This window comes from Podarcis filfolensis, assembly GCF_964270895.1.
Source record: "Podarcis filfolensis genome assembly, chromosome: 13".
Classification (NCBI taxonomy): domain Eukaryota; kingdom Metazoa; phylum Chordata; class Lepidosauria; order Squamata; family Lacertidae; genus Podarcis; species Podarcis filfolensis.
In genome coordinates, this window is record NC_139615.1 from 15,687,074 (window position 1) to 15,757,184 (window position 70,111).

At 46.4% G+C, this 70,111-nt stretch overlaps 4 protein-coding genes across 6 annotated transcripts in view; 2 read left to right on the top strand and 2 right to left on the bottom strand.

The window, feature by feature from the left end:
- Positions 1–242: 242 nt before the first annotated feature.
- On the bottom strand, positions 243–4,531 carry LOC310747246 (zymogen granule membrane protein 16-like). Of its 3 annotated transcripts, none has more exons than XM_083581587.1 (4): positions 3,901–4,531; positions 2,809–2,890; positions 2,123–2,255; positions 243–993 (listed from the first exon to the last, which is right to left on the bottom strand). In XM_083581587.1, the coding sequence occupies exons 1-4, from the start codon at positions 4,009–4,011 to the stop codon at positions 633–635; spliced, it is 687 nt and encodes a 228-aa protein (XP_083437713.1). In that variant the 5' UTR covers positions 4,012–4,531; the 3' UTR covers positions 243–632. The 3 variants fall into 3 exon arrangements, with proteins under 3 accessions (XP_083437713.1, XP_083437715.1, XP_083437714.1); XM_083581589.1 differs by lacking the exon at positions 3,901–4,531 and adding an exon at positions 3,626–3,894 and having other exon boundaries at positions 2,809–2,874; XM_083581588.1 differs by lacking the exon at positions 3,901–4,531 and adding an exon at positions 3,626–3,894.
- A 13,149-nt stretch (positions 4,532–17,680) lies between these two features.
- TNFRSF12A (TNF receptor superfamily member 12A) lies at positions 17,681–23,237 on the bottom strand. The gene is made up of 5 exons (XM_083581623.1): positions 23,038–23,237; positions 20,588–20,689; positions 19,563–19,697; positions 19,392–19,446; positions 17,681–18,539 (listed from the first exon to the last, which is right to left on the bottom strand). Exons 1-4 carry the CDS (start codon positions 23,114–23,116, stop codon positions 19,394–19,396), a joined length of 369 nt encoding a protein of 122 aa, XP_083437749.1. The 5' UTR covers positions 23,117–23,237; the 3' UTR covers positions 17,681–18,539; positions 19,392–19,393.
- A 25,908-nt stretch (positions 23,238–49,145) lies between these two features.
- Positions 49,146–57,518, top strand: LOC310747267 (extracellular fatty acid-binding protein-like). The gene is made up of 7 exons (XM_083581621.1): positions 49,146–49,426; positions 49,795–49,937; positions 51,152–51,222; positions 52,857–52,967; positions 54,384–54,485; positions 55,192–55,217; positions 57,384–57,518. Exons 1-6 carry the CDS (start codon positions 49,337–49,339, stop codon positions 55,206–55,208), a joined length of 534 nt encoding a protein of 177 aa, XP_083437747.1. The 5' UTR covers positions 49,146–49,336; the 3' UTR covers positions 55,209–55,217; positions 57,384–57,518.
- A 7,330-nt stretch (positions 57,519–64,848) lies between these two features.
- LOC310747258 (uncharacterized protein) overlaps positions 64,849–70,111 on the top strand; it is a 7,942-nt gene continuing 2,679 nt past the window's right edge. Inside the window, exon 1 of the mRNA XM_083581607.1 lies at positions 64,849–65,237. The gene's annotated coding sequence lies outside the window, so the exon portion shown is untranslated. The remainder of the gene's footprint in view (positions 65,238–70,111) is intronic.

Below are 70,111 nucleotides of genomic sequence, written 5' to 3' on the forward strand. Positions count from 1 at the left end.
TCTGGTCTTCCCTGTCAATCATGTTCAGTTACCGCCCCCCCCCCCCATGATGAGCTTGGAGATGCTCCTTCAGGTATACAGGGCCAAGGCTGTTTAGGGCTTCAAAGGTCAACCCAACACTTGAGTTTGTGCTTGGAAACGTACCGGGAGCCAATGTAGATCTTTCAGGACTGGTGTAATATGAACCATCCTAGCAAATTCAGACTTTAAGTAAAACCGTTAAAACAAAGGACACGTTCTACAAGTGTGGGCAATGTTTTATTGTGTACGTAGCTGATAAGGAACATGACTGGCAACCGCTATCAATGCATGGACACAATGGGATGAGATGAAAAACAGGGACCGTTATTTACCACAATATGCTCCATAATGGATAGGATACTAATGTTGAATAATATAGTCCTGTTATAAGAAGGGAGAAATACCATATGTATTATGTTGCCTCCCTTTCCTTCTTCCTTTTTTGTTGATGTGTTCTACACATTTATATAGATAGATAGATATAGCATGAACCTCCCTGCCACTTCACTTCCAATTCTCTTGACTTCCAGCTTTACCTTCTCCCATAATCCCTCGGCTGCTTTTATTGATACCCAAGGAGACGTTGAAGGCAGATGGATCAGAGTTCTGTCCTATGGGCTGTTATTCTTGGTGTGTGGAGAGCCGGTGGATTGGTCCCACCCTCCAATTCCTTCTTCTTTGTCCCAGTGGAAGCCGACAGCGCTGACCAAAGGCCCTGAGCGGCCGCTGATGTAGCGTAAGATGGTGTTTGGGAACAAAGGCTCAGCGTCGAAGGCGACCCCCAAACCGGAGCCAGCCCCGTAGTCAAAGACACGGCCGAGGTTGGTGCGGAAGGCAATATACTCCACAAAGCTTCCGAAGCGGCCCAAGACTTGCACGATGCCTTCTCCAGGAAACAGCGGCATCACAGATTGGCTCCCCGAGGGGTTCCCTTCAATCCTGGACCACAGGCCGCCATAGCGAACCTGGATGCTGCAGTGACAAGGGATGGATTGTGGTTAGTGAAGGGACAGTGTTTAACAGCTGCATCTCAGATAGAAACCAACGGACAACCACTTTTAATTACCACCCAGGTTTCACCACCATATCAGGCAATTTGTACATCATCAGTTCTCAGTCAGCAGGGAAATCGCACAGGAATTTCTAAGCCCAGTTCCACTAGATGAGAGCCTGGGGCTTGCAGAAGTCTGTGTGTGGCACTTCGCAAATCCTGACAACCAGGTGAATGGGTCACCTGATGTCACTGTGATCTGAAGTCAGGTGACTGACAGCTCAGTGGCCCCCCACAAGGAGGTGGGGGAGATAAGTGTCCCGCCCACCGGCCGGATGCAGTACCCCCTGCCCTTCAGGGAGTTATGAGAATCCTGATAATCAACTGATCTTCTAGGTGAGTAGAAACAGGTCCCCTGACATCATTGTGATATCAAGCGATTGACAAGTCGGTAGCCCCCACCTCCCTGTAAAACTTGGCTGGATCAAATTCCCCATTCCTGTTGTTTGTGGCTTGGGTCCTCTGCCCAACCCATATCTAGTGACAAGAACTATTCCTCTTCCTGTAAAGCCTTTGCCCTATCACTACCCAACAACCCAAAGAACTGAGCCTGGGTCAGATATAAATATTTGCCAAAAGCTGTTGTATATCCTGTGGGTTTATCCACATGTGGGTTTATCCACCCTTATCCAGCCATTCATTCATTCATTCATTCATTCATTCATTCATTCATTCATTTATTATTTGCTGTATACAGTGGTACCTCGGGTTAAGTACTTCATTCTGGAGGTCTGTTCTTAACCTGAAACTGTTCTTAACCTGAGGTACCACTTTAGCTAATGGGGCCTCCCGCTGCTGCCGTGCAATTTCTGTTCTCATCCTGAAGCAAAGTTCTTAACCTGAGGTACTATTTCTGGGTTAGTGGAGTCTGTAACCTGAAGCGTCTGTAACCCGAAGTACCACTGTATACAGATGAGCCCTGATGCTATCTACTAAGAAACGTGCGCCACTGTTTTCAGTGACATTGTGGCTCCCCAGTCACTGAAGATCCCCTCTGCTAACCTTGCTGAATCTGCCACACACAGGTAGCACCCCAAAAGACATACAAACCTCAGTATATACTTGTTGTTTGCCTGTATTCTCAGAGCTGTTATGGGACCATCCAGCTGATTCCTGGACTGGTCAAAATGTTCCCCACTGCTGCCACCATATTCTCCGGAGTAAGACGAGGAACTTGCCTGGGCTGGATCCACAAAGGGGGATGAGCAACAGGTTAACGAATTAAAAGGCAGGTTGATTTAATCCATTATTGACCCTTTTCTCTAAACTCAAAAGTTCCAGAAGTTACAACCTTTCACTTCATCCCCTGGATCATTTTGCTTGCCATTTTCTGAATCTTTTCCAGCCTAGCGGCACCGGCTGTTGCTTCTTTTAAGCTGTGTGCATGCTATACCTTGGAAGCTCATTCCTTCCCTCAAAGAATTCTGGGTCCTGTAGTTTGTTAAGGGTTGCTTGGAATTGCATTGCTGTGAGGGATGAACTACAGGGCCCAGAATTCTTTGAGGGAAAGAATGGGCTTCAAATGAGATTTAAAGGCATATACACAGCTTAGTGCAGCCTTCCAATGCATATTTCCTTGCAGCCAACTCTCTCTCTCTCTCTCTCTCTCTCTCTCTCTCTCTCTCTCTCTCTCTCTCTCTCTCTCTCTGCTGCTCCTCCTTGCAAATTATCACAACATTTCTTTTAATTCTCCAGATGCAAAATGCAGTAACAGCTAGCCCCTTTTGTGACCTTACCTGGACTACCAGATACAACATCACGGAGGAGGAGGCTCAGAAGAATGAACACTGGCATCTTGGAAGCTGAAAAGGGGAAGGTCTGGAGGTTTACAAGAGACAAGGTTACAGCTCACATGGGCTTATCAATTTCTTAATCAGATAGCAAAATGACTGGGCTGTCACCTCTTCTCATGGCAATAGGAGCCTGTGAGAATCTGTGGCAGGGAATATAAAATTTATGCAAGTCAAATCCAGATTTTTTATTTTAGGGGAGGGGACGAGGCGGAAGCCATTGAAAGAGGGAATCATTCGCTCCAAGAATAGTATTGAAAATAGCAAATACAATCCTCCAAGGTGTTTTTTTTTTTTTAATGCTCTCAAGCCACACTATTCTTTTAGAATCAAATTCTCTGCTTTTGGATGACTAAGCTCTGAATACAGCCTCGGGTGTATCTAACTTCTATTTTAGATGCAAATGTCAGAAGAGTTTTCAAAGGGAAAAAAAATCATCTGAAGCTAAAGAATAAAACGCCATGTTAACGACAGTGTATTAAAACACACTTTTTTTAAAAAGCACCTAGGTTCTTTAGGCTGCAATCCTTACCTGGGAGCAAGTCCTACTGATGTTAATAGGGCTTACTTTTGAGTAGAGCTGTATTGGCTTTCGCTGTTACTGTTGTTTTTTAAACACTCTTGCTTCCTCCCCCTTGCTTCCATAGCCATTAAAAAAGAGATATTTATTTATCCCATATTTTTCCCCTTGAAAAATATTGAGAGATGCTGCATTATGTATAGCTTCAGCCTTACAATTTGTCGCTTTGGTGAGCCTACTTACAGCAATACTCGTTTCTCCAGCAAAACTCCAGCAAATTACCTTGTTCAGGCAAGCGTAAGTGGGGTGGACCCCTCCTTTGCTACATTAATGCCAAGAAGGCATTACAAGTTCTTGAAACCTGCCACTCTTGCAGAAAATACAACCTTCTCTTTGAGAAAAGTGGTTCCTATTGGTTTGGCACCAAGTTATCTTACTCAGGGGGTTTCGTTTTACCTGCTTGTAGGCACCTGGGCTACCAAACAGTTCCTCTATTGTGATCTAATATTTCCTCCTACCTGTTCGATGTTCAGAGAGCGAAGCTGGATTCCAGAAATCAGATCAGAAATGTAACCAAAGGCTTCAACATTCTTTTTAAAAACTCTTGCAACAAATAAAGATATGGACATCTCCTTGCTGACTAGGGTTAAAAACAAAATCTATTGCCGTGGCATATTAGAAAATAGGCTTAAGATTTCCATGCATGCAACTTAAATAGCAATACTGTAAAGGCAACATAAATAATGGCACTCATCTCTGAACTTTGGAAACAGAAGGAATAATTTGCAATGAAATTTGCCGAATCTAAGGTTATCAAGAAAAACAAAGTGGTCTGGCCTGTTCATGTGCTTTTAACAGCAGTTTGGGGCAGCACAAAACCAGCCGCTGGAAGTTTTTCAAGGCATGCAAAAATGCACTTAAGCCCTTCTTAACTACTGAACAGGTCCTTTTCCAGAGAGCCAGAGGGCTAGGATTTGAAAACTGGCACCAACATCTGGCACCTCTCCTCCAAATCTATAAAGACAAAACAAGCACAGTCTTCATTCGTGAAATGTCTCTGGGTCTGGTTCAGAGGCGTAGGAAGGTCAGGTGGTACCTGGTACGGAAAATTTCTTGTCACCCCCCCCACACACACATTGATTAAAAAAAATTTTTTTTTGCCTGCAGAAATGGTTTTACGTTATTTCATATTTTCTTACAAAGGAATGTGGATTCTGGGCTTCTGGTAACAAGTAGGCGATTATGGACAGATACTTAAATCTACAGGATGGATTAGGTTTGGGCTTGTGTTATTTTATTTTATTTATTGTTTATTTATTTAATAAAATGTATTCTAAAAAACCTGCAAAGTGGTTTACCAAAACAAAAAAACAAAAAAACACCATAGCAGTAAAATCAAGAAAAATTTGCTGCATGCAGGGGGCAGGGCGAAGGCAAGACAAGGCCTAATCTACTTGGCCTAGTCTCATTTTCTTCACATAGGCCAACTTTCCAGGACCCGGGAAGCCCAGTGGAGGGTAGGGCAGTAGGGTGGTTCATAAAAAAGTTTTTTTTTAAAAAAATGCCTGCTCCAAAGGTCTTATCTTACTAAACTAGGGGTTATATAGTATATCTGAAGTTTAATGCATATCAGTTAATATCTTGACCCTGCTCCACTGAATTGAAATTTCAGCCTTCATGACATAGGAAAACGGCCAAGTAAACAGCTATTTTCATGGAGGAGGGTCAAAGTATTAACCGATATGATGAAATTTCATTTATAGGTATATAATCCCTAGTGTAGTAAGATAAGACCTTCGGAGCAGGCATTTTTTTAAAAAAAGTTTTTTTTAATGAACCGCCCTAGTAGGGCCGTAATTGTTCCTTGATAATTTGTCACCCCTCCCCTCCATGATGGCGACCCGCCCCCCTTCCCTACGCCCCTGGTCTGGTTGCTGTTAAAAATATAGAAACAGAATCTGTTTTTAAAAAGGGAAAGAAACTAAGGCAGCCTTTGATCGGTAACTAGCCCAGCTCCTGGTCCCGATTCTGCAGCCTGGCGGGCTGCACTTCAGCGCTCATGATTACAGAGTTTGTTGCTTCGTGTTTGAACAAAGTCGGTATAAAAAGGGGAGGGAATTTGGCAATCCTGGACCCAGGAAAACCCCAGGAAAGGTCCTAGAACTCAACCAGCTGAGAGCAGCCTGTGTATTGTTAAGGGGTGAACCAAGCACCCTAAACTCCAGGATGTTTGGGCTAGAGACTCCAGGCCCTTCCTCTTCCTGTTTTTGAACTTTTTCTTCTTCTTAAATCATCTTGCCTACATGGAGGCTTGGCCTGCTGCAAAGCACAGCAGAGGCAAGACTCAGCTGCCCAGGTGCTTGCTTGTTTGAGGTTTAATATATATGCAACCAGCTGTTCTTGCCAATCAATTGTGCGTGGAGCATCGCCCCCAATTCACACACAGTTTACGAGATCCAGAGAGAGTAAGCAGCGTCAAGTCGGAGTCCCTGTCTGGGAGTTGGCTTGAATTTGCATCTCTACATATAAACTGACACATGTACATTTACATCAACATTCACAGCCAGAGCCTTTCTACTACTTAGCAACTCCTCCGCAAATATGGCAACATTTGGTCCTTTAAAAAATATATTATAAAATTCAGTTTTTAACAATATATAACAATGCATAACACTTACACATTCTTATCTAGATAATTCAGAAACAATTACGAAACATTTCTGATTGAGATATTATAATACTATAGATATTTAAGTATTAACAAGAAAATAAAACCTAAAAGAGAGGGGGGGAGAGAAAATAAAGGAGGTGGGGGAATGCAGAAGGGGATGTGTTTTTTGAAAGCCATACAGCATTTCTTAGATACATCAATTAGCAATATTTGAGTGGCAGTGGTTTTTCAGTTATAAAAACTTAGTGACTCCAATGAGTGTGGATCAGGGATGATTAGATTAAAGGTCTCCCTGATCTGCCCATCAGGGAGGGGTCATGCCGCACCCAGGTTTGCAGTGTGAGAAGCTGAAGCAGCACCTTAGCCTCTCTTCAGGCAGGTGGAATTTGCAGTCTAGTAACCATCCCTCCCTAGAAGACAGTATATACAGCATTAAACCCAACACAGATCTCAGTGACACTTTTCTGCAGAGGCACAGAAATGCCACAAGGTGGCAGCAGACACTGCAGAGCTGCTATATAACCTGGGTGGCAGAACCTGTGTCTATATTAAAACAAAAAAAAAAATAATTTTTTTTTTCTTTCCAGTAGCACCTTAAAGACCAACTAAGTTAGTTCTTGGTATGAGCTTTCGTGTGCATGCACACTTCGTCAGAACTTTCTACTGGAAAGAAAAAAATTTTTTTGTTTTGACTATGGCAGACCAACACGGCTACCTATCTGTGTCTATATTAGTTATATTAGCTACTTCACAGACATAATATCTGAATAGCAGCCTTTTAAGGACTTGAAACGACCTTATGGTGACTTTACCACCACCACAACCCCCAAGCTGATTTACATCACCTGGGTTGATTTACAGATAAGCCATCTTCTGTTGTAGAAATGATCACAATTCCCTCCAGTATGGAGCCAGTATGGTGTAGTGGTTAAGAGCGGTGGACTCGTGATCTGGTGAACCGGGTTCGAATCTCCGCTCCTCCACATGCAGCTGCTGGGTGACCTTGGCTAGTCACACTTCTTTGAAGTCTCTCAGCCCCACTCACCTCACAGAGTGTTTGTTGTGGGGGAGGAAGGGAAAGGAGAATGTTAGCCGCTTTGAGACTCCTTAAAAAGCGAGTGAAAGGCGGGATATCAAATCCAAACTCTTCTTCTTCTTCTTCTTCTCCAGATAGGAACTTTAACAGGTAATATTTGGCAATATCAATGACAAACCTAGACAGCATCTTAAAAAGTAGAGACATCACCTTGCCAACAAAGGTCCGTATAGTAAAAGCTATGGTTTTCCCAGTAGTGATGTATGGAAGTGAAAGCTGGACCATAAAGAAGGTTGATCGCTGAAGAATTGATGCTTTTGAATTATGGTGCTGGAGGAGACTCTTGAGAGTCCCATGGACTGCAAGAAGATCAAAACTCTCCATTCTGAAGGAAATCAGCCCTGAGTGCTCACTGGAAGGACAGATCCTGAAGCTGAGGCTCCAATACTTTGGCCACCTCATGAGAAGAGAAGACACCCTGGAAAAGACCCTGATGTTGGGAAAGATGGAAGGCACAAGGAGAAGGGGACGACAGAGGAGGAGATGGTTGGACAGTGTTCTCGAAGCTACAAACATGAGTTTGACCAAACTGCGGGAGGCAGTGGAAGACAGGAGTGCCTGGCGTGCTCTGGTCCATGGGGTCACGAAGAGTCGGACACGACTAACGGCTAAACAACATTTGGCAGTATTTTTATCCTGTCATTCCTTTAAGAAACTCAAGGCTCTTTTATCCTCACAAGGAGCCTGCGAGGTGGGGCAGCCTGAGGCTGTGGAAACACACCATAAAGTTAAAGCACAAAGAACCCTGGGAACTGTAGTTTACAAAGGGCGCTGGGAACTGTTGCTAACTACATTTCCCAGAATTCTCTGGGAAGAGGTGGAGGAAATGTGCCTTAAATTAGCTTTAAATGTATGAGTCCGCTAGGCCCCACCGACAGAGGAGGTGGACCACCAGAGGATGCTTTGCCCAGGGACTCCTCAAATCTAGAGCTGGTCCGGGAACAAGAATCTGGACTCGGGTCCGACATGTGGTGTAATCTGGGCTGCACCATGTGGGTTGTCAACATGAGCTGCTTTGCCCCAGGAGAATCATTCCCAGAGGTTGTGAAGGAAATAATTTCACCGGTTGAATTTCTGCCTCTTATGCACCAATACTGGCATCTTGCCAGAAGGAAATGTGACTTTGTCTGTAGCTGTTGTCTGTAAGAAAAAAAATGCCAACCTCATGAACACTATTTATGCGCATTTCCTCATTTTAAACCACACAGAGAAGCATGTTTTGTGACGTTGCTGGAGGACAGGGAGAGGGGAATCACAGAGTGTTTTGGCTTTGAATGGAGGTCCCCTGTGAAATCATAGAGTCTGCGCCATAGAGAGGGAGTTAGGAAACAAAATCTGGTCAGTAGGTCGGATCCTGACCTCTCCCATCCCCTGCAGGTGGTTTTGACCAGTGTGTGGTATAGGGATTCCCAAACCTAGCTTCATCCAGGCGGTCTGTGGCATGTTTGCAAAAATGCAATTAAAAATAATCCAGCACATTACAATTGCTACAGTAAGCAGAAAACAATAAATGCTCTGCCGTGACTCTCAGCAATTTTTAAATGTTCTGTGTGGGGCAAAAGTTTGGGAATCAGTGAAAGAAAAGGAGCACGACTGTAGCAGTTAAGGCTGCCAACTGACCTCTGGCTTTGACTTTAGATTTGCTTTTCAACACAGAAAAAAGCAGATCAAGCTTTTTTTGTAGCAGTCACCTGCTAACCTGCAGGTGAATATGATACAGCACAGGAGTAGGGTGCAGTAAAAAAGTTGGCAACCTGGTGCTAATGCTCTTATGGGGAAAAGCCATTGGGGAGTAGCAGTCTGTGTTCTTTTAAAATAGGAGACCATCCCTTCTGTGTCTTCTCCCTTTGCCTCTTTACCTGTGAAGCAGAACTGCGCTTTTAAAAGTGTGGTTATTTTTTTGTGAAAGTGGAGTTGCTGAAAAGTATCCTTGCCACCAGTTTTTCTGCTGGGACTCCCACGCCTCCAGCCTTTGTGCAGCAGGCAAAACACAAAACAAAATGTGCATATTTTCTTCCTGGCATGGAGACAAAAAGCTAAGAAACTCTTAACTAGCTGAATATTTCCCTTTTTCAAGCAGTTCCCTGAGGGTTCAAGTGCCCTGCCAGGAAATAAAAGGGGCAATCTTTGTAGCTTTCTGAACTTCCAAGAAATGAAATCAGAGCAACGAAACACTTGTTATTAGTTTTTTCCTTTAGGTGCTGCTTGTCGTATTATCAAGCAGATTCTCACAACAGCCCTGCAAAGTAGGTCTTTGTTGCTAGGTAAAGGTAAAAAGGGATGCGGGTGGCGCTGTGGTCTAAAACCTCTGAGCCTCTTGGGCTTGCCGATCGGAAGGTCAGCAGTTCAAATCCCCGCGATGGAGTGAGCTCCTGTTGTTCTGTCTCAGTTTCTGCCAACCTAGCAGTTTGAAAGCACGCCAGTGCAAGTAGATAAATAGGTACCACTGTGGCGGGAAGGTAAACGGTGTTTTCATGCGCTCTGGCTTCCGTCATGGTGTTCTGTTGCGCCAGAAGCGGTTTAGTCCTGCTGGCCACATGACCCAGAAAGCTGTCTGTGGACAAACGCCAGCTCCCTCGGCCTGAAAAGCGAGATGAGCGCCGCAACCCCAGAGTCGCCTTTGACTGGACTTAACCATCCAGGGGTCCTTTACCTTTTTTCTTTTACCTTGTTGCTCCTGGCAGGGGCGTGGTGAAATTGAGAGACACACACAGGCTTGCTTGTTGGCGAATGCACTGCCGAACCAAGCTTAGCACTAGCTGTAAGGGCGGGGAAGCTTCACCTGTTGAATTTCTGCCTGCAGCGCAACAGTTGAGGCCACAGGAGCGTTGCAGGATTAAAAGCCCACCTCCCCACCCTGCTTCCGCTCCGGAACTGGACTGCCTGACTCATTCGCCTCTTCAAAGGAGCCTCGCTCCCTTTTCTTTCTTTTTGGCTGGAGTTCCTCTGGAATGTCTGAAATTAATTATTTTGACTAGCAAGTGGCACCGCGGGGACCGGCTTGAGTGAGAGGGGACCACGAGCACTCATGAGACAGCCTGGGAGGGGAAAGTGGACCAGCCCCCCTACCCAAAAAGGGGCGATAGGCTAGGCAGGGAGGGACGCACACCAGGACACGTGGACTCCCAGCCCGATCTCCTGGGGTCCCTCTGTGTGTGTGAGAGAGAGGGAGGGAGAGTCATTTGTTCTCTCCAACTCCCTGCCGACTCTCCTCCTTTCAATCTGTGATTCATTCTGTTGTTCCGGCTGGCTAGCTCCATCTCCCAGCGCACACACACACAGCCCCACACATTCCTTCCCCATGAGTTTACCCCGTCTGAGCTTTCTCCTCCTCTTCAGCAATTTCCATCTCTTTAATCTTCTCGCGGTTGCCTCTCCCGATTTTTAAATGCAATTTAAAATTATGGTCCTTTAAAAAAAATAGCAAAAAAGAAAGAAGAAGAGGATTTCCCATATTTGATGCACGTGTTTCTTCTCCTTCCTTGGAGGTTTTTAAGCAGAGGCTGCTTGGCCATCTGCCACGGATGCTTTAGTTGAGATTCCTGCATCTCAGGGGGTTGGACTAGATGACCCCAGGGTGTCCCTTCCAACTCTACAGTTCTATGGTTCTTTGAGGATAGCAACCCTTACACACCAGTCCCTGAGTGTGTGTGTTTATTCGGAAGCGAGACCCATTGTAATGATCAGTAGTGTCTTACTTTCTGTTGCCACCTTATTAAGTTTGTATTAAGCCTTGGTCTAAATTATTATTATTATTATTATTATTATTATTATTATTATTATTATTTATACCCCACCCATCTGGCTGGGCTTCCCCAGGAGAATGAGGGGATCACAGTTCTGAGGCGGCAGAAGGGATAGTCTCTCATATATATATATATAGTTTCTCAGATTAAAAATTTGTAGTCATAGAAACAAGATACCAAAGAACCTCCTGAACTTCCCTCCTCCCCTTTGTGGGTCCTATTGTTAATCATTTCCTCCTGTATCTTTTATAATAATCCAAATCTTTTACCTCTTCACTGTGTCCAAAATTCACCATTAAACTGGCAGAATGGATAGTCTCATTTTGGGGGGGGGGTGATTTTCTTTTGCTGATGCTTCCTTATAAGTTTTTGGGTTTTTTTAACCCACTTTCTACAGATTATATATCCTATTAGAGAGACGGACAGACAGACAGATGCATGCACACACATCTAGCAGGGCAGGAAGTGGCCAGAGACAAAACCATTCTCCTCAAATACAGTGGCCATCTAGATTTTGATGGACTACAACTCCCATCATCCCTCACCACTGATCACATGAGCTGAGGCTAATGGGAACTCGAGTTCAACAAAATCTGGAAGGTCAGCACATGAATAATCAAGGCTAGCTTTCCTCCATTCTAGTACCATCCTGATGTTTGGACTCATCAGCCTGGGAAAGCATGACCAATGGTTAGGGACCATGGGCAGGTTGACCAAAGACTCATCCAGGCTTGAGAATGGCCACTTGTCGCTGGCAAGTAGGAGCTGACTCCAGGCAAACAAGGTTGGGAAAAGTTTGCAAACTTTATGCTTTGACTCATCCTCTGGTACGAATACAGTGGTACCTCAGGTTAAGTACTTAATTCGTTCCGGAGGTCCGTTCTTAACCTGCAATTGTTCTTAACCTGAAGCACCACTTTAGCTAATGGGGCCTCCTGCTGATGCTGCGCCGCCGGAGCATGATTTCTGTTCTCATCCTGAAGCAAAGTTCTTAACCTGAGGTACTATTTCTGGGTTAGCGGAGTCTGTAACCTGAAGCATATGTAACCTGAAGCGTATGTACCACTGTAACAGGATGGTTTCTTGATCTTTAAGTGATGGGTTGCACCAACTGCACCACTTGGGGGTGGGCAGAGAAGGAATGGGAGAGAAGGAAAAAACAGTTAAAATGGAAATAAATACTTTTTTTAAAAGTGGAGTACCATTTTGCTGGTTGAGGTAAGAGGTGCAAAGGCGGAAGACAGCTGGCTTAAGGTGATGAGTAAGTTCACAGTTATGATGATTCAACCTGTTCCAGACAGTCTGTTTATTGAGTGTTTATCCTGAGCTGTTTGCACAGAGACTAGATCGCACCGGCTGTTTGTTGAGAATTCCTTCTGATTTATTGGGAGAGAGGCTGGGAGCAAATTCCCCCCACAATGTCCAGTCCATTTCCCCAACAATTTCTTTACCACTAAAAGTCAAATTTGGCGGGGAGGAAAGAAGGTTTGTTATGCGAGGCTTCCGACTCAACCTGATTTTTATTTATTTATTTAACTTTTGTCGATGTGACAAAACACAGCTACAAAACTTTCCCACCATAGGCACATGTATAATTAAGCATAAACCACTTCTTAAAAAAACCATCTTCTTTGCCCTGCCACACACAAACTCTTAATGACAGCATTTGATTTAACCCTGTGTCTATTATGCCCAGTTATTTTTCAATGCAATTTACTGCAGGCACCTGTTTCAACATTTCTTCTCTGATGATTTTACAGAGGTGCATCGCAATGGTTAATTTTATTATCTCCAATTGCTCCCAGGTTTTCCTGGTTAATCCTATTCGTTGTAGTGCTCTCTTTCCATGTTTTAGCATAGTATATGCTTCCTTGCAGTGGTTGCTGCATGTTAGACTTGTGTTTGGTATTTCACAACCCTCTCCTGTCCTGAATTTTTGGTATGTGATTGAATCTCATCCAGAAATAGCGACAGTCTGGAAGCGCCTTTAGTAATCAGGCAGTCATGGGATTTATCCCTGTATCTGTAAACACAGTAGGGTTAGATGTTGGACAGTTTCTTCTTGAATACTGGGAGCAATCTGTCCCTATTTGGATAGGGATGTCATTCGTGGGGTGATTGGCCCCCACATTTTTGCCTCAATCAAAATAATGCATGAAAAGGGTTTACTTCCCAGGCAGAGGGCAGCAGAACACTTGACACTTCAACCCAGAAATTTTGGGAGTTGGATGTACAGTGGACACTCGGATTGCGAACGTCATCCGTGAGGGGGGCGCGTTCACAACCCGCAGCGCCGCGTCTGCATACGCGATGGTTGTGATTCGGTGCTTCGGCGCATGCACAAAGCGTGATTTAGCGCTTCTGCACATTTGCGACCGCTGAAACCTGGAAGCAACCTGTTCTGGTACTTCCGGGTTTTGTCACATCCATAACCTGAAAAAATGCAACCTGAAGCGTCTGTAACCTGAGGCATGACAGTATGTTGGAGAATGCTGAACCATCTCTCTTAGGCCACATTCACACCATACATTTAAAACACTGAGATACCACTTTCAACACTCATTAAACCATTCTGGCAACTGTAGTTTGTTAGGGGTGCTGAGAGATTTTAGGAGACCGGTATTCCCCTGACAGAGCTACAATTCCTAAAGTTCCTCACAAAGACAGAGTGATTGTTCAACCACTCTGTATCCATCAGTGGGGACACAGGTGGAGCTGTGGTCTAAACCACTGAGCCTCTTGGGCTTGCCTATTGGAAGGTCGGCAGTTTGAATCCCCATGACGAGGTGAGCTCCCGTTGCTCGGTCCCAGCTCCTGCCAACCTAGCAGTTCAAAAGCATGCCAGTGTGAGTAGATAAATAGGTACCACTGTGGCGGGAAGGTAAATGGTGTTTCCATGCACTCTGGTTTCCATCATGGTGTCCCAGCCACATGCTGTCTGTGGACAAACGCTGGCTCCCTTGGCCTGAAAGCAACCCCATGGTCACCTTTGACTGGACTTAACCATCCAGGGGTCTGTTACCTTTACCTGTCTTCTTAAATTCCCCACAATTCAACCTGATCAAAGTGGTCCTTTGCCCACATTACTAAGGGCAGTTTCAGACTGCTGCTATTTTGGGGTGAGATTCAACCACATACTGGCAAATTCAGGTTGCACCATTACAATGGAGAGTTTTTGCCCAGCAATGACCTGACAGTTTGCAATAAGGAAAGTGATGGGGAAAGAGACTGGAAAATGTGGGATAATGACATTTAACCTCCCCACAAACAAATCAGGATGAAAATAGCCAGTGTAGCCTCACCAACCTGTAAACAATTCAGGATCATGTACGCTCATTAAGCAGGCCATCTGGAAGCAGCCAAGAACTGAGAATTAAGCAATATTTTTTATCCGGTCCACAAAAATGAGTTTCATCTATTTCAGGTGTTTGAACCCCATGATGCTTTAAAGTAACCGGTGACCAACGTTCCTCCCCCCTTCTTATTCCCAGAGAGACCAGAGCTAGCTAGGGCCAGTTGTAGCTTCATTTTCTTTTTTAAGACACTCTTAAGATTTTGCTTTTTTAGATTGTTCTTGCCTCTTCAAGTTCTTTGCTGCTGAAGTTCTGAGCGCCACTGCTATGAAGTTACACTTGTCGATCCCTGAGCTATATTAAGCTCTCTTACAATACAGAACAGACGTTCTCTCAGCGGATCGACATCACCTCATTTTTATTTTATTTTTAAAAATCTCACACACCTTAAGAGTTTAAATAGAGTTGGTTTGATCTGCTTCACAGACAACATCTCTGTGGGGGGGGGGAACTAGACTGATTGAAGGGGTTTTTGTAGCAGACTTTGGACTGATCTCTGCAGTCGGAGGGATTCTCAGGTGTTGAGAGCTTTCTCTGCCCCCCGCTCCCAAGTCATGTTCTCCCTCCCTCTCTGGCTCAAGCTGCCCCACCACCTTCAGATGACTCACTGGGTGGTGTCAGCGGACAGGCTGGTATGAACTAAGGGGACAGGAATGTGCAGCCAGCAAGGCCATAAGGGCAAGTGCAAGGAAAAGAGAGGGAGAGGGTGAGTCACAGGGAGAGGTGGGGGGGGGGGGAGAGAGGAGAAAGGAAATTATGGGGGAGGAGGGGAGGACCCAGCCAAAGGCTTTTAAAGGACAGAAATCGGGAAGTGAAGAATAAAATTAAAGAAGAGAAGAGCCGGGGGAGAGACGGGAGATTGCAGAAGCATTTAATGGTTATGTGGCTTGGTTAATAAGCATTTCCTTACCTACAGGGCCTCCCCCTGCCGCAACTTGGCTGTCTTCCAAGTGATCCCAACATCAGAATAAAGGAAGAACAAGTGAAAGCAGAGCGTTAGGAGACACAGCGTGGTAAAAAAATAAGAATCGAACCTGCAAGCTTGGTGTTATCAGCACTATGCTCTAACCAACCGAGTTGAGCTATGAGCATCAGGAGAAAATTAAACCGAGGCTGAAGTCCTATATATGCAAGCGGGGTTTGTATGTATGATAGCCAGCATGTGTACAGACCCTCGTAATAATAGTAATAATTGGAGAAGTTGAAACAAGAAGCAACTGTAGCAAAGATGCCACTGCTCAGGGAATCAGAACAAGTTGCTGCCTGGTGTGCAAACGCTATTCTTGTGGGTGCTGCTGAGCCAATGTTACTGGGCAAGAAAGCACCACCAAAGATGAGGTGCCACCACTACTAAGGCCCCACCGGCTGCCATTACCCGCCTGATATTTGAAGGTGCAGCTACGCAGAGGAGGGCTTCTGTTGACCTTTGAAAAGAACAGGCAGGTACACCTGGGAGACTGTAGCCTTCCAGGTACACAAGGGGGGATGGGAAACCTGGAAGAGGTCCTATGATGAGAGCTGGGGAACTGGGAGGGGGCCCAGCCACATGTAAGAAGCCACTGGGTGAGATACGCCCCAGAAAGGTAATGGGGTGCAAGCACAATTTCCAGAAGTGCAGGTAGTCATCCATTAGATGCTGTGCTTTGTCTGCGGAGGAAGCTAATTAAAGGCAATTACAACATCCAGCCCCAGCCTTTCAAAGTGCCGGCAGCAGCTCACGCCGTCTCCCATCTGAGCAGCGGCCAAGTTGAGGCCTGCTCCGTTCCTAAGGAGAGAGCTACATCAAGGTGCCTTCAGGCTACGCTCTGGATGTACAGGAAGACAGGAAACCACCCAAACAGCTGCATTCCCAACCATGCCCTCCCTCCCCATCCAAAGGGAAGGAAGCTTCAGTCATTTCAAGTGATTTGATTCTGCACTGAGTATCTGGGACCACTCAAGGCTTGAAAAGGGCCAGAGCTCAGCTTGAGGCAGCCAGGGAATGGCAGGGAAGAAGGGACTCTTTGGGGAAAATGAGTTCTTGAGAATGTTGTTGTTGTTTAGTTGTTTAGTCGTGTCCGACTCTTCGTGACCCCATGGACCAGAGCACGCCAGGCACTCCTGTCTTCCATTGCCTCCCGCAGTTTGGTCAAACTCATGCTGGTAGCTTCGAGAACACTGTCCAACCATCTCGTCCTCTGTTGTCCCCTTCTCCTTGTGCCCTCCATCTTTCCCAACATCAGGGTCTTTTCCAGGGAGTCTTCTCTTCTCATGAGGTGGCCAAAGTATTGGAGCCTCAGCTTCACGATCTGTCCTTCCAGTGAGCACTCAGGGCTGATTTCCTTAAGAATGGATGGGTTTGATCTTCTCGCAGTCCATGGGACTCTCAAGAGTCTCCTCCAGCACCATAATTCAAAAGCATCAATTCTTCGGCGATCAGCCTTCTTTATGGTCCAGCTCTCACTTCCATAAATCACTACTGGGCAAGTATTTTCCCTTTTTTTTACAGGAGTGTCCATGATCAGGGGTGGGGCTACTATGAAGCTAAAGATTCAGGGTCCCTAATCCCAGAGGGAACCCCAAAAGTGACATAAAATGATGTCTAGTAGACCCAATTTGAGTTGCACGACTCAAACAGATTGTTTTTGTTGTTGTCTCTATTTCAACAACCCCAAAGTTTGGAAGTCAGTAGTGGTGATCTGTCATGGAACTCCCTTGAAGAAGGTAACACGGGTTACTCAGACCTCGTTGTTGGTTGCGAAGGGGCCCCCATAGCAGTTCAAGCTTCAGGACCCAAAAACTGGCTTTGCCAGTTGAGCTATGCTGCCTTCTGGTTCCCCTCCTAGTCCAAGGAATGGGGACAATTCAGGCAAGTCAGACCTGCAGCCCCCCTGCCTGCAGAGTCCTCCTCATTCTCATCCACCTGACGGTGCTGTCATATGGCAAGGGACAGGGAACCCAATGGCCCTCTAGGTGTTCCTAGATGACATCTCTTGTCATCCCTGACCCATTGGCCTCACTGGCTGGGACTGATGGGAGCTGGAGGGCCACAGACCGCCACTTCTGCTGTAAGGATTCCTCATTCATTATATACATAATGCTCTGAGCACTCAAAATAATAATAATTCAGGCAGCTTCCCATTTATGCAGGGGCATAAATGGCATCACACGTTTAAGTGCAATCGTGTATATGGCGGACACCATTGAAAAAGCCTGCAAACACCCTCTAAGCCTCTGGAAACCCTTTAAGAATCCAGCAACACTCTTGGGATTGGACTTGCAAAGGCTTGTGGGATTGCTAGACGCTGTTTCTGCACCATTTTGGTTTGCTCCCTTAAGTGCCACTTCCGGGTTTGGGGTGACACAGTGTAAATGGGGAGTTGCCCACGTAAAATGCTGTCGAGTATTCAGTCTTGCTGCCACGCTTTCGTAACCGAAATAAAGCACCCCTCGTTTCATCGATAATTAATTCTGTTTTTTATTTAAATCCACAAACTCTGGTTCATGAAACGACATGCTGTTCCCCACCCCCTCCCCTGTGCCTGAAAATCACACCCATAAAATTAAACGTTAGAGATATAAATAGCAGTGTCTCTCTGCTTGAGCACCAAGGGCAGAGGAGAAACAGGAAGAACTGAGGGTAGTTGGGGGTCTTGTGGCTCCTTGCGTCGTGGCCCAGCCACCGCACAAGAGGCTCAGTTTTCTTGAAAAGACAGCCCCTGCTGCTCTCCTGGAGAGCCTTAGCACCCAAATAAGACTTCTCTATATACAGATAATCTAAGAATCACATTCATTGTTAGCCCTAAGATGCTCCGCAGCGGGAAACGGCACAGGCGATGCCGTGACCTTCCTAGCAAAAAGTGACCTAGCTGGGAAGACTTGGCAGCTGAAAAGCTCTCTCTGCAGCTGACTCCCCAGCATGAAATTTCATCTCCCCAATATGGGGCATTAAGATCGTGGGGCACCGGAGGGAAAGAGAGAGACATTTCCCCCCACCCACCCATTTTGCTCCTCCCCTAACACTGAAAAATTTAGAGGAAGATGGATGTGCCGTTCCAAAGGGGGAAAACAAATACTTTTCTTTTCCTTTCCCGAAATGTACAGAAGGTTAAGAAGGTGGAAGACCTCCCCACACACCACGTTGCCCCCCCCCAAGTGTGAGTGAGTGAGTGAGTTGGCATGTGTGCAAAAGTGTAAGGCCCCCGCAGGGCCAAAGGAAAACGTCCTGTCCGGATTCTTCAGGAAAAGTCAGAGGTAATGAAGAGGCTGGATTGATCTCTTCTCTTGCGCTTGAAATGTCGACCAAGATGATCTGTGGGGTGGGAGAGAAAAGAATGAATGTAAAAAAAGGAATGTCAAAGGCATGGAGACAAAGTGGGATGTAGGCAGAGTGCTGCTTCCATGTAAAAATACATATTGTTAGAAGCAGGATTCAAACCCGTGCCTCCAGGCGAGAGGCTGCAACTTGAACCTAGTGCCTTAGGCCGCTCAGCCATCCTGGCTATAAGACTCCCATCATATCCAGGTTGGGGAAGGTGGGCTTAAGAGTGACACAGGTCCAAAGCATACTGGGTAATTTTGGGCCAGACACCATCTTTCAGGGTATCCTATTTCCCAGAGCTGTTGTGAGGGTTAGAGAGCAGAGAGTTCCATTTACGCTGCCCTGAGAAAGCGCAGGATTTATTTACTTCTCAAATAAAAAGACACCCCCCCCAAGGGTTGAGATTTGAGAAACAACCACCCAGGAGAGCTGAATGCTGAGAGGCTGGGTGGCCATCTGTCATAGATGCTTCAGTTCATATTCCTGCATGGCAGAGCGTTGAACTAGATCACCATCAGAATCTCTTCCAACTCTACGATTCTGTGATCCCCAAAACTGAGTCTATGCCTTGTTAAAGAAAACCCTATCTGCAACCATCAGTCCTGCTAATTTAATAAATACTCCTGCAAACGAACGTTGTCATTTTCTCAAACCCAGTTTTGGGATTATGGGAATGAAGGAAGAGGAAAAGCCTGGAGACATTACCCAGCTTTCCCCCTACAGCTCTTGAGGACTATAAACTTGGCTCTGTTTTTTAAGTGAAAGATGCTAAGTTAATCAACTGGCAGAAGCGAGCAGGGTAGGATGGAGCTGTGGTTACAGATTGGAAGCATCCGTTCTTACCTTCAGTGTATCAGTGATTCCTGAGCTGAATGGCCTCCAGTCTCTTCAATTGGTGCTGGAAATAGAGAAGGCAAAGTTTAGCAATAAGTGGGGGGGGGAGGGCTCTGCTGTTGAGATGCTCCCAGGAAAGACTCCAGTTTAGGGTTAGATAACGGGAAAGAAGCGACTTACTGGTGAATTTCTCCCGCCGTCGGCAGCGGGCGTAGATTATGATGCCGCCTATCAAAACCGCCAGAGTTAAGGCGCCCAGAGATGCTCCCACCATAAGCCACATGTTGAAGTTGTCTGGGAGTTGAGGGTCTCCGCCTGCCAGAGAGAAGAGAGAGGGAAGGGTTAAACTCAGCCGAGCTTCCCAAAAGCATGATCCGCTTCTGATCCCAGCACTTCCTCCTGGGGCTCCCCTCAGACAAGAGTCTCTTAACAATCTGAACCAGACTTGTTTTCAACAACATCCCCTTTTCCTTCCTGCTGAACCATTTCCCACAAGGCCCGTCGGTTGACCCACGGCTGGAAGAGGAACGAAATGGTGCCAAAAATAAAAAGTTGCAAATCTCAGCTTCGAATTCAGGCTGGGGGATGTCGCTGATCTTTTTCTTTTCAAGCCGCAGGCTTTTTGGGGACCAGATTTCAGCACACACTTATGCCAGCTAGGAGGAGCGGGGGGTGCAGGGAGAAGAGAAGCAAAACAAAACCCCAAACGGAAAAAAATAATGTTTTTCAAATTCTGTTTAATTCGATGAAGATCTCTTTCTATGTACATTTGATATTTGGTCCTCCTCTCCCTGGATTCATGCCAGCTTTTCTGTACCCACCATGCACAGAGTCCTGCAGCCTTCAGTGTCAGTGCGGTGTAGTGAGTAGAGAATGTTAGATTAGGACCTGGGTTCGAATCTCCATTCAGCCATAAAGCTTGCCGGGTGGAGCGGTGACACCCAGGCCCATCACTATCTTATAGCCTGGCTTAAAGGGCTGTTGTGAAGGCAATGGAAGGAGGGGCATGAAATAGAGAGGGGTTCAGTGCACCCTTGCAGGTGGAAAGCTACCATTCCTGGTTTCCTGCCCTCAACCCCACCCCCCAAAAAATCCCAGTTCTACTCTCACAAATGGCTTGTCGATATAAGAAGTCAACGCAGCTGGAGCAACCCAAGGTTCCCGCCCCAGTGCATGGTGGGTAAGGGTTGGTGTCAGCCACTCACATGTGGTGCAAAAGTCATTCTTGTTTTGACGCTGACAGACAGAGCAGTCCATGCATTTCTCCAGGTCGGGGCTCCAAGACTGGCCTCCTGGGCACACGGAAGCTGGGGAGGGGGGGAGAAAAGGAAGATTTAGGCAGGAGTCTCTTGGCTGTGGAAGCACTGACATCTGTATCAGCCTAAACTTTCTCACAGGGTTGTTGTGAGGATAAAATGGGGAGAGTTACATATACCACCTTGAGCTACTTAGAGGAAAAGGTTGTTGTTGTTGAAAGGTTGCTGCTGTCGTTGTTATGGCTATTATTATTATTATTATTATTATTATTATTATTATTATTATTATATTATGGCTGGGTTTCCCAGCCACTCTGGGTGGCTTACATCATATATAAAAACATAATGAAACATCAAACTTGAAAAACATGAATGTTGCTAGTACATACAGGTGTTTTGGTAAGTCACATCCAGGTTTATATACCACTGTAAGAGTCTTGACTCCCCCAGCACAAGAATCCTGGGAACTGTAGTTTACCCACATACAGAGAGCTACAATTCCAAACAGCCTTAGCTATGGTTCCCAGCAAAGGTGCCAACTTGAATAAAATATGGGGGGGAGGGGGCAGGCCCACATAACTGATCACATGATGCGACACACACACACCATTTGAATGGAAATGCCCATCAACTTTCGGGGGGGGGGAATGGCCCCCTCAAATATTTTAGGGGGGGGCGAAAGGACCTCAGCCCCTAGGAGTTGGCTCTATGTTCCGTGGGGGGAAGCCCTGAGAGTTAAAGTGGTATGAATGTGCTTTAAATGGATTGTGTGGATGTGACATCCGTGTTGGCTGGCTCTCAAAAACCAGGGAGAAATGAAGGGCTTTGGCGGGGGGGGGGGGCTGGGATTCTCAAGCAGGCTTCTTTGGAAGCCAGGCTCGCTGGGCTCATTGCAGCCTCTGGACTCCAGAGCAAATCGCGGCTTAGGAGGAGCGCGCTGTAAAACGAGCCGGGGTGGGAGGGAGAGAAAGACGATTAGGAAGAAGCTGAATGAATGAAAGCAACCAAGCGACAAGTCAGAACATGAAGACGCTTAACAGCTGAATGAAAAAGAAGAAAAAGATCCATACACGAGGCTCTCCTGTCCCTCCCTCCCTCCCATGACATGAGGGTCTATTTCCAGAGGGGTAACGTCAGTAGGGAAAGGGGTGTCGTGTTTCGCCCCGAAACCTGAACCAGCCCCGAGCAGCAGCAGGAGAGCATCGGGGGGTCAAGACTGAGAGCATCACGTGGCGAAGTTGTGGCGCGGGGGAGGACAAGGACCCCCCCTTTCAAGTGACTTCATTGATAAAATATGCCCCGTGCAAGCGAGCAAACAGATGGCGCCGGGCCCAGAAGTGGAACGAAAGAGACGGTGGGGCGGAGCCGGTGGGTGAGTCACCATGTGGGTCGCCTGATGCAGCGGACGTCAGATTTCTCTCTCCCCACCCCCCAGGCCCCCAATTGTCCGCTGCCCGGATCCTGCTCTCCTGTCCTAGTTTTCTCACTTGTGACTCGCGGGGAAAAAGAAACTTTCACCCGCAAGGCAGCCAATGGGGAGGCGGCGCTGGCCGAGGGGGCGTGGCACCGAACTCAAGGAAATTCCAACGCGGACCAGACTCGCTTCTGCCATTGATCTTATTTTCGCGGGGGGCGGGGCTCCGCGTCATTAACTCGCGGAAATCGTGAGTGTCGAAAGCGCCTCTGGGCATGGGCAGACGGCCTTCTCTTTCCTAGGCGGAACCCCGCCCCCTCTCCCCATCGCCTCTGCTGTGGATTAAGCCGGGCTGGGGGGATCCGTTCCAAACATTGGACTCGTCACTTTCCCTGTCCCCGCAGCTATGTGTCGTTAGCAGCTCCGCTACAGGCAAACATTCAACAGGTCGAGCCCTCTCTCAGACGCGAATGGTTTATAAGGTTGCACCTGTTGAAATTCTGCCTGGGGAGCAACTGTTAGAGCAGCACAAGAGAGGGCGACAGCTTTACACCCACGCAGAGGAAGGGATGGCAACGCCGCTACGTCTAGACACAGGGCTGTTGAACGGAGTTCTGTGTGATTCGAAAGCTGACATACTCGCTTGGCCCGCTTCGTATCTGCTAACCTGGGCTGCTTTGCCATTTCGCGTTCTCGGGGGGGGGGGGGGAGCCCAACAGCCCCCATCCCTAGCCCACCCCGTCGTCAAAGATCCAGTATTCTCAGGTAGGGCTGGGACGCCGGAGAGCCCCTACACTGTCAGTGTAGACAGTAGTAAGCTCGATGGACTAGCAGGCGGCAGAGGAAGTTCAACCGGTGTAGCCTCCTCATCTCCATGCCCGGGAGAAGAAGTTTCACCTCCTTGGCTTTATAGCTGTGAAGGCGGCTGGGTGAGACGACCCCACTCCAAACCATCCCACCCCGCCGCTTCCGGAGACCCCTTTACCTGGAACCGGCTCTCCCGAGGCTATCCGGCACAGGAAGGGGAAAAGCCCCACCAGGACGGCTCCCAAAGGCAGCAGCATCTCTCGACAGCTCTCCCTGCCTCCGAGGATGAGGAAAAGGAGCGACTGAACCGCTGGTCTGTCTGTGACTCAGCTCCAAAGACTTTCCTCGGCTCACTATAGAGACGCCCACGCAGATCCGGAAGGCCAGGATTGGCGGGCAAGGAGCCAGGACTCCTGGGTTCCATCCTTTGATCTGGGAAGGGGGCGAGGGAGGCGGGGGGGGGCTGTCTAGCAAGTTAAAGCAGGAAAAGCTCAGAGCGAGAAATTGTGGATTTTCTGGGCAGGGCAACGAGTCGCCTGGATTTAACCGGGGACTGGGAGGCGGGAGAGCTGGGTTCCCCTGGGACGCCTGGGTTCCCCAGAAGGAGGGTCCCGCTGAGGTTTTTGGTTTTTCCTTTAACCCACAAAAACAAACCCTACAGCCTGTTTCATGCTGCTCCTTGATTTTGTGGCTTTTAAGTTTATTATGCTTAGGGGTTTTCTTTCAATAGGTACACTTTGCTTTATTCCTTTTGGAAACCGCCCGGGGAATATGATCGAAGGGCGGTATAAAAATATTTCTAATAAATAGACGTTAGATCAAAGGGGATATGTCAGAAGCCGAAAGCTGCTCTGAAATGACCGCTGCTCTAGGCGGTTGTTTGTTTTAATAAGGTTACTTTAAAAGCGTGTGGGGGGGGGGGAGCGGTGCATAGAGAATGAATGGATACAAAGAGCTCCTGTAGGAAACGGCAGGGGGAAGGAGGTTGGGAGGGGATAGTATTGGGTTAAAGGAAATAACTGGGGCTTCTGAGTTCTTTGGAAAACTCCGTCTCCGGGACTGTCTGGTCTGAGAGGTTTAGTCAGTCGCTAAACGAATGGAACCACTCTCGCTAGAAGCACGACTGCTGCTTCTTGTTTTTTACCCCAACGCAAGTGGAAACAAATTGAAGGAGATATTTAAGAGAAGCCACCCTAGAGGAGCCTTGTGGTTACTGAGTGGCGATGAAAAGACATTCTGTACATGCTTAAGAGGCACCCTCGTCTTCATTCATTCAGACTTTCCTCTGCTGGATTCTGGGAACTCTGAGCAGGTTCGGGTGTGTGTGGTTTCCAGCCTTCCTAAATTCTTTGGAAATCGGGAAAAAGAATCCACTTGGTTAGAACATCCTGGCTTTCAACACTCAAAAGTTCTCTTTTCTTCATTACACGTTGGTGTCACTTTCTCAAAATTAAAAATACCAAAGTAGGAGAGTATGTATGTAACTTTGAAACTCTCACATTTCTGGGTTCAGAGATGCATATTTGCCTCTCCGCATTCCAAAGGAAATAACTGGTACATGTGTTTTACATTAAGCAAATTTCTTTTTTAAAAATAAAGTGGAAGCCTTTTCCCTGGCTGTTCCACTAGTGCCAAAGTTCCCCCCCCCCAACCCATGTTTGAAATCCTGACTTTGCCATGCACAGTTTCTCCAACACCCCCAGGAAAGACACATCTATGCTTTAGGTGTCCTAAAAGTGTACATTTTAGGTTGCCATATAACATCTCACTTCCACAGTGCAGAAATGCCCTGGATTTCAATAGGCAGGAGACTCTGGCGAGATGGTTGTGCAATCCAGGAATTCCCCAGTGAAAGAGGACAAGGTGGGGGTGGGGATGTCTGCCTGCCAAAGAGCTGCTACAACCAGCAGGCAAGTCCAGTACTTGGTATACCCTTCACTTAGTGCATATGAACAGCCAGAGCTTAATTGGATGAAAGCCCAAGAGCCATTTAAAATGCAGAGGTGGGGTATGCGAATTAAAACTTTTGCTCTGCTGCTGCTAAATAACCACAGCTCTCCCCAGGTTATGCCTTCATAGGATGCTAGCCTGAGGGCATGTTTACCAGCACCGCTACTGACTACTCCAAAGATGGGGGAAATTACCTTCCAGGTGTTCCTGGACTCAGTGCCGGATTTATGTATAAGCTAAACAAGCTATAGCTTAGGGCCCCACTCTCTTGGGGGCCCCCAAAAAATTTAAAGGAAAAAAACACCTGGATGTACATTTCCAAAATATAAGACAAAGAACAAATAAAATAAAACCTACATATAGCAACAGTGTTTTGTGTTGTGTAGGCTCCTATGGTGTAAGTCATGGGTAGGCAAACTAAGGCCTGGGGGCTGGATACGGCCCAATCGCCATCTCAAATGGCCTGCGGACGGTCCGGGAATCAGCGTGTTTTTACATGAGTAGAATGTGTGCTGTTATTTAAAATGCATCTCTCTGTTATTTGTGGGGCATTTCCCCCCTCCAAAATACAGTCCGGTCCCCCACAAGGTCTGAGGGACAGTGGACCGGCCTCCTGCTGAAAAAGTTTGCTGACCCCTGGTGTAAGTAATGGCCTGCTAGCCTGCTCCCTAAAATATCACTGGTTAGATACCTATTAGATCCATAAATTACCATACAGCATATATTCAACACACACACAAAAAACCAGTGACAATTTGTTGCTGACAAATGACAGCTGGACATATAAAGCGCCCCATTACCTTCAGTAGCTTAGGGCCTCATCAAACCTAAATCCGCCCCTGCCTGGACTCCACTATCCTTGGAGTTGAAAGCCAGTAACATTGGGAGGACCACAGGGTCCCTGTGGCTGGACTCTTCCCTGACCGACAGGGACTCTCCAGCTGAGGTGGGAAGGCTGAGAGCTCGGTGGCAGACCCCCCTCCCCTTGCAAGCAGAAAGTCCCAGGTTCAGTCTCTCACATCCTCAGGTGAGAGAGCTGCTGCCAGGCTGTGCAGATGTGGTCTGTCCACCCCTTAGGTTGTCTCTGCCAGCACAAAGGTGAATTCTTCCATCAATGGTATTTTTTTAAAAAAAATATTTGATTTTACAAATATAAAATTTTAACAACACAACCATACACATCCACATTTAAACATTCCTCCGAATCTCTGGACTTCCCACTTTCCCCTCTATGGGTCCTATTGTTAATCTTTTCAACTGCATATTTTTCAATAGTCCATGTTTTATTTAACTCCATTGTCTCCATAGTACTTGCTACATTAAAAGTGTTATTGCAATCCTGCTAAAGTTTTCATTTGCTTACAGTGGTCTCCAAGATAAATTATATTTTTTTCCCATTCTGTGTTCAAGTTTTGTTCTTCTTGGTTCCTGAGCTTTCTGGTCAGTTTTGCCATTTCGGCATAATCCAACAGTTTAATTTGTCATCCTTCTCTGGTAAGGAACTTTATCTTCTTTCCATTTCTGGGCTAGTAGCATCCATGCGGCTAATGTCGTGTACATAAAAAGTATTTTCTGCTCCCTTGGAATATCAGCACCTTTCTAATAGAAAAGCCTCTGGTTTTGTTTTGTTTTTAATAAAAGTTAGTGATTACAGAAATCAGTTCACTTATGGGGTCCTGGACCCTAAACCGTGTATTTTTTCCTAATTTTGATCAATGTAATGTGGATCTTTTATGTGAACAGTTAATGGTAGATCCCTTGGTAGCCCCTCGATTAGTAATCCTCAGGGCTGAAAAGATACATCCTGCTGTTATAAGAATTAAGGTCTCAAATATATAAATTAAATGTACAAGGCAAACACGTACATAAATATATACACCACATGTCTGAAACAGTACAGGAAGACAGTCCTGAAACCATTTTGACTCTCCCAAACTGACCAAATGTTTCTCTGCAAGGAGGGAGGAAATGAAAAAAACCTCCCCATTGTCTCTGTGTTCATCAATCCTGCCTTAAGGGCACATTTAAGATATGAATAGGGTGAGCCTGTGACCTGGATTCAGGAATTAAGTAGTTTTGTAATAACAAAAGAATGGCCAGTCTGGCCCGGTGATCCAATCAGTGACCATTGACAGGTTTTCTGCCAGGCAGGATTTTGCTGGAAACCACCTTTCTATTATGTATGTTTGATGTTTCTGGGGGTGGTCTGGAGTTTGAGGGTGGGCAATTTCAAAAGTCTACATAAGGGCGAGCACACCTTTGTTCTGGTTCCTCCCCCCCACCCCCACCCCGATGTGTGTGTGTGGGGGGGGAGCACCCTGTTGCAAGAGCTTTCATAAAGATCAGGCTTACTAGCTGCTTTGCTTCTCAATAGTCTCTGGTTGCTTTCTGTTATTTTTTCCTACAGATAGAAAACCTACAAAAGGACTCTATGGGCTCTTGGGTACCCTATAAGGGAAAAGGAACAGGTTTTTTTTCTCATAACACTGCTATACCCTAGGTCTTCACCTGGTGAGTTGCAGCCTGACCCAAGGAGCACTACTGTCACCCAAATATATGGCAGCAGATTAAGAAGTGGGTCTGCAGATGCATGTTTGGACTAAAAGTGGGCCTTAGTCTGAACAGATTGAAGATACCTGCCATAGATCAATGGTTCAAGAAAGTTATGTGGATTGCTGCCTCAGATAAAGTGACGTAACATTCAAGCAATGACAAACCTAGACAGCATCCTAAAAAGCAGAGACATCACCTTGCCGACAAAGGTCCGTATAGTTAAAGCTATGGTTTTCCCAGTAGTGATGTATGGAAGTGAGAGCTGGACCATAAAGAAGGCTGATCGCTGAAGAATTGACGCTTTTGAATTATGGTGCTGGAGGAGACTCTTGAGAGTCCCATGGACTCAGTGGCGTAGCGTGGGGGGTGCAGGGGGGGGCGGCTGCACCGGGTGCAACATCTGAGGGGGGCGCTCGCACTCGTAGCTCTCTGCCCCTACCTGGCTCACTCACTCTCTCTCACTGCAGTGCTGGCTGTGCGAATCCGATCCGAGCCGCCGGGTCGCCGCCCACTGTGGAGGGGGTGGGTGCCAGGCGTGCGGTGCGGAGAGAGAGCGAGGGACTATCTGGGGGAGGGACAGTGCAGCGGCCGCCCAGCGCAGCGCTGAGAGCGGGAGAGAACCACACCAGCCCAGCCCAGGCAGCAGCAAGAAGAAGCTGGCAGCGGCGGCAGGTTAGGGGTTAGGGGGCACAAATTACTTGCCTTGCCCCGGGTTAGGAGGCGCAAATTACTTGCCTTGCCCCGGGTGCTGACAACCCACGCTACGCCGCTGCATGGACTGCAAGAAAATCAAACGTATCCATTCTGAAGGAAATCAGCCCTGAGTGCTCACTGGAAGGACAAATCCTGAAGCTGAGGCTCCAGTACTTTGGCCACCTCATGAGAAGGAAAAGACCCTGATGTTGGGAAAGATGGAGGGCACAAGGAGAAGGGGACGACAGAGGACGAGATGGTTGGACGGTGTTCTCGAAGCTACCAGCATGAGTTTGACCAAACTGCGGGAGGCAGTGGAAGACAGGAGTGCCTGGCGTGCTCTGGTCCATGGGGTCACGAAGAGTTGGACATGACTAAATGACTAAACAACAACAATAAAAAATAGAGACATGGTGCTAAGGGATAAACTGTCTGGGGAACTACATAAATGAAGAACAAAGGGAAAAAATGTTTAGGGGTACTCTCATTTTCCTTTTCATATTTAAATACTGCCCCTCAATGAGGCCAAAATTAGATTCACAAAATGTTTAGGGATTTGCGTACCCCTGTGTCCCCCCAGAAAAAAAGCACTGAAAAGCTCCATGGTCATCATGGCAGCGCCCCCCCCAGAGCCAGTTGCCTTGGCAAGGATGTTGAAGTGTCTCCCACCCCCCCAAACCAGCAGTCTGGGAGTCCTCAACACCACCTTTGAGACCAGCTCTGTCAGCTCAGGGAGAGAGACTGCTGGCCAGCAAGGTGGGCGATAAACCTGCAAAATCCCAAATGTGTCCTAATTGCCTCATGCCAGGAGCATCGAACCTTAAAGACTCCCACAACCGGGGGGGGGGGGGAGAGATACATCACACACTAAGCGGATCACAAGCAAAAAGCATCATATCATCCAAAATATCTGGAGAGCACCAGGTTGGCAAAGTCTAGATTTTGGGGGTACCCGTGTCCGGTTTAGTATGTGTGGCTAGGCTTGCCTAGTACTCTTTGCACTGAATCGGATTGAACTGAGAAAGTCTCGTGCTCCTGGCTTGTCCTTTATTGGAGATCTCGGCTCCCCAAACTCAGCCTCCTGCAAATCCATTCATACCAAACTGGGCAATGAAGGTTATGGTGGGAGGGACTCAGAGTGGCAGAGCCTTTCCCTATTGGCTCCTTTCACTGCCATTCACCCTTAATTCCGAGTCCTCTGTACTTGCCATCGCCATTCACACGCTTCCCCCACCCACCCTGCCGGTGAGAGGTGTTTTGGCGCCACCTGCTGGTTAATATTTCAATTGCTCCTTGTTGCTTCCACACCTGCAGACTCCGGTGTGGAGAGTTAACCCAAGATGTGCAGGTAATAATAATAATAATAATAATAATAATAATAATAATAATAATAATAATAGGCAAGTGTGGGAGGACTAGTGATGATCAACGTGTGAAAATCAGTTCAAATGAAGATGGCCTAGTTAGTAGGTCGGAAAACTAATCTGCAAAAGAATGTCACCAACAGTCACCAACATTAAAAAACAAACAACCATTGGGTTGTAAACAATAGCTTTAAAAAATCACATTTTTACATCTGTGCCTTCAAAATGGCAACCCATGTTGATGGTGTTCCTCCAAACATCTAGCTTTCAGAGCAGGGCCAGCTGTATCATGCAGTTAGATTAAATTTAGCAGAATGGATGCAGGTAGCAGAAATCGATGTCAGGACAGTGCAGTGAGGCTCTTTGAAACATTGGCTCCAGTGGCCAGAGGATTTGGTCTCCACTTCAGGAAGGAAAATGTATTCTTTGATATCTATGTGTGTGTTTGTATATATAATTTTTTATTAAATTTTCTGTTTTACAATTTAGAATGCACATTTAAACATCCTTAAAATATCAATGACTTCCCTCCTTCTCTTTCCATGTGACCTTCATTCCAAGGAGACCAAAACTCTGCTATGAACCAAGACCTTGGTGATCTCTTCCTGCTTTGAGATTGGGGTGTGCTTAGCAGTATATAAATGCATCCAATAAGTAAAATAAATAAATAGCAGTTGAAAACAGCCTTACCCTCTGTGGATCTGTCTGTGCCCCTTTAAAGTAATCACTGTTTGTCATCAGAGGGAGATTTACCCACTAGATTTCAGTCTCTTGCTGTACTGACTGAGCTACCAAGAGAAGGTTAAGGGTAGACATGATAGAGAAAGCAGGGGTGATTTCAAGGCTGTAATGGAGGTACCCGTATTTTTCGCTCTATAGGATGCACCAGACCACAGGACGCACCGGACCATTGGAGGGGGAGAACAGGAAGAAAAAAATTCTCCCCCTCTCTGCTCAGCGCCCCTTCAGCGAAGCGGCAGGAGAAACGGAGCCCCTTCCTTTTCTCCTCCCGCTTCGCTGAAGGGGCGCTGCGCAGAGAGGGAAAACTGTGCATCGCCTCTCCAGCGAAGCCAAGCCTGGAGAGCAAGAGGGATCGGTGTGCACCGACCCCTCTCGCTCTCCAGGCTTCAGGCGGCTATCCGCAAGCCTTCGGAGCGTAGCGGGAACTCCTGCTGCACTCCGAAGGCTTGCGGATAGCTGCCTGAAGCGTCCGGAGCGTGGGGCAAGCTCTCCCTCTGCGCTTTGGAGGCTTCGCGTTGCTATTGCTGAAGCCAAGGAACCTGCATTCGCTCCATAAGACGCACACACATTTCCCCTTAATTTTTGAAGGGGAAAAAGTGCGTCTTATAGAGCAAAAAATATGGTATATGTATCTACTCACAGGGAAATGTATCCACATTGCAGCCAAAGCAACCTGTGTGTCTGATCATCCCCTGGAAGTCCACACTGCCGTTGTAGCTGCTTCTAAGTTGCGGCAGGAAATTCTGTTACCTTCAAAATTTCCAAGTTGCGGAAGTTGGCGCTAATGCAAGAAACCCTATGCTATAGCACTTAGGGCTGAGTCCTGACTCAGAATAAACAGATTAAGCAGGCAGAAAACCAGCTTAATGTGTAATCCAATTTCGTGGAGCAAGACTGGAGCCCTGGAGCTTCCCAATCTGCTGGCTGGGACTTAGCGCTTCAAGCAACAGATTTCACCGTTAGGACAAATGCCACTGGAAAGAACGGATAAGCTTGGGATCCCAATCTCACCCGTGTTGGAGACGCAAGGCTCCTCTGTCTAACATTTTCTCTTGTCCCTCTTCGGCTACTAACATTGTTTTAACATGTCCTTGAAGTCTAGCTGCGATTATCCTGCAAACCAAGTCCCGTGAGAAGTCACACAGAAGGTGGGGCAGACTTGTTCTCGATTGCTCCAGCGATGGCTCTCCATTTGTGGAATGCTGTCCCCAGAGAAGCTCGCCTAGTGCCATTCCTTTTTAACCAGGCCTGCGGCTTTTAACTATCTATGGCCTGTGGGTGGAATGTTTCAACGTATCCTCCCCAATTTTAACCTATGCATTATTATTTTGAGGCAAGCCATTTTCTAAGTAGCTTTGAGCTGCCATACCAGGAAAAAGCGGCTAAGAAATTAATAAGTGGTCCAAAGGCAACAGCTGTTGGACAGCGGATCAGATTCTCTTTCTCCACCAGCAGGGATGCTGTGGCTGTTAAGTTTACTGTATTGAGCAGAGGTCACTAGATGATCTCCAAAGACTGTTCCAGCTCTAAAATCCTGTTCTTCAACTGACAAAGTCGCTATTCAGGAGAGCAAGCAATTGGAGTCAGGTTTGCTTCTTTTTAGAAGCAGTTCTGCTGCCTCACTGGCAGAAAACTTTAATTCCCTTTAATTGCACAGCCCCATGTTTGCTGCAATGTGCTTCCTTCCTATCAAATACCATCTATCTAGAGACACCCGTATGCCTCGTTCCTTGAAGAAAAGATTTTTAAAGTTTCACCTGCTCCTCCCTGTTATCTCTATAGGCTATCTTGAGTTCAATTTCTTGGTAACGCCAGAGTGTGACATGACCTGGGGAAACTGGCTTTTGTCAAGTGGCATATCACAGGGTAGCGTAAGCAAGCAAGAAACAATCAAGCAAACAGGCATATATCCCTGTGGAGAGGGGTGGGGAAAGACCTTCACTAAGGGGAGAACAAGGACAAGAGACCAAAGGAGGGCATACTGTTACGTGCAGCCCAGTCTCAAATAGGTGAGAGAGTTCACGGGTGACAGCAGTTTTTTATTTTCTTGGAATAAAACTCATTGGAGGCTGTGGTATCTTTTGTGTATATATGACTTTATTTATACACATCTATACAGTCTGAAGGGACGCGGGTGGCGCTGTGGGTTAAACCACAGAGCCTAGGAATAGGTCAGCAGTTTGAATCCCCTCGACGGGGTGAGCTCCCGTTGCTCGGTCCCTGCTCCTGCCAACCTTATTAGTTCGAAAGCACATCAAAGTGCAAGTAGATAAATAGGTACCGCTCCAGCGGGAAGGTAAACGGCTTTTCCGTGTGCTGCTCTGGTTCACCAGAAGCGGCTTAGTCATGCTGGCCACATGACCCGGAAGCTGTACGCTGGCTCCCTCGGCCAATAAAGCGAGATGAGCGCCGCAACCCCAGAGTCGGCCACGACTGGACCTAATGGTCAGGGGTCCCTTTACCTTTACCTATACAGTCTGAACCCTAAGAGAGAAGGGCTCATAGCATTGGCACTTCCAATAAATCTTGCTTTCCTGTTAAGTTTTCAGGGAGATCCTCCCCAAGCTATACTTTTGGTTGTAGCAAAGACAGCAAATCAAGCCTCTCTGTCTTCCCTACTCTGGATGTGACTAGCCTGAACTAGGCCCTGGCCTATTGCTCTCCTTCCCCTGGAATTATATGGCATATGACCGGGTGTGGAGGGAGGCCTACCTACTCCTCCCGAAGGCACTGCTAGCTGGTTGTTTCTATGGCAACACATCTTTACTTGCCCAACTCTTTAGACATGTAAAAAAAGAGGAGTTGACACGCTTAGCTAGGGCCATTAACTTCACCATGAGACTGGTTTCCCCACTACAGCAGCTCCTTCCACCACAGAATCCCACCCCACAGATATCATCCCAAATCATCACTACCTCCCACTCTATAGCAATGCAATCAAATGAGTGCAGTTAATATGTGGGGTTTGTGAAAGGATCACAGCACCGCTTAGCAGAGCACCTCATTTTTATGCAGGAAGTTCCTGGTGATGGGAAAGACTGACTACTGCCCTGGAGGTACCACATCAGAGTCGGCCATCTTGGTCTGACTCAGGGTAAGGCAGCACCACACATTCCTAGTTTCTTGAATCCTCGCCTTTGTTGGAACAACACAAGAGCCTTTGTTCTGGGCAGATTTATTTTGGTCATTCGCAGCCTACATGTGAAAAGAACGTGCCGGCTGATGGGTGGATCTTCCCTCACATTTCTACTTCCCTTTTGGGAAAGGGCTGCAGCTCCGTCAGAAGAGCATCTGACTTGTGTGCAGAGCGTCTCAGGTTCAATCTCCAATTAAAGCTGGGAAATGGCCCTGCATGATGGCCCTGGAGAGACATCATTGTATAGCTGGACCAGTGGCCTGACAGAGTTTAAGGCAGCTTCCTATGGACCATTTCCCCAAAGGCCCAGAAGTCTGTATTAACTTGCTCCTCTAATTCTCCAGGCCAAAGGTTTTCAACTTTGAGTCCACAGCTCCCTTGATCAATTGCATTCTTTCTGCGGCACCCCTGCGGGGCTCAGGAGCCTAGTTGTGTCACCCCTTGCCTGCAGAGATGGCAGCCTCTCGCCCTTTTCCGAACACCCTCCCTTGGGGTCCTCCTCTCCTCTCTTCTCTCCTTGGGAGTCCTCTGGGCAGCTGCTGCTGCTGCAACAAACAGCTGTGCAAGCCTTTGGGAGGCAGAGACTTGAGAGGGCATCAGAGGAGGGAGGGAAGGAAAGAGGGACAGAGGCCAGTGTTGCCTGCAGCACCCCTGACCATCATTCAAGGCTCCCAAGGGTGCCACGGCATACGGGTTGAAAACCACTGCTCTAGGCCCAAGTCACTTCTTGAAGAAATTTCTCTCTCTCTCTCTCTCTCTCTCTCTCTCTCTCTCTCTCTCTCTCTCACACACACACACACACACACACACACTCCATGCTTGTTTCCTCAGAAGTAAGTCCTGCTGTGTTCAGTAGAGCTTCCTTGTAGGCAAGTGTGCTTAGAATCGCTGCCACAGCTTCCATGTTGAGGTGGGGAACAATTTTCCCAGCCCGAGGGCCACGTTTCCATCTGGGAAACCTTTTGAGGGCCACATGCCAGAGATAAACACAGATGGAGCAGTAAATTTTGCCTTTAGGCAAAAAGTCCCCTCAAAAGATGATTAAGTTGTTTATATACGTTACAACTGCAGCTAGGATTCTCTGTGCACAAAAATGGAAATGAGCTGAGATACCCACTCAAGAAGAATGGATAAGCGAGGTGAGGGATTGCGCAGAATTGGCAAAGCTAACAACTAAAATAAGAGAACCTAATGACGAAGGTTTTGTGGAAGAACGGAAACCCATTTCGGATTATTAAAGAAGTATTATTATATGAGGAATGTGCAAGCAGGATTTGAACTATGAGCAACAGAAGGGATCTAAGATTCCAGCAGTTTTGTTAAGGTTTAGGAGATAGTAGGCAGGATGTAGCAGAAGGAAAGGAACAGAAACACCATGGAAAAGGGGATGGGAAGCTGGGGGAGAGTTTTTATTGAAATGTACATGTGAAATTCGGGGGGGGGGGCAAACTTTTACCCTCTTGCACCCCTGCTCTGTTCTTGATCCAGGCAAGCAAGAGACCTTATGAGAGTTCAGGGACACCTTCCCAGCCGGGCAAAACAACAATCAAGGAAGGGTGCCAGGCAGGGCCAATAAGGATGTAGCCGGGGAGAGTTCTGAGGGCCACATAAAAAGGGTTGGAGGCCCCTGTTTTGCCCCAAGTTTCCCACCTCTGCTCCATGAGGAGGAGCTTTTGTTGACTTCGGCTCCTCCACATGGAGAACTACGACTCCCAGCACCAAGGGCTAATGGGAACTGGAGTCCAAAACATCTGGAGGGCACCAGGTTGGCTGATGCAGAGAAGACGGCAGTCTAATTTGAGAAAGCAGAGGAAGTCAAAGCCAGAGGGTGGGGAGAAGGGTGGTCCATTAGGGGGATGCCGAGGGCCCACATCCATGCAGCTGTGTGGAGGCGTTAGCTCTGGCAGCTATTCCCACATCTCTCGGGAGTTTCATTTCAGCTTTCCCTTTGTCCGCGGCCGGCCTGTTCTGTGCAGGGGACTTTCTGATAATGTGGAACCAAAAAACAACCCCTCCCCCCCCAAAGCAGAACACAAGAGGCAGAACAGATTCAAGAGGACGAAGGAGAAGACGGTGGACAAACAGAAGAACTGAAGTGTCAAGGCGACTCTAGAGGAGAAGGTAAAATTAAAGCAGGCAGCAACAGAGTTATATTTTATGCTTCTCAAGGGACCTTTTTATCGTTGGACACAAAAGTGGATGTTTCCTCTCTGAACACTTGGGGAAGTGAGTGCAGGTGGGGGAACAAAAAGGCTGTCAAAGGCATTGTCTTGAGCATGGGGGGGGGCTGAAAATGATGAGTGGTTGCTTAAACAGGGACTGTTAGGGGCCGTCCTCAAAGGGCAACACAGGGAAGTGAGTGTGGCCTCCCAAATGGCCACTGCCAGGGAGGCTCTTGCAGGACTAGTCTTGCTAACTTGCCTGCAACCCCTCAGCTCCACAACCAAATCCTCAGTCCTTTGCAGCCCTTCTTCCTTGAGAACCCAGGAGTCCGGCTTTCTACCTTAACCCTGTCCTCATACAGACTTCAGGAATCCGAAGACAGAACTGTTGTAACCCAATTCTGAAAAGGCACAGGCTTGGCTTAATTTTAGCCTAGGCTCAGCCCCAGAAGAACCTCTTCTCTCTCTCTCTCTCTCTCTCTCTCTCTCTCTCTCTCTCTCTCTCTCTCTGTGTGTGTGTGTGTGTGTGTGTTCAGTGCCAGGGCTTAAGTCCTGGAACAAAATGAATGTGTGTGTGTTTCTGAGCATGTGTTGAGTGCTTTTTACTCCCTGCTGAATAACTGCAGCTAGACTCCTGGCAGGCTGCAATAGGATGAGAAGGGAAGAGCTGGAGTGTTTGTTGCAGATGATGATTTTGCATAAGACCCTGGAGTTTTCTGGCTCTTGTTTTATAGGGTAAAACCTGAGAGATATTTGGAACCAGGTTTACTGGATAAGGGTCTGTGTGTCCTATATAACATAATAGAATTGTTAGAAGTATGTGTCTGAACCCACATGCGTGTACATCACTCACATGTATTCATACACACACTTTTAAAGAGGTTTGCGATATTTTGTTGGAATTATAATGTGCATCTGTTTTTTGAATATGTGCGTCACCCTTAACCGTACGCCCACAAGAAATTCTTATACAAAGGAATAAAGAAAGCTTGTTTTATTCTATGAAATAAAAGCAACAGAATAACAGCAAAGTTACAATTTAAGCAGGCAGCAAATCCCACAACACAAACCTTGAACTAAAGAGGGGGAGAATCTCTACATATTCTCAAAAGCCTACAGAAGTGAGCATGAAAAATTTGTCCCAGAACTCACACTTCTTAATAAAAGTTAAGAAATGGCACTGACTACAAATCTTAGGGTTCCTTATAGCCTTTTCTTCATGGAGAAAGGAAAGGGCCCTTCGGATGAGCAATTCTATCGCCTTTTCCTTGCAATTCCTGCCCAGCTTCATCTCTCCCATCTTGCAAATTAATTGTGTTAAAGAAAACCACTTGGTGGGTGTTGGCTAAACCGGGCATCCTTTGTTTGCTTGCTGCCTTCAAACCATCTCACCTTTATCTTGATGGCCCCATTCAGGTGGTGAATAGACTACACTGGCAACTAAATTTACACATGCTCACCTTTATGCAAGGTGTGAGGAACACAATATGTTTCCTGAATGCCTTCAGGACATGGTTTGAGACCAGGCTGGTACCAGGGTCGCAAAAGTTCATGATGGAGGGTCTCCTGTCATTTTAGAGTTATGTCAGTTTTCTTGCCTGTGCTATGATCTAAACCACAGAATAAGTTCAAATTGACACACGATCCTATTCACAGTTTGAAGTGCTTTAAATAATATTTGGAGGATATCTGGCTGGTGTAGATCCAGGCAGGAGAAATGGGGCAGAGTCCAAAGAAAGGTAAAACAGAGATTTAACACATAGATTATGATTAATAACAGTAAGATAATAATAGCCCAACCTACAGGTGAGATGCAGGGTCAATCTTGTTGGAAATCCTTCATTTTAAAGTGACGCCTTGATAATAATTTACCATCTAAAAGCCATAGAGCAGGTGTGGGAAACGTTTGGCCTTCCAGATGTTGCTGAACTACAACTCCCATCACCCCTTCCCATTGGCCAGACTTGTTGAGGTTGCGGGAGCTGTAGTTCACCAATATGTGGCGGACCAATGGCTCCACACACCTGTCACAGATCAGTAGTACAGGTATTTAAAAGGACCTGGGCACTAGATAGTCTAAAGAAATTTCAGTAGTAAAGGGTGGGAGTGGATGATCCTGGAAAGAAGCTAGACCAAATTCTGTAGACCCACCACCCCAATGTGCCTGGAAAAATACCTGCCACCTCACCTCCCCACCCCGTGCCTCTCATAGGTGTGGTACAGGCGCAAACCCAAGAGGTTAGGCCTTTCCTAGCATAAAGATGCTGTAATGGGGAAAACGTCATTTGATGAATTTCTGTACAGTGGTACCTCAGGTTACATACGCTTCAGGTTACATACGCTTCAGGTTACAGACTCCACTAACCCAGAAAGGTTAAGAACTTTGCTTCAGGATGAGAGCAGAAATCGTGTGGCGGCAGCGGGAGGCCCCATTAGCTAAAGTGGTGCTTCAGGTTAAGAACAGTTTCAGGTTAACAACAGACCTCTGGAACGAATTAAGTACTTAACCCGAGGTACCACTGTATTATGTATTTGTTAAATGCACAAAGGCCCTAAAAACCAGTTTTTAAAAATGTACATGTAAAAAAAGGTAAAAAAAAGAAGAAGCAGTGCCCTCCATTCAAAACAAAACAAAAAGCCTATTTGCCATTCTGAACTCTCTCAGGCCTCTGAAGACCACAGAGCAACCAACTTTTGCGCAATAATGTTTAGGAAGGAAACTCATCTTCCTCTCATCTCATCTCTTCCCTTCTCTCAGCAGATGGCTGCTGTGGTCGCCGGTCTGGCTCGGCTCCTACAGCCAGCCATGATGTTCCCTGGAGGTGAGCCTGGCTGTCGAGGCCTGGCCCCCTGGTATCTCCTTCTGGGGCTACGGCTGGTGGCCCTTTTCATCGCCGACGGGCCCTGGTCCTCTCCCAGCCCCGACGTGGTCTGCAACTGGACCTCGGTGGAGGCGGACAGTCGGCCTTTCTGCAGCGCACTGTGCTTCAACCACCACTTTCCTGCTCCCGTCTCCTCTGCGTGGGGTTTTGCCTTTTTGGCTGCCCTGCTCCCAGTGGGGCTAATGGGGCTCGTAAGGACTGGATCCAAGCACCGGAGAAAGGCGGCAAAGGAAGGAGACGAGGAGCTCACCGACATCACTAGTGTGAGCCACGACATGGCCGCCGGATCCAGCATGGCTCCCAGAACGATTCCTTTCCCCAACGTGGTTCCATCGGAACCCAAGATGTCCCCTCGTTGCACCTGGCCCTCAGCGGCCTTCGTTTTGTGTGTGTTTCTCCTCCTGGCCATGGAGCTGGGCTTCTTCTGGGTTGTGATATTTCTGCAGATCCCATCAGTGCTTCGCACAACCTTCTTATGCCTTCCAGGAGCACACTCCTGCCCCGAGGCACTCGAATGTGCCCTGACAGGCCAAGCCGACAAGCACATGGCACTGTGGGCGTTGGCTTTCACAGCTATTGTCAACATGGCGGCTTGCCTGGCCTACCTTCTCCTGACTCTAGGGAGGGCTTCCCGATGCCACAGAGGAAAATAACAGAGCCAAAGAAGAGAGCAGGGCCAGCCCACCCATGAGGCAAGGCGAGGCGACCGCCTCAGACAGCAGGATCCACAGGGGTAGCGGGTCCCGATGCAGTTCTTTATTCCCCCATGTTCCTGAGGTAGATCTTCACTCATTTTTCCCTGGTGGGGATGGGAGCACCATTTTGTGGTTTGCCTTGGGTGGCAAAATTTATTGAGCTGGCCCTGGAGAAGAGAATGCAAGAAAGTGGACTGTGAAGGAGACCAATGACATACTCCGGAACTGCCATCCACATGGATTACTAACACGTCGGGGAACATTTATCAGCATTTTAGTCCGATTTTCTACCAGTAAACATACATTTGTATGCAGTATTGATTTATGCACATGTTTTTGCAAGGTCATCATGCATATTTGTATGCCATTTTCACTAACATGTTCATTTTTGTAATGCATTTTGGGAACCATTTGTTTACTACATCCTAAAATACAGTGGTGCCTCGCAAGACGAAATTAATTCGTTCCGCGAATTTTTTCGTCTAGCGAATTTTTCGTCTTGCGAAGCACGAAATCCCATAGGAATGCATTGAAAATCAATTAATGCGTTCCTATGGTCAAAAAAAGTCCAAACAAAGCCAAATTTGGTACAACAAGAGTTTATTAAGTGCTCTTTAAAGTCACACATACTGTAAAGAGCATTTCGAAATTCAAACCCAGAAAGTTTTTTAAAAAACAGCAGAGTGGCCCAATGGTTACAGAAAATCATAAAAATGCAGAAAAAAACACACAAGCTTCCAGGTTCTTGCAAACCCCTCCCCAACACCAAGTCCTTGAATTCCAAACACCCCAACCCAAAATCCAACCCCCCCAAAAAAGTTTTAAAAGCTTAACTTTCCAAATGGCTGCAAAAGAAGTTTTGGAAAAGTTTCAAAAATCACCAAAGTCTTTAAAAACCTCAAAAAAGGCTACTATGTACACTGCGTTCTATGAGTTGCTCCTCGAAGTCAAGTCGCAACTGTATTAACGGTGTTAAGAAAAAGGAAACAAACTTGCAAGACGTTTTCGTCTTGCGAAGCAAGCCCATAGGGAAATTCGTCTTGCGAAGCAGCTCAAAAAACGGAAAACCCTTTCGTCTAGCGAGTTTTCCATCTTGTGAGGCATTCGTCTTGCGGGGCACCACTGTATGGACGGTGCGAATTTCAAAGGTTGGCTGTCTTTCACTTCTCATGTTGTTATGGAAAGCGTGCATTTCATAGGCTTGCCTTTAAATCTGAATATAATTTCCCCCCATCCTTAGTGGTGGACACCAACCAGGAGAGCTTTAAAAGAGAGGCTTAAGACAAATGCATGCGGGGTAAAGCTATCAGCATCTTACAGCTAAAATGACTATGCTCTCCTTCCAGCCTCTGTGGCAGGGATGCCTCTGAATGCCAGTTGCTGCGAATCGCAAGTGAGGAGAGTTGCTCTTGTCTTGCACACAGGTCCTGCTTGCAGGCTTCTGACAGACGTCTAGTTGGCTGCTGTAAGGAAATGACAGGTCACTGGCCTGAGCAATCAGGCTCTTCCTATTTTATTATCTCTCTGTTACCCTCCTAGTTGCAATAAATTTGCTTCTTCTCTGAAGTGGATTTGTTGCTTCCGGTTGACAAAACCCTTTCATCTGTGGGGTTTGCAGCCAAATCACTAGCACAGGGCTAGTACACAGAGAGTTCTTAAATTTCCTAGAGAGGACCCTCTGTGTGGCCTCTTCCCCTGCCTCCTCTGGGTGGGAATTCTGTAACAAAGGAGATAATCCTTTATACAATGGTACCTCAGGTTAAGAACTTAATTCGTTCTGGAGGTCCGTTCTTAACCTGAAACTGTTCTTAACCTGAAGCACCACTTTAGCTAATGGGGCCTCCCGCTGCCGCTGCATTGCTGTGGCGCGATTTCTGTTCTCATCCTGAAGCAAAGTTCTTAACCTGAGGTACTATTTCAGGGTTAGCGGAGTCTGTAACCTGAAGCGTCTGTAACCTGAGGTACCACTATATTTCCTTCTGCCTCTGAGGAGGCTCTCTGCCGTCATGCTTCCAAACTGATCAGATGTATGTCTGGGGTCTCCCACAGACACATGCGGCCCAGTTTGAAGCCAACTGTTGTATTTTCTACCTGATGATTTTTCTTAGCTGTATCATATTTGCTGCTTGCATTGACATGTCGGTAAACCATTTTTGTTTATCTTTCTAAAACGTGTGGTTCGTTCTCTGCAATGGGGATGAAGAGGGGGAGGTCAGCTGACCACAAATAAAAGGGATAAAAAGGTGTAATAGCTTTATTCCTAAGATTTAGTAAGCTGCAAAACGTTTTAAGTGTTTTACGCTGCTAAAAAGGCTTCGCAGCCCACTTACTTTTCGTCTTTCTCCCGCACACATGGGATAGGAGGCTTAAATTTTAATCTGCAGATTTAATCCTCCATCTCCGACATAATCCACTTTAACTGCACAAACCAACATTTCATAGAAAGTACTTTAATCCTTCCTGTCAAACTCCAGCAGTCTGGAGCTGTCTTGAGCGCTTTCTTCCTCAGAGGAAAGTTCTTTAAGAGTCTCACCTGCTCCAGGCCTGATGGCATCACTCCTGCCAGCTTCATGGCCTTGTTTTCCATTCCTTGGTAGCGCCAGAATGTGACATGACCTGGGAAACTGGCTTTTGTCTGAGGACCAGAATCAGTGCTCCCTGCGCATATGGCATAATTCAGGTGGCCACTGTGAGAACAGGATGCTGGTCTAGACGGCCTGTTTTTATATTTTAAAAGAGAGGAATTACAATGCCCCCCTCAGTCTTAATTAATTGTGAACCTTGGATGCCTCTGCAGGCATCCAGGAAGAAGATAAAGTGATGAGGGGTTATGCACACAACAGCTGCTGTAGGAACAGCAGAGCCTGGTGCATTAAGGGGTTGTTATAAGAATTTAAGGTCTCAAATATATAAATTAAATTAAAAAATTGTCCAGTAGCACCTTAGAGACCAACTAAGTTTGTTCTGGGTATAAGCTTTTGTGTGCATGCACACTTCTTCAGATACACTGAAACAGAAGTCACCAGACCCTTATATATAGTGGGAGGATGGGGTGGGGTTTTTCTCAGAAGGTAGTAGGAGATGGGTGATTGACTCAATGGGTATGGTAAACCTGTTGACGACTGTTGAAGAAGTGTGCATGCACACAAAAGCTTATACCCAGAACAAACTTATTTGGTCTCTAAGGTGCTACTGGACAAATTTTTAATTCTTTAATTTATTTTGACTGCGTCAGGCCAACACTGCTACCTACCTGAATAGAAATTAAATGTTCATAAATTTACAAGGCAAAACACATGCATATGTATATAAACCACGTGTCTGAAATAGTACAGGAGCGCAATCCTGAAACCATTTTGACTCTCCCAAATTTACCTCAAATGTTTCTCTGCAAGGAGGAAGGAAATGGGAAAACCTCTCCATTGTCTTTTGCTCACCTGTCTTTAGGGCATCTCTGTGTATGAATAGGGTGAGCCTGTGACCTGGATTCACGAATTAAAGTATTTAATTTAATCACAAAAGATTGGCCGGGCTGCCCAAGTAAAGCAATCACTGGTCATTGTCAGGTATCCTGGCAGACAGGGTTTCTGTTGTAGAACGCCCCCCTGTGATGTATTTCTGCTATACCCCACCTCCTTCTGCGATGTATGTATGATTTTTTTGGGGTGGTCTTGAGCTACAGGGTGGGCAATATAAGTCTATATAAGGGTTTGCACACCATTGTTCTGGGTTCCTCCTCCCTCCTGCGTGGGGTGAGTGAGCACCCTGTTGCAACAGCAGTAATAAATATCAGGTTTAATAGCCGCTTTGCTCTGACTTGATCGTGGTTGATAGTTTCCTTCCTCTGACTGATAGGTAACCTTTTAGATTCTTATATGGGTTTCCCGGTAAACCTCCTACAGGCAGAGAAACAGGTTTACTGAATACCGTTTTCAGGGTGAATCGGGTGTTGCCCCAGCAACCTAAAGTCCGTCCCCCAGCCAGCCTCCCCCTGCCTGTCTTCTTACTTACAAGCAGACCATTAGGCTGGTATTGCTGCAATCTGAGACTGTGCCTACATGTCTACCTTTGCTCCTCCCACTTCATGCCTCTCCTGGTCCTAGGAGACCAGAGGGGAGGGCAGCTTGCTGCAGCAGGAGAGGGAGACCCTTATGACTCTACACCAGCCTGTGCCTCTGGGCCTCCCTCCTCTTCTGCTTCAGCTTCTGGGCTTTTCTCTGCCCCAGACTCTCCCAGCTCACTAAGCCCTGCTACCTCTTCAGCTTCTGACACCTCCTCCCCCCAGTCTGCTCCCTCTGACCACTCATGGTTGTCCCACCACCACTCCCTGGGCTCTGAGCCTTCTTCCCTTGGGGGCTCCCCAGCTGGTTCCTCCCACCATTCCTCTGCATCCAACCAGTCCCTGACGCTGCATGTATCTGTATCTGCAAAAGCCTACAAGCTGTATGTATCTATACCTACACAGGTTTGTTGAGCCTTATCTTCTGCAACAGTGAACTCACTGAACCTTTCTCTGTTTCTGTGTGGTGACTAGCACTGGGAGAAACTATCACTGTGTGGGTATCTCCCCTGAGATTTGCAGCAGGTACTGCCTATCAGCTTCCTCTTCCTTCATCACAGACCTTGACAGGGAAGAGGAAACATTTAGGGAATCTTAGGAAAAGCAAAACTCTGGCCTCAATCCGTGTATACAGTTAGACATCTTACACCTCTTCTTCAGGGTTGAATGGAGAGAGCTATTAAAGCAGCACTGCAACCCAATCTCCCAGGAGTGCTGCCTCTCTTTTTTCTTTTTTGCTATCCATGGTCACAGTTGCTTCATATCATGCATATTATATCTTCAATCAAACCTAACGAAAGCTTGCCGAAACACATCCTGATGTAGACAAGGTTCCCCCCCCTCCCAGCTCCTTTTGAAAACAGGTTGTATCTCATAAGATGATCAGATAGATACTGGGCCGGGCAGCCTTTCCACCTGCAAGGCTTGGTAAGAACTCTGAAAGCGGCACATAGAGTGGCAATAAATGCAAAATCCTTTCAAGGTGCTGTCACCTTCACCATCATCTTCATCAGCATCGGTCTTTGACAGCCGGGGCCGGCCCATTCTGTTTTGCTTCCTGCTGCAGACACAGCATTAAAAAACCAGTTTTTCCAGCTACGGCAACACAATGATGGTGGTGGTTTTTCCTACTGTGGTAATGCCCAGGTGGGGCTGCCTCAGATGCCACCTCACAGTGCCTCATTCTCGGAGCAACGTTGTATGTGGCCTTCCTCGCATCGTGGGGCGAGATTTAAGATGGCAATTGCTCTTTGGGACTGGTCAGCCTATGAGCCAACCTCGTAGATTTCTCAAAGAATTGTAGAGTCGGAAGGGAGCCTAGTTCAGCTCCCTGCAATGCCCACAGCCGTCCCTGGGTGGACTCGAACCGCCAACCTTCTGGTTCACAGCCAAACACACTGACCCATTGTGCCACTGGAGCAGCTGTGCCAGGTATATGTGGCACAAGGGGCTTCAGCCCCCTCAATATTTTGAGGCACGAGACACAGCTCACAGCCCCAATATTGAAGGGGCTGCCATCCCCTGCTGCCCGGGGGCAAACGCCAGCATGCCAGGTGGGAGGCTTGGGAGGGGGGTGTTTCTCGCCCTCTGTGCCACCTGCTGCGATCGCCAGAGCATCCCAGCAGGTGTAGCCCCCGGCAGGGCAGGGCGTCGCGTGTGTGATGCCATGTATGCGCGACAGCCCCCCTAATGTGGGGCCCAAGTTCATATGCCTGTGCTGCAGGCCTATTCCAGCTTTGTCCCCATGCGCTCCCTGGATGAGTTCTACAAAAGGCAACACTGAGACTTGGGAGGATGAAGCTGGCAGCCACTACCCCCACCCCCTGGACTGGCTGTGAGCAAGAAAGCAGGCCAGGAGGGGCAACAAAGCCTTGTGGGGCATTTCCCCGTTTGCGCCAGATTCCACTGCTTTGGCATGTGCCATCAAACCCCAAGTGGTTTTTGCCACTATGGCGAAAGAGCAGAAGTCCTCCTAGGGACTGGCGGCTGGCAACTCTTGCCTTGGGTTGCCTCCCTACCGCCTGCAATGATTGTTTGTTCGATTTTTGGCACTGCCGTAAATGCACAGACATCTTAAGATGCAAAAAAGTGTCTCTCGTATGCCTTTTATTTGGAGCGGTGCCTGGTACCCATTGGGATTGGTAGGGCAGAGGGCAGGGAGGTCAACAGTAGGTGGCGCTAAAGCCAAGTGCAGGCAGAGGTCAACTAATTCTCATGTCATCCCTAGCTAACAGGACCAGTGGTCAGGGATGATGGGAATTGTAGTCCCAAACATCTGGAGGGCCGGAGTTTGCCTATGCCTGCTTTGGAGTGAATGGGTGGTATTCCTCTAGGGCACCAGATTTGGCTACGGAATCTCTGTTGCCTGATCCCAGCAATAAACTGTGATGACAATGAAAAGCAACAGCATTCTCATTTTAGGCATTGTAGGTAAGACCTCATTAAAGACACTCATTTATGCAACAGGGTGTAATGTACATGGCTTTCCAGTAAATATTTCCTCAGTGCTTTCATTACATGCAAATTCCCAGAAGTAGTTGTGTCTGGCAAGGAGACATTTCTATTCTTTCCTCCACACCCCCTGCTTTAACAATCCCATTTCGTTTAATAGTTCTCGCATCCTCATGTACGCTTGAATTATTATGCATTATTAAATTGAATCATTAGGCTATTATGAACACTCATGTGGCTATTATGTCCATGAATTATGATGTCTAAACAACCCCAGATCAAAAACAGGGCTGCAGTCCAACAGACATGGCACAAAAAGAAAAAGCGATGGGAAGGGAAGAGGAAAACGAACAGTCAGGCTTCATGTGTTTAAAAGCTGCATAGTTCTTATAATGGCCAGAGTTAACAGAAACAGTTGAGGGAGGGAAGGAGCAAAACAGCAGCTGGTCTCTCAGCTGAGCTGATTCAGGAGAGTCCTGCTGCCACACGTCTCTCTTCTTTTCTGATGGAATAGCAGCAGCTAGCTCGACAGGCCCAATTTCCTACATTTTCTAATCTTCTTCATTTATTTATTTTTATTTTTAGTCTTAAAAGAACGCACACAAACAATCCCAGAACTTTTACATTACCAGCTTGATTCTAATTAGCCGGCAAAGTCAATCTGTCAGTCAGATTCTATCACTTAGGTGACTAATTAAAAATAACAAAATATGCCAAGACTGCTTGTTATTCTGAAACACGGTAAATTGCTTACCAGGAGCACAATTAAAATTGCATCCCTAATGACTGGATGGCAAAGAAAACATTAAGTAACAACAGTTCATTTCCATCAGCATTGGTTGATCTTTTCACAGTCCAGAGGACCTTGGTGATGGTTCCTTTTTAAAATTATAGTCTGGGGATCTGTACGCTGGAAACAATGTTTTTAAAAGCTGGTTTCACCTTCCATCCATCTTGTTTGCACCCCGTCAGGTGCTCCCTCTGGCCGCAGCTCTGGGGCTGGGGCAGGTGTCCTGGGATGTGCTGAAAGGGCAGGTTTCTAACCCAGCGCATGAGCTGACAAAGCCTGGAGTAGCTTCTTTTTCCGGTTTCATTGCTGTTGTTATTCCTGCCCAAATGGCTAGCGTGTGTTACTTACCCACGGAACTGGGTACCTCCACGACCTCAAACAGGGACACCCTCTTGAAGATGGACCCTCTTCCAACATCACCTTTACGTGAAGCTCTTTCCCAGTCTCCATCCTCATCGGAATTGTTTTTAAGAGGCTTTATTGCTCGTGTGGTTCATCTCCCTCGGCTCCTTCGGGAGGAAGGGTGTGATGTAATGAATTCAAAATTGTAATCATAGCCATGGTAATTAATAAGAGGAAGATATAGAGGTCATATTGAGAAGCATGACGGGCAGAATTCAAGGAAGGACTTACATGAGTACTTGACGTGAGCGCATTAAAAAATTCCTCCATTCAAATGTGCAACATCAAGAAGAGGAAGGACTGGCTGGGATCAGCTAAACCAGTTTGTTGCTCTTTCTTGCGGTAAGAGCTGCCAAGGGAGTTCTTTTGCCCAGCACCCTTGGGAGATCACTGGATCTGCTTGCACCCTGTGGCCTAGGCGCCAGCTCCTAGGGACCAGGTCACTTCCACCACCACCCCAGTTGATGGGCATTGCCCTTCAAATGGTGTCTTGTGGTTGATGATACAGGATGAGGGTTACCCAATATTTTATTCCAGTTGGCACCCCTGCCTTGGGATGAGTTGAGTTCATGGTTGTCCTAGCAGAACTTCGCTTTGTCTGCCTCTGGGCTGCGGACCACTGCTGGAAGATGCTGTCCAAGCTCTCTGCCAGAGACAAGGTTTCCCCAGCCTTCCCAATCTCTGGAAATGCCCAAGGGACAGCAAGTATTTGCTCCAGCACTGAGCCATGGGTCCCTCCCCGTGGACTGAGAACGGCTAGAGGGATTCAAAGCAGCGATGTCCTCTGATGTTCTGAATTCCCAGACCAGGCTTGGCTCTTCATCCTCCTGGGCAGGTGGGAAGAAAGATCCTTTCTATGGTCCACTCCAGCTCTTAGGCCCTCCAATAGCCCTCTCCTGTGTTTGATCTCCTGTACACATAGATACCATATGCACATCGATACCAGTCACCTTGAGCCTATTGCAACCTCTCTGCCAAGCCTACCTTGCAGGATTGTTGTAAATAAAAAATGTGCAAGGGAAGGGTATAACACCTTCTGCAGATACAGTGGTACCTCAGGTTACAGATGCTTCAGGTTACAGACTCCGCTAACCCAGAAATAGTACCTCGAGTTAAGAACTTTGCTTCCAGATGAAATTGCGCGGCGGCAGCGTGGCAACAGCAGGAGGCCCCATTAGCTAAAGTGGTACCTTGGGTTAAGAACAGTTTCAGGTTAAGAACGGACCTCCAGAACGAATTAAGTTCTTAACCCGAGGTACCACTGTAAATGGAATAAAATACAATTGTAGTTGTAATCTGCCTTGAGTCCCCGTGAGGGAAAAAGATAGAATAATAATATTAATAATAGAGGAAACTGTGGGAATGATCAGAACAGGGAGGAAATCCTATTGAACTCGGTGGGACTTAGTTCTGAGTCAAAATGCTTCTGATTGCAGTGTAAGGCTGCCCAGTTTTGACCCACTTCCCTGGGAGTCAGTTCCATTGAATAAAGGGGGCCTACATCTGAGTAGACAGTGTCAGGCTCCATTTACAATACCATGGTTGTTGAATGTAATCCATTCCGGAAGACCGTTCGACTTCCGAAACGTTTGACAACTGAGGCACAGCTTCCGATTGGTTGCAAGAGCTTCTTGCACTCAAGTGGAAGCCATGTTGGACATTCAGGTTCCAAAATATGATAGGAAACTGGAGCATTTACTTCTGGGTTTTTGGTGTTCAGGAGCCGAAACGTTTGAGAACCGAGGTTTGACTGTAAAGGAATCAACACTCCCCGTGTTTCCTAAGAAATGGCTGGCTGCGGAAACGTTGCAATGAAAGGACTGAAAGTGGACTGGTCACTTTTTCCTTCAACATTACAGGAATGGCTTTGTATGCCAGCTTCACCATTTCCTTCATTTGTTGCAGGGATTTTATTTGCAGCATAAACCATACTCCATTTTTTGCACCTACACACACCACTTTTAATTGCTCTCTGAGATGCAGAAGGAAAAGGACGAGAGGGACATTCAGGGATCAAATCCAAAACTCGGATGGCTTCCGGGACTGTCCCTGGAAAATTGGGACACCATGAGGGCCCCAGCAGCCCTCCTGACATGGGAGCAGCAGCAGCCCGGTCTCATGACTCCATCTTTGCTCTCCTGCATCTTTCCAAAAGGGTGACCGGGAAAGCAGCTGACGTCATTCCTTCATTTATTGCACTCCAAGAAACATATTGACCTTGGGTCACCCACTCCAAGCTCTTTCCCCCCTGCTTTAGATAAGAGGAGTGTGACCTTTCCGGGTGGTTGTTGTCCAAATGCCTGTTGGATCGTGGGCCAAGGCAAATGCCTCCTCTGTTTGGACAACCACAACACCTCCTTGTGTTGCACAGGGAGCCATTGGGGCAGCTGTTCCCATGCCAACAACAACCTTGTTGTATCTGCAGCTGCAAACGTGGCTGGTGGGCGAGAAAGGACGGCGGGTGGACTTGATGCAAGCTTTTCAGAGGGTGTGGCAGGAAGAGAGTACAGCTCTACAAAAGCCAGGAAGCGTGCATAGCTTGAGCTAACTTGTCTCAGAATATCCTCTCACGGAGAAGCGAGAAAGCAGAGACGCAAGATGAAGTTCTGGGTGACTGGTTTGGGTCTTGCCTTCCTCTACGCTGCCCATGCTATGCGTTATGACTTTAAAAAGTGTGACCCAAATAAGGTAACCACCAGCTCTGGTCTTCTGTCGAGCTCCAACCGAGCACCGTGGCGGGACAACCCCAGGGAGGGGAGACACCATTTGGGGAAGAATTTTGCAATGTCAGATGGCCCATTCCTCAATGGACACTTGTTCCTGTACAAATAGAAAATGTTCCAGGTCCATTGGGGTCTTTGGAGGGTGTGCACCGTGATGTGTGCACTTGGCCATTTCTGCTTACCATCTGCATGGACAGGAACTCCTCATAATCTTCAGATAAGTCCCATTATTGGAAGGGAACACTTGTACCAGGTAGGCAGTCAGGAATTTCTGCTTGGAGCCCCAGTGTTTTGCTGCACCTTCTGAAAGGGCCACTTGTTTTTTGTCTTCAGAAATTCCCAAAGACCTGGTACACACAGATCTTCGCCACCAACAGCACCCTGCTTTCTGACTATTTAGATGGAATGAGCATGGTGGCTGCCAACTTAACAATCACGAAGGGTGGAAACTTCAATGTCTCTTCCACTTTGCCAACGTAAGTTTGCCTGTTTTTGCTGAGCTGTTGTAGCATCACCCACAGACGGAAGAAAACCCTGGGATGTGGTTGCTCTGGTGAGTTCTTTTGCTCACCGTCAGGTAGAATTTCTGAATTTGAACATGTGAATTTGAAGATTTCCCCATTGTGGTTTTGAGAGATGAGATGAAATTAGAGCAGCACTATGTATCCACTGAGCAAGTTTTAATTTGAATCTATGGTTATGCATCTACTGACCATGGAGAAGAGGGCTACTGATGGCTGCTAACTATGCTTCCAAACACCAATTGCCGGAAATCACAGGAGAGGAACGTTGCTCTCAGGCTTGAATCCTGCTTGCTGGTTTCACATGGGCATCTGGTCGGGCACTGTGAGAACAGGATGCTGGACTAGATGGGCCATTGACCTGATCCAGAAGGCTCTTTTTACGTCCTTATTAAACCACAGAGCCTAGGACTTGCTGATCAGAGGGTTGGCGGTTCGAATCCCCGCAACGGGGTGAGCTCCTGTTGCTCTGTCCCTGCTCCTGCCAACCTAGCAGTTCGAAAGTACATCAAAGTGCAAGTAGATAAATAGGTACTGCTCTGGCGGGAAGGTAAACGGCGTTTCCGTGCGCTGCTCTGGTTCACCAGAAGCGGCTTAGTCATGCTGGCCACATGACCCAGAAGCTGTACACCAGCTCCCTCAGCCAGGAAAGCGAGATGAGCCCCGCAACCCCAGAGTTGGTCACGACTGGACCTAATGGTCAGGGGTCCCTTTACCTTACTATGTTAGAATCATAGAATTGTAGTGTTGGAAGGGGGCCAAGGGTCATCTGGTCTAACCCCCAGCAACGCAAATTCGGATTTGCGATGACCTTGAGTTGGACGGCCACTTTCCGAGCCAAAGGTGACAAAACCTCTGTGACATTGCTTCCAAGATTTCCCCCTGGGAAAATAGGGACGTCCTCTTCCATCCCCTTCAACATTTCTCTGATGACCTAGGGACATGCTATTGAAAGGAAAAGTGGGACATTCTGGGATCAAATCAGAAACCTGGATGGCTTCTGTAATTCCAGGACTGCCTCTGGAAAATTGGGACATTTGGAGGGTCTGAGGCTGGCCTGATTCAGCCAGACGTTTCTGATGTCCTTACCAAGTCCAACGCCTCAGATTTCACAACTGCACCACTGCTCCTCGTGACCTGACCCCTTTCCTCCTTGTCTCCTTTCACAGGCCCTACGGCTGTCTCAAAATGGATATGGCCTTTACCCTAGGGGAAGATGGAAAGTATACCTGCAATAGCGGTCTGTATGAGTGAAATCTCGTTCAGTTTTAACCTGTTACAGCTATTCACCCTGCATCCCTAAGCAGTCTGAGAAGCCCCAGGAGGCAGACCCAAGTTGGGCTCCCTTTGGAAGGGAAGAGGACGGGAAACGTGAGGCGTTTCTGTAATATTTAAGTCAATTTGCATGTTTACAAGTTGAATGTAGTTGTGGTCTTCAGCAGCAGCTTGATGTTTCCAGTGGCAGGAAAACCGGCTGCCCTCCTATAGGGCAGATGGGCCAGTTTTGTTGTTGTTGTTGCTTAGTTGTTTAGTCATGTCCGACTCTTCGTGACCCCATGGACCAGAGCACACCAGGCACTCCTGTCTTCCGCTGCCTCCCACAGTTTGGTCAAACTCATGTTAGTAGCTTTGAGAACTCTGTCCAACCATCTCGTCCTCTGTCGTGCCCTTCTCCTTGTGCCCTCAATCTTTCCCAACATCAGGGTCTTTTCCAAGGGACCTTCTCTTCTCATGAGGTGGCCAAAGTATTGGAGTCTCAGCTTCAGGATCTGTCCAGTCCAGTCCTTCCAGTGAGGACTCAGGGCTGAGTTAGGCATCGCCCAAAAGGAGGACACTGATTGGCACAGCCAAAGGAAAATGTGTAGATGCAAACCAAGCAATCGTTTTAGGGTTATTTTTAAGCCAGACTTGAACTAGACAGCCCATTAAACAGAGGACACCTTCCATAGAATCCTGGAACCACAGAACCATAGGAGTTAGAGGGAACCCCGAGGGTGATCTCGTCCAACCGTCTGCAACGCAGGAATCCTGCACCAAAAGAGGCCCCCAAATCCTCTTTAGTCTTAGGAACATAAGGAGGAGCTTCGTTGCTGGATTAGACCAAACATCCATTGAGCACAGCATCCCAGTTTCCACAGCAGCCAAACAGACTGATCCCCACAACCCGAGGTTACAGGCAGCCATCTTTATGGTTAGGTAGCCGCCGAGAGCCTTATTCCAAGAAGGGTTACCATATTCCAAGAAGTAAAAAACTGGACACAAAAAGCTGTTGAGCTTTTTAAGGGCAATCGCCCAATAGCCCCTCTGCCACCACTGACCCTGAGCCACCCACGCCAGAGCCCATAGGAGCCAACTCCTTAATTGTGGGGGCTGGGTACCCACAAAGTCAATGAACAAATGGCCTCTGCGGTGCTGCTTACGACAGAGAAGCAGTTCAGCTCCGCAGACAGCCAGATAATCAACCTTTTTTGGGAGGGGGGCACCCTTTTCCTCCCTATGGAACAGGGTGTCTTGCTGGTGGTGGAGACCAGAGCTGAACTTTCTCTTTCTCTCTCCCACAGCTGTAACGCAGACATTCAATGTCACACGCACAGGCCTGCATGTAATGGGTGTGACGTCACACGCACAACATTGTGCGTGTGATGTCACATGAACTATTCAATAACACCCACACCCAAGTACTATCCATTCTTGTTTTCTGTTTTAATGGTTTGATGATTTAATGCGCTTTTAACAGCTTACAGCCGTCAAGGACAGATGAGTCAAGTTTATTCATTTATTTTTAAGGGAAACGTTCCGGTTGGTGCTAAATTTCGCACCGATTGAAGAGTCCCCAATTCATTACGCATGGCTTCCTCTCTCTTTTTTCTCCAGAATGGGGTAAAGGCGTCGTCCTAGATGGGCAGACAGATTGTAAGAGCTACTGTGTTGTCACGGCTGCACACACACGGGATGGCGTCATGTCCGTTTATTTGACCCTTTATGGTATGTAGCCAAGGAGACTCCCTCCCTCACCTTGAAGAGGGAAGAGAGAGAACATTTATTAAGTCGTTACATTTATACATATTACCATTCTGCCCATATAATCAAGGGGATTTGCAATTCAAAATAATGGTGTAGGACAGCCTGTCTCAGCCCGGTCCCCTCCTGAGGCTTCGGATGACAACTCCCACCAGCCCTAGCTAGCATAGTGTAACTTCCAAGTGTCCTGATTTTCCAAGGACAGTCCTGGAAGTACAGAAGCTGCCCCAGTTTCTGATTTGATCCCAGACTGTCGCGCTTGTCCTTTTCCCAGACCCCCAAGTACCTCGAATTTCCAGGGACAGTCCCAGAGCTACAGAAGCCATACTGGTTTCTGTTTGGATCCCAGTATGTCTCGTTCTTCGTTTTTCCTCCTCACCTTGGGGAACAGTTAAAAGTGGTGTGTATATAATGAATGTTAGAATGATGTTGGATAGAAATTAAGTGGTTTCCAGCTGTAATGCTTTAAGAATATGGAAGAAGGGTATAAGTAGGTAAAAAAAAAAAATAACTAAAATGGTGTTGGATTGGAAATAAGTGGTATTGGCAACAAAGTTAATAAGAATATGCAAAAACGAATTGATAATGTATGAAAATACTGAGTAAGGATTTGCTGATTTGATTATTTAAATGGGAATACAAGAAGGGGAGGTGTGAGGAAGTCAAAGAAACAAGCAAACGAGTTTTATGTTATGAAAAATAATTGTTTTTAATTTTTCTTGTTGTTTCTGTATGTTTTATTTATCTTTTTATTTTTTCTTCTTTATTATTATGTGTTTTTGTATATTTGTCTTTGTAAAATCTTAATAAATATTTCTTTAAAAAAAGTGGTGTGTATAGATGCAAAAACAGAGTCCTGTTTATCCTGAAAATAAATTCCCCACACCAAATGAAGGAAATGGTGAAGCTGGAATACAAAGCTATTCCTATAATGTTGAAGGAAATGGTCACCAGTCTGCTTTAAATCCTTACCGCTAAAATTTTATTTCATTCCCATTATGTGTGGAAAGTGTTATACACCATCCCTTCCCTCTCACATTTTTTTTTACCTCACTCTTGTGACGTAGGTGAGGTGGAAAAGTTGCAGTTGGCTCAAGGTGACCGATGTTGACGTGCCCATGACAGCTATTTGTGCAGGAGAAGCTTCCTGGTGTAGAACAGGATGTCCCTATTTTCACTGGAGAGATGTTGGAGGGGGTTGTATTGTGCCCTGAACATAATCACCTCACATTCCTTATTCGGAAGACTTAGCCAGAAATTCACTCTTTTCCCTCTCCCCCTTCCAATAGTTTTCATACATGTTTTATTTGCACAAATGCTGCCTTCTAGTGACGGGAGGTATGAAACGCATGTAGGGTTCAGGTCTTGTCTCTTTTCCAGGTACTGGAAAAATTCCCACGCGAGAGTCCAAGCAGATCTTTGCAAAACAGTTCGCAAAATTGGGCTTGGAAGAGAAGTATTTGGTACAATTTCCTCCAGAAGGTAAGACCTAAGAGAAGTTGTTCTTGTATGTCCCAGTGAGGCAGAGAACATCCGGTTGTCAGGTACTAAGGAACAGATAACTCCACTGGGCTTAGAAATTTAAAAACTTTCAGGGGGGCCCAGTGGCGTAGCGTGGGTTGTCAGCACCCGGGGCAAGGCAAGTAATTTGCGCCCCCTAACCCGTGGATTTGCGCCCCCTAACCCGTGGATTTGCCCTAACCCCAGATGTTGCGCCCAGTGCGGCCGGCCCCCCCTGCACCCCCCACGCTACGCCACTGGGGGGGCCTCAGTTTCGGGGAAGGGAGATATCAGATTCAAGAACTGTGGAAGTGAAGACTGGTGTAAAAATGTGATTTTGTGCACGTGGGGAGAATTCCTGCATCTCTTTGCCCTTTTTCTTGCGCAACGAACTCGCCAGTTCATTCACCGTCATGTCGCCCTGTTTCTGCCTTCCCCAGACAGGTGTCCTCCAGGTGTTGCCTCCATCAGTCATTGGAGTCAGCCTGGCCAACGCTCAGGGATGATGGGAGTCCAGCTAGAGGCCATTGAGTTGGGGCTGGGCTGGGCGAGTCACACACAAGCCGCCTTCTAAGCTATGAAGCCACCAGACACATCCGGAGCAATAAGCAAAGGATGTTCCCCCACTTTGGACCACCAGTAATTTTTGACAGATGCAATAATCTTCTTTGTTGGTTTGTTTCCACAGTGGCCTGTGCAGACTAAAAACAATAGGTGAGATTTCTTTAAGGCATCGATTCCATTTAGGGCCAAGGCATAAAGAGGAGCAGGCCCTTTTGCAACTCAATGCAGTTTGTGTGGTGGCAGAATATGGGCACAGAAATAAAAAGGACATATGTCACTTTAACTAAATGCCCCTAAAAGGTGATATTTGGGGGCAGGCAGAGATCAATCCTTTGATCCACTTCTGAAAGCCTCAAATCACTACTGCATCTTAGAGAACGAGGGTTGTTGTTTGTTTGTTCACTCCATGGGTAGGCAAACTAAGGTCCGGGGGCCGGATCCAGCCCAATCGCCTTCTAAATCTGGCCCGCGAATCAGCATGTTTTTACATGAGTAGAATGTGTGTTTTTATTTTAAATGCTTCTCTGGGTTATTTGTGGGGCATGGGAATTTGTTGTTTTCTTTTTAAAAAAAATATAGTCCGGCCCCCCACAAGGTCTGAGGGGCAGTGGACTGGCCCCCTGCTGAAAAAGTTTGCTGACCCCTGGTTTACTCCCCCTATTCTGCTTCTCCACCTGATACTGGGATATATTCTGGGCTCTCTAGAAAGACAATCAGCAAGTTGCATGAGTGACACTCTCTGTGATGGCACACACCATAGATTGGAAGTACATTTAAAGCACTCCCAAGGAATCCTGGGAACTTGTTAAGGGTGCTTGGAATTACAGCTCTGTGAGGGGTTTTTTTGTGTGGTGTGTGTGTGTTGCTTTAGATATGTGGTGTCTGCAGCTCTGTCTGTTTTCTGCTTTCTGAGTAGGAATCTTTGCGTAAGAGGGGCAGTGGGCAGAGGAAAAGATGAGAAGCCCTAAGAATTCTGCTGGTGAAAGTGAGGGTAGAATCCACTTGCAGGGATGAATTTCTGCTGCAGACGGCATTCCGCTTTCAACAAAGTCTTCGGGATGTGCTTTTCTGGGTGCGGCCATAGCTTAGTGGCCAAGCACATACTCCGAGTGCAGAAGGTCCCGGGTTCAAGTCTCTTCATCCCCCATTAAGAGAACTCAGAAAGACTCCTCTCTGCTTGACCCCATGGAGAACTGCTTTCCGCCACCAGCTGGTCGGATCAGTGTCTTGACTTGGGATCGGGTTAAGTGTAGGAATGCAATAAGGAAAACACTTCCCTGAAACGTAGGTTTATACAGTGTCTGGTATTGGGGGCGGGTGGGGGAACGACAACAATGATGTTATTAGGATGTATAAAGAGCTAAAAACTTCAGAAGATAACCTCTTCTTAAACTAGATGCCTAATTTATGGGGTTTGACCATTGGTCAAGGCAAATGGATTCTCCATGCCCTCCCATCTGTAAAAAATTGCTATTGGTACATTGTAAGGGCAAAAATATGGCCCTCATCAATCAATGCACAGATGATATGACAACTCTTGCAAGCAATGGACTGTTGCAAGCCTAAGGTCGAAGATGATGCATGGACAAATTTACTGATATTTGGAATGTCTTTGTCGAAACCACAGTGACACATGGATTAACATATACAATAGGTTTATCCATCTACATATATACTATCTAGTTTTGTGGCCTTAATTGTATTTTATGCTTTTTTTCCTATTGCTGTTTCCCCCTGCTTTTTAAAAGGTTTCTAATATATTATTTCCCTCCTCTTCTTTTCTATTCTTCCTTCTCCCCCTTTTTTATTTGCTTTAATCTACTAGAACAATCTCAATAAAATTATAAATATTTTAAAAAGTGTTGGAAGGTGGAATCTGTCACCCTCCAGATGTCCTTTTTCCAGCTGCCCTCATCCTCGTGCTAGCAGGGGCTGCTGGGACCTGGAGTTCAGCAACAGCCAGAGGGCAGCACTTTTCCAGCCCCTGACTTAGGGGTCAAACACTAGGGTAGTCTCGTATTCAGGGCTTGTCCACACTTGGCTTACCCCATGTCTATAAAGCACGGAGCCGAGCAGTTTTCTATTTGCCCCACTGCTTTCCCGGGGGGAAACACCCTGTTGACCGCTGAATTGGAGCAAACATCCATTGGGGGAAACCCGATGGAAGTTTGCTTGGTTTGGCAGTCAAAAGTGGGTGTTTGTGGCTCGTCCAAAAGGTGGTCGTACTGGAAAGGGAGAGAGAGACTGCAGCCTTTTAGAGTGGACTGCATTAGGCCAACTTAATGCTCCTGTTTCACAACCGTTCTTGTCTTGTAGGTAACAAAAGCCAATGGGACAGCAGATCAGATGATACCACCTGCTGCTTTTCCTGCACAATCCCCTTGTGGGCTTTGCTAAACTCCTGGGGCAGAAGACCCCTCTTGCTCTCAATAAATAGATCGAGAAACAGCAGCTTATATTTTTGTCTGTATGTGCCAGAAGGGCAGAGGTGGTTTAAGAGGGTGGGGAGGTACAACAGGGCATCACGCCACAGAAATAACGCTGTAGACTGCAAGAAGCACCCAATTTTAGCGTCACTGAAACTGGAGAGCCCCAAGTTGGCCACTGGGAAGGGACCCCAAGTTTAAAAGCCAGGATTGTATTCAGTGCTAGTGCTACGCAGGGTAGACCCATTGAAATCAATGAGCAGAGCCAAGGGTTCACCCACAACTTCTACTTGACCTACCACTTCCCCCCCAAGGAAAACCTGCTCTTCAACACGGAATCAGAGTAAACGTCTAACAGGTTCAAGTTACAAGAAAGGTGATTCCGGCTCAACATCAGGAAGAGCTTTCTGGCAGTCTTCTTCTTTGGCAATCACTCGTAAGATTGTCTTCCATGAACACGGTTTTAACAGTGAGTCCATAAGTGACTGTGGAGGCCAGTTCTGGATCCACACGTCCTTCCACAGTGGGGACATACGTTTCTGGACAGGAGTTCATCACAGTGAGGGTTTGCCAAGCATACCTTCCTCTTAGCCCTTGAGTCCTGAGTTGGAATGTCTTCAAAGCCCATGACACCTTTGGTAAAGGCTGTTCTCTAGTTGGAGCGCTCACAGGCCAGTGTTTCCCAGTTGTCGGTGTTTATACTACATTTTTAAAGATTTGCCTTGAGAGAGTCTTTAAACCTCTTTTGTTGTCCACCACCTTTCCATTTTTAAGTTGGGAGTAGAGCAGTTGCTTTGGAAGACGATCATCAGGCATCCGCACAACATGACCAGTCCAACGAAGTTGATGTTGAAGAATCATTGGTTATCTTTGCTTCTTCCAGTACACTGGCATTAGTTCGCCTGTCTTCCCAAGTGATGTGTAAAAATAGTCAGAGACACCAGTGATGGAATCTTTCGAGGAGTTCTTTGACCATGGAATTGAAGTTTGTGAACACTCCTTCAGTGGAGGTTTTGAAGTAGAGGTTGGATGGACATCTGTCATGGATGCTTGAGTTGAGATTTCTGCATTGCAGAACTAAAGGACCCTTGGGATTCTTTCCAACTATACGATTCTATGATTCTATAATCCTATCTAAACCATCTAAGCTGGTGGTCATCATGGCTTAACTGTGTACCGTGTGGAGAAGTTCTTCCTTACGGCTCCTGAAACCTTCCAACATTTTGCTTCCTGGAATGACCACAGATTCTGGTGTTATGAGAGAGGGAGAATCCCCCCCTCTCCACTTTCTCTATGCCATGCATCATTTTATACAGTAAATGTGTATCATGTCATCACTTCTTTGCCTTTTCTCAAAACGAAAAAGGAGCCTTCTCCATGGCTGCCCTGAAGGATAGCTTAGTCAGTAGAGCATGAGACTTAATCTGAGGGTCATGGATTTGAGCTCCATGTTGGGCGAAATTGTAGGGGGGTTGAGCTAGATGACCCTCAAGGTCCCTTCCAACTTGGTGATTCTGTGGGAGCATAGGGTGAACTAACAAACTAATTAACTAATTATTTGGAATTCTTGAAATATCTGGGTATGATAATACCCCATGATTTAAATAAAGTGGAAGTACTAAATCTTAAACCATTCTTCCACTTTGTTTCTATATTTATTTATCCTTTATTCCTTATAATATTTTTTTTAAAAAAATATCCAGTTGCCTGAAGATGCAGTTATCCTGGCTGGGCAAGATACCTTCTTAAAAAAAGAAGATGACTGCAAAATTGATTCATATATAGAAACGATGGAAGGGGGGGTTGGGTTTTCCTAATTTGAAGCTTTGTTGTTATGTCGTTCATCTGAAAAACATGAGTCTTGTTGTGAAAGGTGATAACTAAAGGTTTCTTCCATATGACCCCCTTTTAAAATCGTCCTTGTCAAAATATAACAACAATGACGTCTAACAGTTTAAAGGTTGGAAGGAACAAGGTCACCATTATTTTAAAGATTCCTATCGATCTGGCATCCATCCCGTGCCAGTTACTGAGCTGAAGGACAAACTGGGTACTGTTAGTCGTACATGACTGCTGCGATATCAGGTGCAGTGTCTTATTTCTGTGCCAATAATTATGCAACGAGTCCACGGGCCTGCGTTGGGAATTTTATTTCCCTCAGAACCATTTCCTGCTGAAGGCCTATTACCTGAGGTTTGTCCTCACCTCCGCTTTCTCCGCCGCTTTCCCCAGGGAAACCCACAGTCTCCCACTGAATTGGACCAAACAGCAGAGCCGGCCCAGTCTTTAGGCAGAGTGGGGCCACTGCCTCAGGTGGCAGAAGCCGTCAGGCAGCACTCCCACAAGTGCCCCGCCTGCCCCACCACCTCTGGCAGCGGCAGAGAATTGGTGCTACCAGTGGCACCGATTTTCAGCTACATTGCATCCGTTTCGAGTGAGATCTCTGTAATTCCAGGACTGTCCCTGGAAAATCGGGACACTTGGAAGGTCTGTACAAGGAGTGTGCTTTGAACTCAGGGCTGATATTGCAACTGGGTGGGAGCAGGTGTCTTCACTTCGCTTCACTTCACTTCACTTCAAATTTGTATACTGCCTTTCTATATTACTATACACAAGGCGATTTACAGCAACAAAATATACAACAAAGAACACACATCATGTAACAATCTGATCCAATGCAAAACGTCCTAATAAAACATAGCTTTAAAATGAAATGACTTATATCAAATAAAGTAGTATTAAATATAATAGTACACAATAAAATTAAATCTCAGAACACCAGCAAATAATAATTAAACAGAAATTCACTCTAAATAATTACAATAAATAATTATTTAAACTATGATCAATAAAAATAAGTCACAATGCATCAAGTACAGTATACCTTGGTTTTCAAACAGCTTAGTTCTCAAATGTTTTGGCTCCCAGATGCCACAAACCTGGAAGTGACTATTCTGGTTTCCAAATGATCTTTTGGCAGCCGAACATCTTCTGTGGCATCCGATTGGCTGCAGGAGCTTTCCGCAGCCAATCAGAAGCTGCGCTTTGGTTTCTGAACATTTTGGAAGTCTAATGGACTTCTGGAACGGATTCCATTCGACTCCCAAGGTATGACTGTACTTGCTCTGGGTTATGGATTGGTAACTGGTTATTATACTGGCCAGACTGGGAACCACAAGACGGAGGCCGCGTACTCCACGCAATATGTTGAAAGCACATGGATTTCCCCTAAGAATAATGGGAAGCGAAGGGTTGGGAATTACAGATTTTTTTGGGATATCTCCCACCATTTGCAGAATTCAGATACAGAATTGTAGGCAGTGAAATCTGGGGGATTTATTTCTTGCAACCAAGCATCCTCTTAATTCAGGGAATAGGGCGCATCCTGACCCTGGGGCTGGATGTGGCCTTTGGAGCCTTCCCAAGGGTCTTCCCTCCTTGGTCCCTCTCACTGCTCTTCAAATTCCATGCTGGCTGCAGGGTGGGGGGGGGGACACAAGACATTGTAAGTGATGGGCCCCCCAAACTGGGGCAGGAGGTAGATGGCCTTTAACAGCTGGAAGAGGAGAGGTGTGTAGATGCCAGAGGGAGTCTTATTTGTCATCACTACGTGTGAGTGTGTGCGTGCACATACACACACGCCCCTGCCATAGGCCGGAAATGGGCGTGTGGGGTGCATATGATTGGGTGCTGAATGGGGCGCAGCTTAGCACCCCAAGCCTTAATGAATTTCAAACACTTGCTAATTCCAGGGATTAGAAGTGTCTAGGACACAGCTTAGCATCCCAAGCTTTAATTAATTTCTAACACCCGCTGGACCCAGGAATTTAGGGGAGTCTGGCATTCATAACAATATATTAGATGGCTTTTATAAAATAAAAATACTAAAAAAAACTTCTCTGTCCCATTGGAATCATGATCCAGATGGTTTAAATGGATCCTTTTCGACAAAGCAAATGGCAGGCTGCAGATCAGGGTTAAAGCCCGTCTGCTCCCATGGCAGGGTCTCAATATTAAGTGTTCTAATGTCAGGTATACTTACTTCGTTAAAATGAACTTTGAACTATATAACTATATGAACTATATTATTGTCATTTTTTTTAGGATTAGTAATATTCTGGCTGTTGAAAGATCACCTGTTTTCCAAGATTCCATACACTCTTTGGTCATTTGTGCCCAAATCTTAATTGTAATATTACTTCATGTCATTGAATCAGCAGATTCCCTTTTATCTCGTCATGCATTTCCTGCCTCACGTCTCCTCCTCTTCTTTTACAAACTTCCCGGAAGATCGCATTCTTCCATGAGAGTGGCTTTGAGTTTTGTCTAATTAAATTTTATAATACCATCAAAGCAAACAACAATGGTAGATTATTATTTTTACACACGATACAAATCACACCACTGACCACATAAAAAAGGAAAGCAAAGAAGCAAGGAATGTGTTCCCACTTAGTAAAGAAGCAGGCAAAGCAACAGGACTTATGTGTATACCCTGCTATGGACTAAAACAAAGACAATCCACATTTGAAAAGTACTGTATTTTTTGCTCCATAAGGCGCACCGGACCATAAGGCGCACCTAGTTTTTAGAGGGGGAAATCAAGAAAAAAGATATTATCCCCCCCCCCCTGAGCCCCAAAGAGCAAAGAAGCCAAGACAGCGAGTGGGATCCATCCCACTGGCTGTCTTGGCTTCTGCCATAGCCACGCACAGCCTCTCCTGGCCCCACCTCCCGCAAAAAGCCCACAGGAGCCACGCACCCTTTAATGAGCGCTCGGCTCCTGCAGGCTTTTCTACGAGAAGGGAGAAGGGATTGACTGCCTGCGTCAGTACCTTCTCCCTCCTAGGGAAAAGACCGCAAGAGCCGCGCGGAGCTTGTGTGCGGCTCTTGGGGGCTTTTCCTACCTGCCTCCCCCCTGCATTCGCTCCATAAGACGCACATACATTTCCCCTTACTTTTTAGGAGGGAAAAAGCGCATCTTATGGAGCGAAAAATACGGTAATTATGTTGACCAAAGTATTCTAGAGAGAGCACGCCTAGACTTAAAACACCAGGAGGCCCCTCCCAAAATTAAAAAGAATAGTAGATGGTTGGGGTTCATCTGGGCAACGGCATAGCTAGCTGCTGGGGTGCCTGGTGCAGGGGCGTGTCCTGCAACTGGGGGTGGGGCAATCCGGCCATGGGGGCAGGGCGAGCCTCTCTGACGCTTGGAGCCTCTCCGCCACCTCCCCCTCAGTTGCAGGGTGGCTGAGGGAGAGGTAGTAGGCAGTAGGCAGATGCAAGTCCCACGCTGCCATTTCAGGCAGTGCGGAACCTGCAGGCACCTAAGCCACCGTGTCACTCCTAAAAAGTTTCATGAGCCCAATTTTTTTATAAAAAAACCCAAACTCATTTTGTCACACACACCCCAGTGATGACACCTGGGGCGAACCACGCACCCCACACCCCCTCCCTCCACCACTGCATCTCGGGTAAGAATTGATAAAAGAAATAAAAGGGAACCAGTTCCCATGGAATTTGTCTCATTCAATTTCACCCCTACAGAGTTGAGTTATCGTCCGCGAGGTCCTTTGTCCACACTCTGCCATACCAGTTCTGCAAACTGCATACCAATTCTGCTCTTCCACAGAAATGCAATCTTCATTCAAGGAGCCATCAAAATGTGTAGCTTTAAAAGTTTAAATAATGTATCTTTACTCCCAAAGGCACATTCTTCCATCCTCTTCCGAGACAGACGAATGGCAAAAATTTGCTCCTCAAAACAATTAAAGAAGTGCCAATCCAGGATTTATAACCACCTGTGCAGGGGGTGGACATTGAGCTGTAGATAGGGTGCAAGCACACTGGAATGAATCAAGTATCACCCATGAATCAACTCAAGTGATTATCCCTTCACGAGAGCTGAAACCGATTTGAAGGATGACAGCTGCCATAGTCATTTCCAGTCTCCCTCAGAAATTTCTCTCCCGATATCGGCCTCCCAAATTGCTCAATGCCCCCTCCCTCTCCAAATCAGGTTGCTACTGATCAAGAAGGATTTGGCGAACAGTGGTCACATCGCCCTTCGCCTGCCTTGGGTGGTGCTGACACAATTTCTCAAATAGTGAGGGGTCCTGGCACACGACAGCATCTTCTAGACTATGAGGCTCACAAAGGTTCCAGCAAATTATCTAACTGCTGAGAGATGCTTACCTCTGTGAAACAAATCTTGCACAGTGGTATGGCAGTTTACAAACTTAATCTGTTCCTGAAGTCCGTTCTTAAACCAAATCCATTCTTAAACCAAGGCACGCTTTCCCTAACGAGGCCTCCTGCAACCGGTACCCTTCCACCATTTGGTTTCCGTTCGTAGACCGAGGTAACACTACTTTCGGTTTTGCGGAGTTCGTAAACCGAATAGTTCGTTAACAGGGCTGTTTGTAAACCGAAATACCACTGTATTGTATCTTAAGTATTTCTCTCCCCACCCCTTATATTGCTTGTACTGACAGGGGTCACAAAATTGTGGATGATCTAGAAATTGGAAAAACATGGAGATAATACAAGGACTAGTCTGTGTGCCCAAGTGCCCCACACTTTGAGGGCTGAATGAAGGAACCGATTCTGAATCGCCTGGAGATCTTTTCTCACTGAGGGTAAAAAAGGGATTGCCCTAATGGTAGGATAATGTGGGCTAAGTTCTGTAGTAACAATGAATTTCCAGTTGCTGGATCTGAAAGGCATCATTGTACAATCTCAAGATAGGTACCCTGAACCCGCATTTCCTGCTACTTCTATATATAGAGCAGCTTTACTTATGCAAACTATTTCCCTCTCCTCCAGTAAAAGAGTCTATTTTCTCCCATCTTTGAAATTCATGGTTAGAATCTCTATCAGAAGCCTTTAAATAACGAGAAATTGGGAAGCAGTGTCATTTTAAGTACGGCATTCCTATCGACCCAAGAAGGTTTTTGTTTCTTCCTTTGGGACAGGTCCTTTTGCACTTCAGTTTACAAACCCATATAATTCCTCTTACGAAGTTGTTTAATCTCTTTTGTGGGATGGATCCCAAAATGTTTTAAACTGCTGAATTTCAGCGGACATCTGTTGGATTTGCTTTTGGGCAGGCAGGGACATATGAACTCTGATTTATCATTGTTAACTACCAGACCTGCTACCCTCCCAAAGTCATTAATTCTAGTCTGAAGGGCAAGAACAGCAGTTAAGGGACTATTCTAGCATCCATAAAATGCCATCGGCAAATAAAGTAATACACTAGTGTCTCCCATTAATGCGCAGGTCTGCTCCAATGGAAGAAGGCCTCCACTACGATTGCCCTAGTTACCATAGTAATTTGGAACTCTTGCAGTTCCCTAAGGCCAACTGGCACCGTGACTCTGGACCAGCAATAGAGTTGCCATGCAGCTGTTTTAAGGGTAGAGGAACTCTGCCAGGAGGGCTGCAAGCCACAGGACACCTGGGTCCTCTTCAAGGGACAAGCCTGCGCAGCAGGTTTAGGGGTTTCCCCCTGGGAACCTATGAACGCTGTGATCATCTGGGCTGGGACTGTGTGGGAGTTCTTATCCTGGCAGCAGGTTCTTCCAGTTCAAAGTTTAATTTAGTTAGATTGGCTACCTCCTTGGGCAGAGTTAAGGGTGACAGGGTGGAGCCATATTTCATAGGGAGATTAAGTGCTTCAGAGGGAGGAGAGGAGCGAAGGAGCGCAACCATCGGGAAGGAGAAGGATCTTTGAGCAAAAAAGGTACTAAGGCAATCCTCTACCTGGGAGGGAGGAAACTTGCTGAAGATCCAGAGCAATGTGAGGGAGGGAGGAGATGTCCTTTTTGATCTTAGAACTTTCCCCAACATGGTGCCAACCTGATTGTTTACGCTTTGGCTCTGACTGATCCCCAGCAGCCATGGTAGCTGATGCTGATGTGTTTGTTGTAGTCCTGGAGGCCTCACGCTGAGGAATCTGAATGACTAAGAGGAGAGACAGGAGAGAGGCGAATAACTTTATGGATGGGGGAGGAAGAGAGTAGATGGCAAGAGGCTTGTCTCCTTCTTCTCATATAAAACTAGAGCACAAAACATAAGAAGAGCTTGCTAAATCAGGCCAGTGGCCCATCTAAGGCAGCATCCTGCTCTCTCAGATGCCCGTGGGAAGCCCACGAGAAAGACCCGGGTGCAACAGCGACTCTCCCCTCCTGCTGTTTCTAGCAACTTGCATTCAAAAGCATACACTGCCCCCAACCCGAAGAGGCACAGCATAACCATTGTGGCTAAGGCTAGTAGCCATTGTCCTCTAAGGCTTTGCTTAGTCCTCTTTCGAAGCCATCCAAGTTGGTGACTACTGCTGCCTCTTGTGAGAGCAAATCCCAAAAATTAATTCTGAAGAAGTCCTTTCTTTTTTGCTGTCCCAGATCTCCCAACATTCAGTTTCGTTGGAGGTCCACATAAAATCCGGCTGGGCAACAGGGAGTCAGTCCTTTTTCTTCGCAAAACTCAAGGCTGATTTGCAGAGCTCTCTGCCGGGAGATGGGGCAGTGATGGTCACTGCGCTGGCTTAGTCAGTTTTAAATGCCGGTTAGATGGATTCCGGGCTATCAGTGGTTATGAATCACGGTGTTTTGGACCCATCTAGGACACTTCCACTTGTCCTAGAAAGCATGGGTCCAAGCGGCTCTCTGCTTTCTAGGTAGGGGTCCAAGTGGTTTTGCCTTTCCCCTGCCACTTTCCCCTGGAAAACCTGCTCTTTAATGCTAAATCAGAACAAACAGCAATCTGCGGAAAATCCAATTGCTCCAATTCAGGGCTAAAGATCAGGTTTCCCCAGGGGAAAGCAGCAGGGAAACAGGTGTGGAGAAGTCCTGACTTGAAACTTCCAAGTTCAGAAGCAGGCAGCCTTCCTTCAAATTCTACAAGTTTGCCAGGAGTGGGCTATCGCCTTCATGTCTGTTTGTGGGCTTCTGAGAGGCATCTGTGAGAAATGGGATGTTCGGACTAAATGGACCTTTTGGTCTGATCAGCAAGGGCTAACGTTCTTACATTTCACCTGCCTTTCTGTGCCCCTTGATTTTCATGATGGTATCAGTTCATAGTATTTTCAGGCATACTCAATGCAGAAAGCTCTGAAGCTACATATAACTCAGTACTCTTCCGAAAGGAGGAGGAAATATTCCCATTGCACTTTGGAACTCCCTGCCTATCGATGTCAACGTAGTCTTTTCGGCACTGCTAATATAATTTTTTTGCTTAGGCAGGCGGTACATGCATTTTATGAAAGAACGTTAATAAATAATCTCCAGCCCATTCACATGCTGCGGTGTAGTGCGTAGAATATCGGACTCGGGCTGAGAGGAGTCCAGGGAGTTCAGCCACAAAGCCACAGATGCGCAGCCTCGGGTAATAGACACTGTCACCCAACCTAAACTGTTTCGCAGGGATGCTGTGAGGACAAAATGGAGGATGGAGGTTGGGGTGGGGACCATGTTTGCCACCTTGAGCTCCTGAGGGGAAAGGTGGGTTAAAAAAATATATATGCATGGCAAAACAAACAGGGCAGAGGGAGAGTTAGAGATGCCCCCACCCCTTACAGAACTTTGTGCTCCAGTTTACATTAACGTGCCGCCAATCCTACCTGTATCCTCCAGGTGTTGTTGGACTCCGACTCCCATGATCCTTGGCTGTCGGCCATACTGGGAAAGATGGATGGATGCTGGAGTCAAACAACGACTGGAGGGCCACAGATAACTCTTTTGCTGCATTAGCGGCTGGTACTTTTGGGGACTGGAAGGGTAGAAGGCTGCCAGCAGTAGGTACAGCCAGAGCCGATGACAGACAAGAGTTAGGCCCCAGATTGGTTGTTAAGTAAAAAGGCAGGCAGGTTGGGGGCTGGCTGAGGGCAGATTGAAGTTGGTGGGGCAATGCCCCCCTTTGCCCTATCGGATCAACCTTCATCGCAGCTTCCCTGCTGCATACGGCCAATGCTTTGAAGGCAGAAATGACAGCTGGAAAACTGTCAACGGGAGAAATGACAGAGGTCACCTGTGTTTCCTGTGGGCATCATAACACTGACGCTCCCATGGTACCCTGGTCTGCAGTGTTGATGCAGTTGAAACTCCAAGCAAAAATGGTATTCTGCCAGTAAATAAATAGTCCCTAAACTCTGAAGGGGTGTGTGACTATAGATTCAGAGGGGGGAAATCAGTTTCCAGATGGACATCCAATTGTATCTATGGAGCTATTAATTTATTGCAATACAGTGGTAGCTCAGGTTACAAACACCTCAGGTTACAAACACTTCAGGTTACAGACTCCGCTAACCCAGAAGTAGTACCTCAGGTTACAAACTTTACCTCAGGATGAGAACAGAAATTGTGTGGCAGCAGCGGGAGGCCCCATTAGCTAAAGTGGTACCTCAGGTTAAGAACGGTTTCAGGTTAAGAACAGACCTCCAGAACAAATTAAGTTCACATTTAAATTTTTAACATGTGTAGTTTGTCAACCTTTTACTTTATTACAGGTTTTTGTAACTCAGATGATCAATTAAGCCTGTGCATTTAAAGGGTATATTTTGGTTCTGATTAGATATGCACAGCCTGATCCTACGCATGTTCACCTGAAAGTAACTGAAATGCAGTGGTGTTGAAAATGTCAACTGACAGATCCATTTTTCATTTTCACACATAGTTAACATGTTTTATGTGATTTTAAACGTAACTTCCCAAAGTTTCATTATTTCCCCAAAATTTATTCACATTTTACATGTGAATAAAGCAACCAGAAGCTTGACATGCAGGATAACTCAGAATCTCTCTATTTCTTTCTCTAACGTTAAAGACCTCTCCAAGAAAATAGACAATAGGTTAATGGCCCTTTATTGCACCAATGGCGAACTAACAAGAATTATTTATGTTAGGAACAAAAGCAAATGAGCTTAGAACAATGGAACTTAAATAGGTTTAGCGTGTTACATTGGTCACAGAAACTCATACATCCCCACCAAACAAATGAAATGAAATATACCGGGTATTTGTAAACTTTATTCTCTTCTTTTAGGTTTTTAGTATTGAGAGCATCTTGCCTGCATTTTATATGCAACATATCTTCTGATCAACATACCACCACAACGTGCAATTTACGTAGCATAAATGTGTTGCCATGTGTGTCTTTTAAAGTTTGTCCCAGTTCCTTCCCATAGAATGTAATAATTTTTAGGCTTATTACTTGCACCATACCATCTATGTAGGACACCTTTCAGAGTTTTACGAAAAGAAATAGGCATCTGCCCTCAAGAAGCTTAACACCTGAAAGAGAAGTCAGATAAGGGTGGAGTTGGACACATGTTAATGCTTTTAGAAGAGAGATAACATATCTCATGTGTTAATATATTTAGTAATTAGATGCGTGTTTAAGTTAATTAACAGTAACTTCAACTTTGGCACGGTTTGGAAAACTGCCAAATTTATTTTTCTCTACTAGACCCCATCCGTTTTCTTGAAGCTTCTGTCAGTTTCCCTTCACAAGCTGGAATTCTGTACCCCTCACAGAGTTAAAATTCCCATAAACCTTTATCAGACTACAGGACCCAGAATTTTCTGAGAGGTAAAATGTGCTTTGAAGGTATAGTGCAGGGATGCAGCCAAACCACTACAGTGCAGTAGCTGCCTGTATGAATTTTAACTGATTTGTAAAGTATTATCAGTGTCGACATCTAATACATCTAACACACAACTTGGCCTTGGAACAAAGCACACACGCAGGCAAAGGTGTTTTGTTTAAACATGTGTTAGATGTTTAACTACATACTTGTTAACTATATACCTCTTAACTATATACCTAAAGAGCGTCTCCACCCCCATCATTCAGCCTGAGGTCCTCCTCCAAGGGTCTTCTGCTGGTTTCCTCCCTGCGAGAAGTGAGGTTATAGGGAACCAGTCAGAGGGCCTTCTTGGTAGTGGCACCCTCCCTGTGGAACGTCCTCCCTTCAGAAGTCAAGGAAATAAAGAACTATCTGACTTTGAGAAGACATCTGAAGGCAGCCCTGTTTAGGGAAGTTTTTAGTGTTTGATGTTTTATCGTGTTTTTAATATTCTGTTGGGAGCTGCCCAGAGTGGCAGATGGGCAGGGTATAAGTAATAAATTATTACTATTATTATTATTATTATTATTATTATTATTATTATTATTATTATTATTGGGTCAATTTTAAATCTCACCCCACCATACTTAATTGTAATGGCTTTATTTGTTTTTATAATTCTGTATTTTATTATTGTGTAACTGGCCCTGGGATCTTATGGTGAAGGGCGGGTAAGAAACCTTATCAATATACATATATATATTTATGGAAAATAGATTGGGAAAGAGGATGTGAGTAAGGGGAAACAAAGTAAGGCAGAAAGAATGTGGAAATGGGAGGGAGATGTCCAGGATTCAGGAAAGAATCCCAAAGGTTTAGAATTTAAAAATAAGTTCAAAATAAGTTTGTTTGGGGAACAAATATCTGGGAAACAACAACTGGAGAGAGACCTGTTGGAATGTAATGTAAAAGTGCTGTGTAAAATGTATAAAATATTATTGGAATGGGAGACAAAGGATGAGCAAGTAAAATCCTCAATGATACATTGGGCA

Bases quoted from the DNA above. Each gene is read 5' to 3' on its own strand.
- LOC310747246 (XM_083581587.1), bottom strand. From the start codon at position 4,011: ATGTCCATATCTTTATTTGTTGCAAGAGTTTTTAAAAAGAATGTTGAA. The intron at 2,256-2,808 runs GTAAGGTCACAA...TTGTGGATCCAG, and splicing joins TGTTGTATCTGGTAGTCCAG to CCCAGGCAAGTTCCTCGTCT. The intron at 994-2,122 runs GTTTGTATGTCT...TTGTCACTGCAG, and splicing joins AACAACAAGTATATACTGAG to CATCCAGGTTCGCTATGGCG.
- TNFRSF12A (XM_083581623.1), bottom strand. From the start codon at position 23,116: ATGCTGCTGCCTTTGGGAGCCGTCCTGGTGGGGCTTTTCCCCTTCCTG. The intron at 19,698-20,587 runs GTGAGTGGCTGA...TCTCTCTGGCAG, and splicing joins GAATGACTTTTGCACCACAT to GCGGAGACCCTCAACTCCCA. The intron at 19,447-19,562 runs GTAAGTCGCTTC...CTCTATTTCCAG, and splicing joins ACGGCGGGAGAAATTCACCA to CACCAATTGAAGAGACTGGA.
- LOC310747267 (XM_083581621.1), top strand. From the start codon at position 49,337: ATGAAGTTCTGGGTGACTGGTTTGGGTCTTGCCTTCCTCTACGCTGCC. The intron at 49,427-49,794 runs GTAACCACCAGC...TTTTGTCTTCAG, and splicing joins AAAAGTGTGACCCAAATAAG to AAATTCCCAAAGACCTGGTA. The intron at 49,938-51,151 runs GTAAGTTTGCCT...CTCCTTTCACAG, and splicing joins GTCTCTTCCACTTTGCCAAC to GCCCTACGGCTGTCTCAAAA.